The sequence below is a fragment of the Musa acuminata genome, chromosome BXJ1-2 (genome assembly GCF_036884655.1).
Source record: "Musa acuminata AAA Group cultivar baxijiao chromosome BXJ1-2, Cavendish_Baxijiao_AAA, whole genome shotgun sequence".
Taxonomy (NCBI): domain Eukaryota; kingdom Viridiplantae; phylum Streptophyta; class Magnoliopsida; order Zingiberales; family Musaceae; genus Musa; species Musa acuminata.
In genome coordinates, this window is record NC_088328.1 from 19985872 (window position 1) to 20054855 (window position 68984).

A 68984-nucleotide genomic window follows, 5' to 3' on the forward strand; every position below is an offset into this window, starting at 1 on the left:
ACATGCATGAGATAGTTGTGTTACCTAGGAAGATCGTATATCCTTGAATCGCTATAGATCTGTACGAGAGGATGAAGGAGGTCAAGCGTCCTCCTATCTAGTGGTGATCCACGCAGCAAGGCTACGACGACGGTCCTCAAATCTTCAGACCTACTATCTGAGGAGGAGAATGGAGAGGAGAATAGGAGGTGGCAACCAAGAAAACCTCTGGCCTATGGGTGTATGGTTCCCTCATATTTATAGAGGCCCCATATCAACTTAACCCTAATGGATCCTACCTTATTGGATATTGGATCTACATCCAACAACCCAAGCCTCTTAGATTAGTAGATCTATATCAAATAATCACTCATTGGCTCTTATTGGATCTCATCTATAGGATCCAATAATTCAGGGGCTTATTGGATATCCAATAAGATAGGGGTTCCAACGGATATATTATATTCGAACCTCTACTCGTCATGACGCCTGCCATATGTGTGTGACCCTCTAGGCTCAATATCGAGTTGGTCGTGAGTCATACGTGTCAAAACTCCTTCTGGCTTAGTGAATTATTATCTTCATAATAATTCACTCGACTCATCGACTACGGATGCACTAAGACACTACGCCGCAGTCCCCAAACGATATAAGGGAATCCAATCCTTTGGACCTATCTGTCTTAAATTACCGTATATCTATAGTCTCTCATCTATCTAATATCCTAGAGACCATAAACCGGGCATGATACTGTCAAGCTCATACAATTTCTGCTTGCGTCTTACTCCAATCGGATTCTCCCAAAGAACTCTTTCTCTCTTAATCTGAATGACTCTAGCTAAGGATTTGTCTAAGCAAAAACACATGAGATATTTCTCTCATGACATCGAGAGCGTATGATCCTCTATCGACACTCAATAACTCTCAAAAGATTAGCTATCACTTCCAATGACCAAGTGTGCTAGATTTGGAACCTCTAGACCTATAATTTTGGTATCAAAGAGTGGAGTACTCATACAGGATATCCTTGGTGTCTCAAGTCTAAGGACCAGATATGTCATTGGGACGACAGAATCATTGTTTGACAATAAGGTATCATCAACCATCCAGCATTCCGTAAGCGGATCAATCAGTGAATTTATTCTCCAATGAGCACTTGCACTATATCCTTAGTACCCCCACACGAGCAGCTATAAGACCAGTTGCATCTATCATATGGATGGGTATATAGTATACTAGTCTATCCGATTATCTCGATGTCCCTCTCAAGTAACCTATGACCGAGATTATTTAGGATCTATATTTAAAGGTGAATCGGTCTCATTATCGTGATCCTATCACGATCTAATTCTCATTGCACAGATCTATAGACATCACAATATATTCATGCAATAGATAATATAAAATGATAAAATACTAAATAATAATAATATTAATATTAATCATATAATAATAATAATAATAATAATATTATTATTATTATTATTATTATTATTATTACTAAATACTAAATATTCATGCGTATCAAGTCACACGTGTCATCACTTACGTGATTGGCTTGTAGAGCACCTATGACTAGTAATAAAAGCATCATATCCTTCTTAAATATATTAATCATATTTTAACATATTAGATATCAAAAGTAATTCTTATTAGGATCAAGTCGGCACTAAGAGGGGCGGACAAATTAGTATTTACATTAAAAATGTCAGTTTGAAACTTCGTACTATGAAAACCGATATCAAGATGTTAACTTAAACACATGTATGTAAGCATAGTGAAAGTAAATAAATTAGTTTGTAATATGAATGAAAAGCAATAAAGTAAATACAAACTAAATTTATAGTTGTTCGATCATTGTGACCTACATCTACTCCCATTTCCTCTTCACTCGAGGCTATCGATTTCCAGACCGATCTTCTTTTAACGGGTGAAGATCAACTATCCTTTTACATCTCTTTCTCCTTTTCATAGGCTCGGGAGAGAACTTTTATATCTCTCTTTCTTTTATACTACACTCCTCCCTTAGAAACCTTCTAACTCTAGGAGGAAGAGACTCACTAAACTTAGAGAGATTATAACACTTTTTAACTTAGAATTATTTTCCATTTCTATTTAATTCTTGCATCTTTATGTAGGAATAGTTGGGGTATTTATAGAACCCAAATGGCTTCAAAAATGAAGACAAAAAAGGTTTGGTTTCCCAAGTCTTGATGGTACCACCGCTTATGCTAGGCGGTACTACCGCCTACAACATTAACACTGGTTGGTACCACTACTTGACACAATTTGGGAGATTGTGTTTGGGCGGTACCACCACCCAAACTGGCAATACTATCGCTTGACATTGGGTGGTACCATCGCCCAGTCCGACAATATTACCACCTGACAGTCTCAGAGATTGTGTCTTGGAGACTAAGCCTCTAATAGTGCCACCGCTTGGACCGATAGTACCACCGCTTGACCCAACTTTTGGGTCGCTGAATGAGCCTTTCTCTTAGTCAAAAATAGCCCCAACATAGGCCCGATTGGCCCCTAATTGAGTTGGCATGGTTATATCCGAAACCAACTCAATTAGCCCTCTAAACTACTTCGATCAAGATAAATTATTACAAGCAAGAATACTAAGTTATCTGGCATGTAATTAGTTCATTCGGCGCTTTGTCCGAACCTTTGATGCATCGTCCTCTCTTGCAGCGTATTGCCCAATCGGTATGTTAACCTCCACAACACCCGATCTCCTTAGCGTAATGTTTGATCCTTCTGGTCTGATGCCCGAATTCATTGTACGAAGTCTTCTGCTGATATGTCGACCTTCCTCTCGTCTGACATCCAATCTTCTGACATATTTCATTCTAGCCCAACTTTTGATTTTTCCTACTTTAATTATATATTGATGATCGAAGCTAGTCCTGCGTCACTCAAAACATATATTGGATCATAAACTATCAATTGATTTCCTCATCAAAATCTGAGATTCAACAATCTCTCCCTTTTTCATAATGATAACTAATTGATGATAGAGTTTAAACTAAACTCTCCCATCAATATGTCATATTGATAGAAACATAAATTCAAAAATAAATTATGAATCCAAGCAAAATATCATCATAAAATCATGCATATTAAAATTTCAACACATCATTCAATGCATGATCTCATCATAACTTCTTCCCCTTTGTCATCAACAAAAAGGTGAAGTACAACTAGCAAATTTTTGAGATATAATTTCAAATCATTGTATTATAAATATAGTTTCAAGTTTTTAAAACATCATTGCATATATCATCATGCAAACTAATAAGTTTTTTAGATATGAAAGTTAGCAAAACTTCATCTTTTAAGATACACAAGATAGCATGTTTTCTTTTCTTTTTGATATTAAAGCTAGCAAGTTCTTTGAAAAAGAATGCAAGATTTACATCATTTTAGAACATACAAGCTAGCAAATTTTACATCATTTTAGAACATACAAGCTAGTTAGTTTACTTTTTTTTTTGCAATATGTAAGCAAGCATGATTTGCTTTTTGAATTGTGCAAGCTAACAAATTTTGATTATCTTTTGATATGTACAGCAATTCTTTCTCCCTCTTTGTCATTGACAAAACGAGGGGAATAACATGAAGGTGCAATTCATTTTCCTTTACATCAATTCTCTAAGCATCAAATAAGGTATACAACCATAAATATAAAATAATTATATATAATAAAAATCATGTCAAGAAAGATATAATATAAAAGATCATGTGAATACCAAAATACATGATTCATTTTAATCTTCTTTTTTATTTAAAAAATAAAAAATCTTAGGAGACCAAATAATAAGAGAAATCTTAAGTTATGAATTCTAAAAAAGATATTTTCTTTGGTAAATAGTAAAAAGGAATATAGGAGAATAAAAGATCTCAATTCATGTATAAAAAAATTTTAAGTTGTCATGATCTTGATTCATATATTAAAAAATTTTAAGTTATAATTCACAAGAAAAATCATGATTCATAAAAAAAAGTCTCCTTTTTAGTAAACGACAAGAAGAGAGGAGAACTTGGTTCATACATGAGAAATATCGAGTCATCAAGTGAAGAAATTATGATTCATGTGATAAAAAGATTGTCGATTTATGCATTTGAGTAATTTTTTTTTAAACTATCATTACTTTAACTCATCATGCATAATTTTAACACATCGTAAATTATGAATTTTGAATAGTACCATCGCCACCTTTGGCAGTACCACCATCAGCAATGCTAACAAACACTATTTATTCTTATCGACTAACTCAGGTGATACCACCGCTTGGACCTAACGGTACTATTGCCCAAGCCTACTCAAGGCCACTATTTTGGCCTTCTGACGGGCCCAATTCAGCTTGGGTCTAAGACCATTGGCTTTCTAGATAAGTTGGTATAGTTTCGACCCGATACCAATACAATTTGACCTAGAACCCCGATCAAGACTTTAACAATTCAACTTTAACAATTCAACTACATATCCGGCACAATTATGAAGCTTTTAGAACACTATACACTATTTCAATATATCGTCGATCTTTTGGTACTTTGTCAGAACATTTGGTGCATCGTTCTTTCCTTTAGCATATCGCTCGATCTATCAGTATTTCAACTTTCTCATGACACCCGATCTTTTAATGCAATACCCGATCTTTCTGGTATGATGCTCGAACTTATAGCATATAGTCCATTTTTTAGCATGTCGATCAATCCTTCGGCTCAACATCCAATTTCCAACATTATACTTTTTTCGATACAATGATTCTCTTGCTTCGACAATTTGCCCTTGATGGTTCGAGATTTTGATCAATGTATTTCTTGCGCTACTTATCTCAAAAGTATATTAGTCCATAAATTCATCAATTAATTTTATTATTAAAATATAAGATTTAATAACACTTGATCTCGATTATGATATAAAAAGTCCTAAATTTTAATAATTAATTAATATATTTAAAAAAAATAAAAAATAATATTAATTATCTTAAAATCATATCATAATAATTCTGTAAAAATTTAGATTAGTTTAGTGGAAGTTGATCAAGTTACACTCGAAATTAAACTAAATTATCCTCCATCACAAAACTTATTCAAAAAATCTTTAATTTCGATAATTAATTATCATAAAATTTTATAAAAATAAAAAAGTGATATTAATCCTCTTAGAATTATGACCAAGTTGTTTGGTGGACGTCTGAGTTAGTTGAGTAGAAGTTAAACAAGTTACACTCTAAATTTAACAAAGTTACACTCGATTATGGGATATCTACAAAAAAAAATAATAATTTTAATACTTAATTATCATAAAATTTTAAACATAGAAAAAATTTTAAACATAGAACCATGTTATTGTAGTTTCAGAAAAGTTTGGGTTAGTTCGATGAAAGTTAATTATAATCTAAACTGAACTAAAATATACTCGACCACAATACCGATTAAAAAATCTTAAATTTTGATAATTAATTATTATAAATTTATTAAAAATTAAAATAATATTAATCATGTAAGAATCATATTCTAATTGTTCTATGAAGGTTTGGGTTGGTTTAGTAAAAGTTGACCTAGTTATACTTGAAATTGAATTAAACTAGACATAACAAAACTTATCCAAAAATTCCTCTATTTCAATCAAGTTTGGTTCATAAGCTTTTTTTTATCATTTATTAAAAAAATGCCCCTAGAAAAAAAACGAATAGGGGGATGTCATCCGGTAAAAAATCAATAATGGAAGCTTTTCTCAATAAAATATCCATATTTAATCTGAAAATAAAACTTTTTTCTTCCAAGCCCTCTCCCTGTGACAATATCTATCTCCTTTACCACAACAATTTGAAGGTGTCATAAAAGGAGACATCTATCTGTGACTCAGCTTAACTGTTTTAATGGAAGGAAATTTACAAGATGGAAACTGTGCCATTTAGCAAATTCCAGAAAATAAGCAGCAGCAAGACAGAATGCAGGATTGTGAAAGGCTTTTAGACGAGAATCTTATTGCATATTTACAAATACTTCTTTGATCACAAATTCCCTAATTCAATATCATTCTATTTTTTACAGTAAATCTAGCTTTTCATAATTGAATGGAATTGCATTGACAGGGTGATTGTGCCCTTCCAAATTCATTCGATCTCTTCCATATACACGATTGAGCTGCACAGGGCACCAGAGATGGATCATGAAAATTTTCGATATCACAGTCATCTATCTGCGACTTCCTTCCCAAGCCAAACACTGATCTATTACCATGACTTCAATTATGCTGTCCTAATTGATCCGATAGGACTAGAGACTTGGAATGGCTCGTGTCTGCATTCCAAGAGTGCTCACTACCATTTGATGCTCTTTCCATGCTACAAAGATCTGGAATTCTGGTTGCAAACAAAGGAGGCTTGTGGAGAGCTGTGAAGGCCTTGCTTCCTTCACCACCAGTAGCTAGGCATATTGTGTCACCCCGACCGTGCCATACGCCATCCTGGACATTGTTCATTTCCAACGTCCGCGATTCCTGATCATTCCAATGAAAAAGAGAATTTTATAAGAAAACCTTAGAGAAAATCTTCCAAGAGTCTAATAGAACTCTTAGTAGGATCTTATAATGACGACCTGGCATAATGTGCAACAAGGGCAAATGAGATGATTAATACAATCCAGGAGACTGTGACTTCCCTGCCGACAAAGAAACCAATGTTAGAACAATCCAGGAATATGAGCATCCAAAATTTATATATGCCATGCAAATGGGCCATTAATATAGCAATGAGAAGTACAACTGGTTATGATAAATGGAATATAGCAATAGAAAATAGACAACAATGATAAATAGAAAAGAGATGCTTACTCTTATATTAAACTGCTTCTTTAATCTAGTACGAAAATGACCCAAATACAACCCGGATGAGATGGTAGAAGCAATTGCCATGTACAAGAAGCAATGCCGGTTCGTAATACCAAAGGCAATGAAACTGAACAAGGCAGCAACTATAAAGATAGAATGTACTGTTGCCTGTACCAAAAGAAAGCCATTCTCAAATCAGAACAGAAATAGGTGAAAGAAATTTAAGCATCAACACAACACCATAAGCAATAAAAAATTTTGTACTACTTTGAACTAACTATGATGAATAATTCTATTCCATATGATTTGAGTATGGAAGAAGAAAACAAACTCTATATGTTCCTAAAAGAATTATAAACATCTGTAAGCACACATAAGTATGCCTGTGAAGATACACAACAATTGTTTCCCTAACAAACCAAATGCACTCAGGTAAATTTTGATGGCATAGGTTCAAAAGTTTTTGCTCAGGAACACCTCTGTAGGTTCAGTAAGGAAAACTATTTAATTTCCTAGCAGGATTAACTTCGAAATCTGCAGGATCGTTACTACAGCTTTATTGCCAAAATTTAATCAAACAATATACTACAGCTTAAAAACACAAAAACAACACTATTTCATCTCTAGTGATACACATGAAACAAAATGATTTTTTTGGTGCAGATGATACAGAACATGAAGCAAAGCAAGAAGGAAGCCTCACCTGAAGAAAGCAAGACCCTAGGTTGGCCCTTCGCATGTTCATCCCAAATCTATAGCATGGGCAACTGCAGAACAAATTGGGGTTCAGCACATCGTAATGAACCACCATAATATTAAAATCCGTATCGATAGCACATTATATTGCCATGTTTTTCATGGGACTAATGCATAGTGATATAATCATAAACAGAGAAAAGGGGGGACAGAGTAGCATACTGCAAATTTCCAATAGAAATAAGAACCAATATCATACATGATATGAAACAACGAATTCAACAGTTTACGACGAATCATAAGAAACCAAAGGAAGCATAAATTACAAATTTTTCCTTATCTTAAACTACAATTTAAAATGCATATCAAAAGACCTCTCTTTGCAACGAACGAACGAACATGTCTTTCAAGAAAGGAACACGAGGCACGATTGAAGAAGACGAGCTCACCATGCGGCTTCAATGGCGATGCGCCGGTCATCGAAGCAATCCGTGACGTCGCCCTCCCACATCCGCTGCACGCCACCGAACTCCATCCCCTCATCTTCGTCCCCCTCCTCCGCCACCGCCTCTATCCGGCGGCTCCTTCCCACGGACATCCCCTGCGTCTGCAGCGCCACGGTGGCGCACAGCATGTCGAAGTCCAGCACCGCAGCCACCTCTCCACCCACGGCCTCCTCCTCCTCCTGCGTCCCCGCCGCCGGTACCTTCTTCACCTCCGCCACCGGCATCGCCCCCAAGGAACCCATATCTTTCTCTTCTCCCTATGGATCCAATGATAAAGGAAGCGGCTTCCTCGCGATCTTATATCCTTCCCTTCTCCTCCTCCGCCACGCAACTCTACTGCCTCTCCCCCTTCGTCCACCGAGCAAAAGCAACCACCATTGGAGGCACCAGACGGAGACACTATTATTATATTTCGTCGGTTGATTGAACGGTTTCATTTGAAACGAATCCAATTGGCAGATTCTGATCGTCTATTCACATATCTGTCAGTAGAAATTTTGGATATTGACAAATGGATAAGTAGGAAACTTTTTAGAAAATACATTCCATTTTTAATAAACTCATGCCATATTTAGTAGTGGTATATATGGTATTAGATTTTTGTGAAATGGATATATATATTTCTAACATCTTATGATTTACATATAAGATTAAAAAAATAATATCAAAGCAGTCATTTATCCTTTTTGACATTTGTTATCATCTATTTTGATTATCCAAAATATTAGAGATTTAGTGTCAATATCGGTTCTAATCAGAGCCACAAGTTTGATGTTGAAAAATGATCAGATTCGACAGAAAATATTATAATACTCAATAAGAAGGTCTTTTCTATGCTTTAGTTAGTATCAAAAAGTTAAAATTGATAGTTATATTGAATAAAGCTTAAGGGATTAAATAGAAATAAATAAAAACTAATAAAGTATTATTCGAGAGTCAATTGAATCGTCAAGTGCTATGGTTAATGGTGTCATGTCAACTATCTAAGGTTCTCTGGTTGATCGGACATTCAAATTGATGCTAAGTAATGACATGATGCTAGGTTTGCCAGAGTTATCAAACCTGATAGGGTTTGGGTTGGCAATCCATTAGCTGAGTTGTATCTCTTGTTTCTGTATGATGCAGAGAGAGAGAGAGAGAGAGAGAGAGAGAGAGAGAGAGATTCTTCATTTTTTTTTTTGGCTAATCTGATTAGATATTTAATACACTTAAATTTGGGCGGATATTGCGGAACCGCAAAAAGCCAAAACATTCTACTGGTGTAGGTATATAAATCAGGGGTGAAACGGTAATTTGAGCTAATCTTCATGGCCATTATCATATGCAGTGTATTGGCTTACTAATGTGTTTCCGCGTGAGACAGGAGGGAAATAAGTGGGCGTCGGCGTTTAGTTGTCGGCGTGGCGCGTAAATTGCGTGTGTGGCCCACATCGGCCCCAACCACTGTAGCTTTTATTTGGTTCACTTTGAAAGGCGGCCGAATTAAGAGGCGAAGATCCGCTCCATCGTGGCTTCCATCTGTAAATGTACTATGCCTACATCCTACGGTCAATTCGCCAACACATCTGATCTCTGCCGTTGTACTGTAATGAGATAGAAGCTATTTTGTATGAGATCCAAACCTCTCTTTGGTGGTTCATATCCGTATCATTACGTCATCGACAGCTGTGATCGGTGGTGCCACGCGAATTAGATATACCGGTCCACGATGATGAGCGGAACGAATGGTCGCAGGCGTGCCAGCATCGTCGTGCGACGATTACAGTTGGATATAATATACGTGTCCATCGAGTATCTGAGTTATTTAATGTAAATGATAGATCTCGCAAATGAAGATATTTATTTGTGTAATTATTGAGATATGTTACATCAGAGATACAATCCTCATGTGCAAGTACACAAACTCGATAACTAAGATAATCTAAATGACATACAGAAATTTCATATCTTCACGCACCAGAACTGTTTGAGGTAGTGCTTTTGGCCTGGGAGCTATTGGATGTGGCACTCCTGGTCTGGGTGTCGAAGAAGAAATTGATGTTGTGATCCGGCGTTTCGTCTGCAAGAAGTTGAAGTGATCTTGGAATAGGAGGCACGTTAACTTCCAGTAATCCCTCCAGAACTTGAACGACCTGCCCCATTGTTGGCCTGGATATCTCGTCATTCTGAATGCACCAACAAGCAAGTCTGCAAGCTCTTTCGACCTCCTCCGACTCGGCTTCGCCCCCCAACCCGTAATCTAGCAAGCTTTCAACTTCCCCGTCGACAAGTTTTCCGGCCACCAATGCAGGGAAGAAACCATGCCTTCCTTCCTCAGGTCCCGTCAAGTTCCTCCTGCCTGATATAATTTCTAACAGCATCATTCCATAGCTATAAACGTCTGCTTTGGCCGTGATCGCTACTCCGGCAATCCATTCGGGCGCAAGATAGCCTCTCGTTCCTCTCATCGTAGTCAGAACTCGGCTGAAGTCTCGTCCCACAAGCTTCGCTAAACCGAAGTCGGCCACTTTGGGGACGAACGATTCGTCCAACAATATGTTCTCTGGCTTTATGTCACAATGTATGATGCAGTCTCTGCATTGCTCATGGAGGTAAGCTAATCCTCTCGCGGTTCCGACGGCAATTTGGTATCTTGTCTTCCAATCCAAAGCCGTTGGAGTGGGCTTGAAGAGCAGAGTGTCTAAGGAGCCTTTTGGCATGAACTCGTAAACCAGCAGCTTCTTGTCTCCTTCGGAGCAAAAACCAAGGAGACGAACCAGGTTTACATGCTGGATTGTGCCGATGGTGCTGACCTCCGTTCGGAACTGCTTCTCTCCCTGTCGAAGGCCTTCGAGCTTCTTCACGGCGATGACGGTCGAGTCAGGTAGCCACCCTTTAAACACCGACCCGAAACCTCCTTCACCAAGCTTGTGTGAGAAGTTCTTCGTGGCATGCTGCAGCTCACCGTACCTAAAGGGCACCAGCGCACCCCCCACGGCCTTTGATACGCGGGTCATTCGTCTGCTTCGGCGCCTCCATGTTATGAACCATACGATGGCCACACAAGCTAAGACGGCCACCGTGACGCCAACAGCGATCCAGGTTATGGTTCCTTTACTGCTGCTGGAACTCGGCAACTCTGACGCAGCCAAACGAAGGTAAAGGATGCTTGCATCTGACCCGTTGAATTGTTCTTGCAGATGCATCAAATCCCCGTACCACACGGAGCAGCCACTGCTATTGTAGGAATAAGCAGTGCAAGAACAGTCGCTCAAGCAACCCACCTCACAAGCTTCTTCACTCCCGACGCCGGACAGATTCTGCGAGTTCACAGGTAACCTCATGTTTGTCATCTTAAGGAACTTGTCTTTCTCTGAATTGGGTGAGCTGCTTTGACATGCCAGTGGAGTGTCCCTCACACACCCCCCGCTTTGATCACCCAAATTCCAATCGCTTTGAGACTTGGGACTGAAGCCTGTGACGCAGTTGCAGAAAGGCGTGATGATCTCGTTGCAGCGGCCGAAAGCTCCACATAGAGCATACACCTGGCATTGCTGTCTCGGCTGAGACCAGAAGTAGAGCCACGATTGTGTACTGAACAACCATGTAGACTGCTTGATCTGGCCGGATACATCCATGACAAATCTGGTTATGATTTTGTCATCATTGACGGTGTATGTGAAGTAGTTCTCCTTTTCATCGGAGACATATTGGAAGTCATAAATATAGTTCGATGTCATCTCAGGAACATTGCTAAAGATCTTATCATTCCAAATCCCACTTGTCCAGTACCTTGTGGTCATGTTCCATAACGTGAAGTACTGGCTGGTTCCATTTGGATCTAGCTCGAGTGAGAAAATTCCTGGAGCAGGGTCAGCAGAGTTCTTCCAGGCCGTGAGGTGTTGGGTTTGGTTGGTCACCTTGTTCAACCCAAGTTTGCCTCCAGGCAACCAAGTGTCTGTGGGGTGATCAAAGCTCTGCCAGAAGACGTCGGATTCATTGGACGCATCTCTCAGCTGGAGATTACCAGAATCAAGGATCACAGCAACGGTGGAGTTGGAGGACACGCTGGTATTAGTGGTCCATATGATGGCTTCGGACTGATCGAGTAGGACCAGGTTGCCATCATCGGAGATTCTGAGCTCTGACTTGCTTGGGTCTGCAACTGGGTTTTCTCTGTTGGCTACCCAAACCCGGGTGACATTGGAGATGCTGTACCAGATGCCGACATAATAGTTACCGGAGGAGTTACCTGGCTTGAAGAAGCCCAGCACAAAGGTGCCACTTGCGGATGTGATGGTTTGGCTCCCCGATAGAGAATTGTTGGCAGAGATGGTGTCAGCCGCAGAGGAGAGAGGGGCATGGTGGAGTGCAAAGAAGGTGAGGAGGAGGAAGAGGAGAAACGATAGGGGAAGGGGAGAGGGGCACGCAGCTCTTGAAAGAGCCATGAAGCTTTGGAATGAACAGGATCAGAAAGAAGATGTGGAGGATCCTTGTGATATCAGCTCACAAGAACACCATCTCGAAAGCTCATAAACCAATTCTCTGATGGAAAACCAGCATGCATGTTAATAGAAAAATAATGATCAAAATGAATATGAGATTGGAAGAACCTAAGATATTTGGTATTGAAGGTGGAATTGGTCTAAATTCCAATGTGTGAGAAGACTTTCTCCGGACTGAATAAGGAAAACACATCGAAGGAGACGATAGTATAACCGCATGACTTTTTGGTTGCAACGATGAGATCTAGAAGACGAAGAGGGTGGATCTCGTCGTCTCATGTTGCGTGCGTTGGATTCCCAGGAACACAGTAGCAGATGATCAAATTGAATAGAAGAAGCTGTGAGCTTCACGTAACGCTTTCCCCAGTGTGAATTCTTTGACGCCGAATGCGTTGGACTGACACGTTCTGTGGTGAACGTGTCAGCCGCGTCAGATGGAGTGATGTGGCCGAATTTAGCAAGCAGAGCATCTGGTCCAATACACGCAGCTAATCTAATCAGACATCAACGTGTGTTCACCTTAGCATCGTTATATCTATACCATGACTACCGTCGTAAGTCGAGACACGTCGAGTCAGTCTCACTCACGATCACGATGTGTGAATCAGTCCAATTTGATTTTAACTATTTATATAAAAATGTAAATAAAATTAAGAAGATGTTGAATACTCGATCAAATATGAGAATTTTAAATAAAATAATAATTTATTTCAATTGCTAATTTTTTGATAGGCTTTTATAATTAGCTTAATTTTATGGGAAAATATGTCTCACATATGATGATTTAGAAGATTTGTGAAATTGTAATTATTACGTTTAAATATAAATATAGTCTCTTGTTTCATACAGGGACAAAAATAAAGCTGAGAAAGGTGTGAATTTTATGTGGTTTCTAATGAACAACTGATCATTTGATTACTGCTGGGCATCAACGTAAGAAAATTCTAATGAAGCTGAGATTAGGAATTCTCTTACAACCCAAGTGAGTCGTAATAATTTATATGTCACGAAAGAACGAAGAAAATACACTAATTGAACGGTTCAATTTGACTAAGCATTGACTTTTAAGTACGTTCTAAACATAGTGAATCGCATTGAGCGAAACTAATATTCCATTTAATATGACATGATTAAAGTTTCAATCATTTTGATGAGATCGTGGTTGAATATTCAAACGCAAATGCATCTTAATTGGGTGATCTAACAAATGCTCGACATCTAACAGATAAATATTTAAATTAATTTATAAAAAAATATGATGAATAAATTAGTATTAATTTAAATTTAAATTTTTTTAAATCAATAATTAAAATTTAAGAAGATTAAAGAGTCAATTATTACATCCAATGGAGTATGAAAGAGTTACATAAATAAAGTTCTCTTATTGTTAGACTCGAGTCCATTGTAATTAATAATTATAAAGTGATAAATTAAATTAAACTTGATCTTGTTGTCGTTCCGATTCAAGTTTAATAGACTAATTGATCCATTAACTTCATTTGACCTAAATCATTAGTTAAAATATACATAGTACGGCTCTATGTCATGATGAATCTTTTGATTTCATCAACGAATAGTCCTTTCCTACTTGTTTAAATATTAGATTAATTTTGATGTCAAATATCATGATCTAAACATCATAGGCTAACTATCCTATTAACTTCATTTGTTCTAAACCACTAATCAAAATACTTAAACTAAAATTAATAATAATATATTTATCAAACTTTTATAAGGGTTAATTATATAATATTATTTCATGTAATTAGCTAATTTTAATATTTCGATCTCTATACTTTCATAAGTTATACTAGAATCTCTATATTTATAAAACGTGAAATATTAAAATCCCTATATAATATTAAAAAAATAATTTTATATAATTAAAAAATAATTTTATTGAAATAAGATTAAATTATATCTTGATTCTAATATATAATTAGCCTCTCTTATAAGTTAATCTTAGTTTTGTCGTTATTGGTCTAATCGCGATGTCACAATTGCAATAGGTGAAATTATTATTTTTCATTTAGTATATTAATTATTATTGTTATAATAAGCTTGATTTAATAATTTTTTAATGCATTCCCATCTTTATACGACTCTTAAAAATTTAGTTCTATTCCGATAAAAATCGGTTTGCAAAATCAACCGTTGGATTTCTCGTTAAAGAATCTTAAACTTAGCAGACTGACCAACTGTTGGTTCTTTGGGCCCAACAATGACAAAATTAGGCTTCAAATATTTGGGCTGTTCTAATGTTTTAGGTGACAGATCTCTTATATTTCCATCATTAATCTCAATCATATTGACCATTTTTGGGTCTACAACTTAAATCATTACATACGTAACAACACATTTCAAGTTCAACGAGGATATTCCCAATCAATCGATCATTAATGTATATATTAACAAGAAAAATTCGTTCATAAACTCAAAACTTGCCATAAAAATGAAAATTATATTCAACCGTAAGTCAAATTTGGAATCCATGAACTAACTCATAGGGAGTTCAAATCAATCGACGAATCCCATCCATCGGAGAAACCGTGAAGTAATTAAATCCACAGCAAGATTCCAAACGCTTATAATAATCGATTCAAACATTCTCTCATCAAAAACCATGATTAATCAAATAGCATCTCCCCCATCGCCCACTGTCTCGAGCGCAGTGAGCGGAGGTGCAAAAGTCCACCAACCGGCGTCGCATTGACACCGAGGAGATGCAGAGCGGAGATGAAGACGATTCCAATCTTAGACAACACGTACAGAGAAACCATAAACTAAGGAAGAAGACGAAGATGAAGAAGAACAATAAATGCTGCCTGCGTTGCTTGATTCGGAGGTGAGTATGGGTATGGAGGTGGCGGGAGACACGAGGACGATGTTGCTGTGCTCGTCACGTCATCTCTGCGTTTCCGAATCTCCACGCAGGCTGTGCCCATAACTCGGTTAACCTCTTCCCTCATCAGACCCCATGTCACGTCTTTTGCTCCCCTTCCAAGCGACGCTGTCTTAATCGTTGTTTATATGACACAGATGCTGCTGCTCGCATTTCCATTCATCGACTACATCACACCGATGTGTTCTACCTCTGTTTTTTTGGCATTCCAATCATCTATAATAAATTTGAATACCTATCTATCTATAGAACGGTTTGCGTAGGAACTCAATTGGCTTCTGGTTGTCGTGCTCTTAGAACACAAGTGCATGTCAAGCAATCTCCACTTTGTTTGCGTGTTCTTCGATCACCATGCTTCGTTCAATGTGGTCATCGTCTGTTCTCTTTCTTTGATATGTATCGCTTTGGATTCGAATGACCACACATAGAAACCTTCTTGCTCGTGTGGCCATGTTGATAACTGGATTCAAAGAACATGGTTCTCATGCATTCTCCATCACTGCTCCGCACAAGCATAGAAGAATCGAGCAGATCTCACTTCAATGCAACCAAATTCTATTACTTTAGAAGCTGGGCAGAGAGCTTTCAACTACTGGTCTATAAACTATGAGGTGAGTCAAACCAAGCAGTGAGTTCAACCCAAATCACAGATCAAAAAGAGAAGCAACGTCAGAGGTGTCTGACCATGTTGTTGTTATCCTAATCATGGGGTCCCTGTGGACCAAAGAATTAAAATATGGTATGGGTAGCGTGTACTGAATGATTCCTCCGCTTTTAGGTTTCGAAAGGTCAGATGTTGAGTGCAGGGTGGGAACGATGTCCACACTTCATTAGTTTTCTTACCGATTAGGTACATTGGTTTCTTGTCCTGTTCTTGATGGAATCAGTAATGGATCCTCGTGTTGTCATCTCTTTTCTCAAGTCCCTTTCTTTGGTTATCCTCCATTCTCTTTTTTCTTTTCTATCCCGTAAATTAAGTGTTCTTCGTGAAAATTGAAGCTTTTTGATGATGAAAAATCTTATGCCTGGAGAATAAAATGTTGCATGAGATGATTTGATGAAAATACTTGTGTTATTTGAATTTTGTATGGTATAAGAACAGAACAATAAAAAGTGATTATGTCATAAACTAAGAGGAAAGTGAAATTTTATTAGTTGGGTTTCTCACTCAAAAGAAAAAGGGAGAGAGAGAGAGAGAGAAAGAACAGAGCACAATTAATATAGAGTGTGTTTTCACTTTCAAGCTCCGAGTCGCCTACAAAATCCCACTTCTTCCAGCAGAACATCGAACACTGCATGTGAGAGGGTTAATTCGGTGTCAACTTGAATGTTCTCATTGCAGGTAGATCATCATCTATCGTCGCCCTGATATGATTTGGATTCACAGAGGAACCATGGAGGAAAACAGAGGTGAACGCATCAAGGCTAATATATGAACAGAATGACATGAGCAGTATGTTTGTCTTGATTATTCATATGGCTTTTGGAGTAAATGCATGGACATTAGCTGAGTCTTTTGTTGCTTCTGCGGAGAGCTACACGCAAGGAGAGAGCATCCGAAGAAGCTTCTCCGGAGGAAGAATAAAACTTGGCCTGTCTCGTAGTCACACGCCCAATGTCTGCTTCCATTTGCCCTCACTCTACTGTACAATGGCGTGCACATCCCTCCACCCTAAATGCAGTGACAGTGCTGCGTGTTGGGTGTCCCACAACCTCAGAGCGTCCTCTGCCGCGTTCCTCGCCTGGGGCACCGTGAGATGATACCTCCTTTGGGCATTAATGGCTTCACCATTAATGTCGTGTGCCATGTCGAATACAATAACATGGACCTCAGAGGAGGTGTTATGGCTGCTGCAAAAGGAAAAGTCAAGACTTCAAGACTTGTTATGCATATATTCTTTGCATCCGAAGTGGATTACAAGGTGAAGATGGTGTCATAATCATATATGTATGTCAGCCTCCTTTATAATTTTCACTGATTGATTCTCCATCATTCGAGGGGAAGTACTTTTGCTTGTTATTTGCATATGAGAAGCATCATGCAGCGTTTCTATTATTCATGTCCTGCCCAGAAGCTGTTCCAGGCAGTGCAAGCAGACACAGATGACAGACAAGTCTTCCCATGAGGCTTCATAAAAGGTGCAAGTACTATGGACAATAATGATTAAAGAGGAGGAGGAGAACAGGGCATTAGCTGCACAAATAGACATCTCAATGCTCAAAAACACATCAATCCAACCGCCTCTCATTTTCATCTGCTAAAGCTACTGTTCTCCATCAGCTTTACAGGAAGGAACAAAAGCAAAATCTCAGATTCTGGTGAGACCCACTCGTCAGTAATAATATGTACAAAAAGTATGTGGGATCGATGAATCCGTGTGAGATCATGAGCACAGCCTGGGCAGCGATCTGGCATTGCTTGGACTCATCGTTCTGTTCTTCTTCGTGGCCCTTGCCATTTGTGCTTGCATCTTCCTGCAGATCCTTTCCAATTCCATCACCTTCCACTGCATTCCTTGCAGCTGGGACTTGAGCTTCTCGTTCTCCGTCGACAAGTCCACCTTCTTCGCGTAAAGAATGATCTGCTCATCATCACTAAATCTATTCTCCTTGCTCGGATTTGCCTTAGGCAGAGCACCGCTGTGCTTCTTCAATTGGTTTACCTCCTTGAGCAGACTCCTGAGCTTCGATTGCTGAGAAATGAGAGCTCGGATGGCCGTTCTCGAGGGGAACTTCCTGTTGCTCGCAAGGTGTTTGCAGGATTCTGACGACAGCTTCTCGTAGTTTATTGCACAAAACATCTTCATCTTCTCCTCGCCCGATAATTGAGTATGAACCTGAGAATTCCATGAGCACAGCAGTGAAGAATCAGCTAAAACAAATCATTCAACTGGACACTATAAAGGTTTTGCCTCACGAATTATTCCAAGGATACCTCGAGATACATGTCGATGGCACCGTAAATCGCATCATGGGAGTCCCTTGCTTCGTCGGGCAGAGCTGTGGCGAGTGCCACGAACTTTAAAGGCTTCAAAGAGGAATCTGGGGCAACTTCCGCCAAGTACGAGTCCATCAAGCTCCCTGCCTGCTTCAACTGGGTTATGGATTTACGACCCTCGATTCTGAGGAAGGACTTCAAGAACCTTAAGATTAGATTCACATCATAGAGGCTCTTCGTCCCTGAAGGAGCTGGAACCAGCAAATTATCTAACGTCGCTTGATCGAACTTGTTGCCTATCATACTCTCCAGTTTGCTCTGGCAACACTTGCTGATCTTCAAGGACGAGGAGATTCGAAGAACACCAAACAAACCCTTGCAGGACACACAGCTTGCATCAAGAGAGTGGAGCAGGTTGATGATGGTTTCAGCGGCCTCTTTCTTGTCGGACGAGGAGGCGTTGGACGCTGCACTCTTCAGGTAATGAGCAAGGAACCTACTGATCAAAACTTGATCTACTTTGTGAAGAACCATGCTCCTGACGATCTTTTCGATCATGGCGGGGTTCAGCACCACAAGATCTTCGAACCACCAAGCTCGGTGATTGCAATTTTTGGTGCTCATCGTGCTTCTCGTGTCGAACGAGAACCGGAACGCAGAGCTCTCAGGAGAGGAGACTGCCGGACTAACATCGCTGGCTGCTGTGATTCTACCAGCCAGGGATTCCAGAATTCTATCCATCAACCCCGAGGTGCTCGCCACCGGAAACAAATCTTGGCATTGTCTCAGGGCGCGTACGATCTCAGACCATGACCAGTAAGGGATCCCCTCGAGAGACTTCTGGATCAGCTTCAACAGGTTCACCGAGGAAGAAACGCCGCCATCAGTCATTTCCATGAAGTGAGCGACAGAGTGCAGAAGGCAGGTGGTGCGGGGAGTCATCCGAGTCGCGACATTGTTGTAGCATAACCTTGTCATCAACTCAAATGCCTCTGCTCCTCCAGGCAAGTCCGTGAATGCCACTTTGAGGGGTTTTGTGGCTGAAGCGATGGATGTTTGATCGATCAACTTCCTCACTCTTCCGCAGAAGGATGAGAGGACTTCCTGTAAAGAATCAATCGACTCAGACTACCAAATGCCTGCTAATAATGCTGTGAATTATGAGATGGTAACAGTGGCACACCAAAATGGCAAGCGAACAACTCACAACAAAGTAGGAATGGGTGAAACTAAAACTTCTCGAGGCGACGTTCCAAAGCATTAAATTCGTGGAAGAAACAAGGCAGCAGTAATGGAGAATGAAAAGTCCTCCCGAAGTACCGTTATTCGAAAGAGGCAAAGATGGTGAGCTGTTAGTACATGCATTCAATATGCACAGTGAAGCAAGAGAGCAGAATCGGTCCCTCTTAAGCGTCCACAGTAACTCCGAGCATGAAGACGACATGAGAGCATTGAGTACTCACATGAAGACATCATAAATGAGAGAGAAAAGGATCCAAAAATTAGAAGACGGGGTAAAAAAAACAAAAGTAGGGAATCTGTTTTGCTTTAAACATTGAAAACAGATCAAAAAATTAAAATAAAAATATAGGAGGAAAAATTGTTCCTTCCGGAGAATGATAACATCGAATGCAAAAGCAGGAGGAGAAAACGAATCAGACAAAGAATCAAAATTGAACTCTCACTTCCAAGAAAAAGAAGACCTCAGTTACAATTCAAAGAAGTCCTCTTGGTGATCGTTGTGAACTGGGAAAGAAGGCTTACCTTATCAACCAGGAAGATCTCTTCCCCATTGACGTCTACTTCAAGATCGCAAGTCATCGCAGCAACTCGCAGCAGAATCACCACCAACAGGCTTTAACAAAGGAAAAAGAAGGGCTTCGGAACGCTTCAAGAAATCCAACGAGTGAGCAGTAAGTATGACAAGAAAGTTCGCCAAAAAGCACCACAAGGAAAGGACTACAATGATGAAGATGGGAAAGGAGGTGGAAGGCAAAAAAAAGGAACACACGGAATAATATCTTAAGGTGAATACAGGACAAAGGGAGGCAGCGTGAGTTCCTCGGCTGGTCAATCGACGAGAGAAGGAAAAGAAGAGAAAAGAGGGATAGGAGTCACATCGCCGAGTCACCGAGGCCCAGGAGACACAGAGGAAAGTGGGGGAGACGGGATAGAAGTAGATGAAGCGCCAAAGCAGAGTCTCCTGACATCTCTGTTGGGTCTCCCAGTGTCACAATGCTGCTTACTGATGCTCTTCCCTCTTCATGCCCAAAGCCTTGTGCACAAGGTGTCTTTCTTTTCGCTCTCCTTCTCTCCCTCTTTCAGCGTAACACCTCAACCTCACTGCTCATCACAAGTTCTCCAACAAACAACATACAAACAAAACAGTGCATCTTCCCATCTTTAAAGTGCCTAAGCTTCTCCTCTCCATCCAATCTTTATGTGCCCAAACTGCCCTTACTTCTGTTGACTGTTCTACCAGCAGACGGAGAGCGAGGAATGAGTGACAGGGACGGGTGGATGCAATCTTTACTCGTTCAGATCAGCCCAATTACGTATCCTCTGTGTCTATTTCATGTGACGACTCTATATGACATTGCCTAATGGACCCAAATAGGACTTGGTTTACCAATGCAGCTCATTCCTTATGGCCTGATGCGTTGATATAAATAAACCTTCTGCCGGCCAATGAACATGTGATATATTTCATGTGACTCTATTTGAGTGAGATCTGATAAGGTTTGATGATGTTTTAAATTTGGGGAAGCTAATCAAGAATTTTTGTAACGATTTCTTCTTCTTGAACTTCGGCACTTCTTGAACTCTGACTTTAGATAGTATAGAAAATTATTTTGACTTCAAAGAGATGTGGAGCCCAGGGACCAAAATCCTAGTTTATATAGATGTTCTGTTCTCCCATAAAAAAATATTTATTATCATCAACTCATAACGTTCAAGAATTAATTCAAATTTATAATTTTTAGACCATAATTAAGAATTTTGATAATATTAAATATTTAATTTAATAATAACTATTTTATTTATAATGAATAAAATATTGAAATCATTTAAACCATAATAAATGAAAAAATTCATGATAATGAATTATGAATCTTAATAAGAACGATTATATTATTATTAAATAAGATATTTAATAATAACGGTTATATTCTCCCATTTGATCATAAGTTTAGCTTAATAATTTGAATTAAATTTTATTGAATAATTAAAAAAAAATACACAAATCATAGCGATAAGTCCTCTAAGAGTGAGTATTATCATCCATGTATCATGATGTATTTAATTTCTTAATCTTAATGTGGTAATATTACTTAATGAATAAACTTTATATTTATTCTTGGTCCAGTAACAATATATTTTCTCAAATTAATATGCATATGAATGAGAAAATTTCTTAATATATAAGAGTTTCAATATAATTTCAAAGTATAACCAAGTCTTATTTTCTCTACATGATCCTTGAATTTTAAATGTGGCATGCCTTTAGTCAAAGGATCAGCAATCATCAATTCAGTGCTAATATACTCAATGATCATTTTCTTTTCTTTTATACGTTCTCTTATGGCTAAATACTTAATGTCGATGTGTTTACTTTGACTTTGACTTTTATTGTTTTTAGCCATAGCTGAATTATCACATAAAATTCTTAATAGCCTAAAAATAGAATCCATGATTCTAAGCCCAAAAATAAAACTCTTAAGCTATACACCATGTGAAGTAGTCTCAAAATAGGAGACAAACTCAACTTCTATGGTAGAAGTAGCAATCAAGGTCTGCTTAGTGCTTCTCCAAGAAATAGCTTGACCAACCATCATAAAAATATATCCTTATGTTGATTTACGAACATTAACACAATCGGCGAAGTCTGAATCTGAGTAACCAATCATATCCATATTGTCTGTATATCTATACATACGCATGTAATCTTTGGTTCCTTATAGATACCTCATCACTTTCTTTATAGCTCTCCAATAGTCTATACCTGGATTACTCTGATATCGACCTAGCATCCTTATAACAAATATAATATCAGGTCTAGTACAGACCTGAGCATACATAAGGCTTCCTATGGTAGAAGCATATGGGATATTTTTTATTGATTCCTTTTCAAGGTTGTTCTTTGGGTATTGGTTCAAATTGAACCTATCACCTTTCACAATGGGAGCAACACTTGGTAAACAATCCTTCATCCGAAATTTTTCTAAAAGTTTATCGATATAGGTTTTTTGTGATAGACCTAAAATACCTCGGGGTCTATCTCTATAGATCTTAATGTCAATGACATAAGATGCTTCACCCATATCCTTTATATCAAAATTTTTAGAAAAGAATTGTTTCACCTCATGCAGTAAACCCTTATCGTTAGTTGCAAGCAAAATATTATCTACATATAAAATAAGGAAACATATTTTACTCCTGACCTTTTGGAATATGCATTCATCCATGGGATTTTCAACAAATCCAAATGAAGAAATCACTTCATAGAATTTAAAATACCATTGGCCGGAGGATTGTTTTAAACCGTATATAGACTTTTTAAGCTTACAAACTAAGTGTTCACCAATACTATAGGAGAAACGTTTAGGTTGTTTCATATAAACCTCATCCTCCATATCTCCATTACGAAATGATATTTTCATATCTATTTGTTGCAACTCAAGATTAAAATAAGCAACCAATGCCAAAATGATAAGAAGATAATCTTTCTTAGATACAGGAGAAAATGTCTCCGTATAATCGATTCCCTCTTTTTGAGTAAATCCCTTTGCAACAAGTCTTGCCTTGTATCTTTCAATGTTGCATAACGAATCTTTCTTAGTTTTAAAGACTCATTTACAATCAATAGTCTTTGCTTCATTAGGCAACTCTACAATATCCCAGACTCCATTGCTCATTATGGAATTCATCTATTCTTTCATGGCATTATACCACAAATTTGACTCTTTGCAACTCATGGCTTGTGAAAATGTTTCAAGATCATTTTTTACTCCAATATTATAGTTAGATTCTTGTAGATATGCAACATAATAACTAGGAATTGCTGATCTTTTACTTCTAGAAGTTTTTCTTAATGTTGTGCCAATATTTCCCTAAGGAACTTGTGGTTCAACTAGTTGTTCAGGAGCTTGTTGTAATTCCTGAACTGCTTGATCTATTAGAATACTATTAGTAACTTGTGAAATTTCAATGATTGATTATTCAACACTAGTTTGTACTTGAGGAGTGCTATGAACTATAACCAATCTATCATTTGATGTGGAAGATTGAGATTCTATATGATCATGTGCAGAAACTATGTTCCTGAAATGATCGCTTTCACTAATCACGTCATCCTAAAAAAATTTAGCGTTTCTTGATTCAACAATCCTAGTTATGTGAGATTGATAATAAAACCTATAATCTTTGAACTTTTTAGCATATGTAATGAAATACACACTAATAGTCCTCAGGTTCAGTTTCTTCTCTTGTGGACATTCTGACCTCAGACGGACATCCCCAAATGTGTATATGTCACAAACTCGGTTTCCAACCTTTCCATAATTCAAATGGTGTCTTTTGGATAGCCTTGGTTGGAACTCTGTTTAATGTATACATAGTCATCTTTAGTGCTTCGGTCCATAAGAACTTAAAAAGATTGTAGTTGCTAAGCATACTCTGCACCATATCTAATAATGTTTGGTTTCTTCTTTCTGCAACACAATTCTGATCTGGAGAATCAGGCATAGTGTATTGGGCAACAATCCCATGTTCTTGAAGAAACTTAGCAAAAGGACCAAGTGCTTGCCTATTTTCAATATATCTACTATAATATTCTCCACCTCTATCTGATCTCATAATTTTAATTTGCTTACTACATTGGTTCTCAACTTCAACCTTAAAGACTTTGAAGGCGTTCAATATTTTATTTTTGTTATAAATTAAATATATATACATATATTGTGAGTAATCGTCTATAAAGAAGATGAAGTATTTCTGATCATGTATGTCCATGTCTGGACAACATATATCAGTATGTATAATCTCTAATATGTCTGAAATCCTATTAGCACCCTTTTTGGATTTATTGGTCTGCTTTCCCTTAATATAGTCCACATAAGTCTTAAAATTAGTAAAATCAAGAGTATTAAGCACCCCATCATTAACTAATCTCTTAATTCTTTCTATGAAGATATATCCTAATCTCCGATGTCATAATATAGATAATATAGAGGAGTCCTCATTAATATTATATTTTTTAGTACTAGTGTGAACATGCATTGAACTTCGAGTATCATCATTTTATAATAAAATATGGTAAAGACCATCAGACAAAATACCTTTCCTATCATAATCAGATTTATATAATAAATGAAATGATATGTCTTTAAAATTAAAGGAATACTCAAATGGTATGAGTATGGAAACAAAAATTAAGTTTCATGAGAAACTTGGTACATAAAAAGTCCTTTCCAATTTTAAAACAAAACCACTACTTAAAAGTTAAAATGCATGTTCCAATTGCCTCCACATGTGAGCCCATCTTATTTCCTGATTAGATGCTTTGCTCACTTTTCACTGGCTTTCTTAGGTTTTGCATACCCTGCAAAGAGTTTGCAATATGGATTGTTGATCCAAAGTTAATCCACCGGGTGTTAATATTAATATTAACCATATTAGATTCATAACACACATACGAGGTTGGTTTACCTTTCTTTTCAAGTCATTGTTGGAATTTCGTGTATTCTTTCTTTGCGTGTCCCTTTCTTTTACAAAAGAAACAACTTGCTTCTTTTTTGATATCAGCTTGGGGTGGTATTTTACCTTTTTTCTGCTGATGAGCATTCTGATTGGCTTGATTCTTGTCAGTTTTGTTCTTTCCGTGCGAGTGATTAGTAGTAATGCACTCTCACCCAGTTCCATCACTAGCCTCTCTTTTTCTTGAACGCATATGGTCATTAATTCATTGATTGACCATTTGTCCTTTTGTGTATTATATGAAATCTTAAAAGGTCCGTATTAATGTGGAAGGGTGTTCAGAATATAGTGCACTAGGAAAGATTCTGACATATTAACCTCGACTTTCTTAATAGTTGCAATATCTCGCATTTGCATTATATTCTCACCCACACCCTTTATGTTAGTGAGTCTAAAGGATGAAAATTTCATTATTAGGGTACTTGCTAGTGCCTTTTCCAAAGTGACGAATTGCTCATCAATAGCTTGTAGCAAGTCTCGGACTTTTTTATACTGGTCAACAGAACCACATATGCCAGTAGTTATCTTAGTCTTGATAAATATCACGCTGAGCTGATTGGATCGCTCCCATCGCTCATATAACATGACATCAGTTGGAGTGCTAGTATTAGTGACTATAGGTGGTTCGTCTTTCCTAATATTATAATCAATATTCATCCACCCTAAATGGAGGAGAACCCTCTCCTTCCATATCTTATAGTTATCACACATAAGTTCGGGAATGTCATATCGAATATCAGATAAATTAACAGTTTGAGAAACTACATAAAATCAAACATATTTATGTCAAAATTTGAGGCTTAATAGTTTAAATTGCATGTTTTACCTATATGAAACATGAAAAAAAAAATATGAATCTCATGACATAAAAATTACTTGTGGGCTAAATTTTTAATTCAAATAGATTCAAATGATCTTTATGATAAAACTATCAAATTATATTCCAATTCATAATCCCTGTAGGTAACTCATGAAAATAATTTGATATTTTATCCTAATTAATTATATTGAATATAATAAAAAATCATGTGGGATAACAATTATTATATAAAATATAATTAGACATAATATGATATCTAATTACTTATGTGATCCTTATTTTAACTTTCTATATAATTTTAATTAATTAAGGATATTGTGATTAATTCTTAATTAATTAAGATTATATGGATCACTAGACATTTTGGATATATAAAATTGACTCACAAGCACAATTAATATAACCAAATATGCATACATAATATAAGCATTTTATTGATTGAAAAATATTGAAAATATTATATCCTTGATTTTCAATATGAAATAAATCAAGAAGTTTCAAAACGAAACCAAAATAAACCCATATTCATGGTATAAAAATAAAAACTCATATCAAGGTAGAGGTCAGAGGGCTCTGATTCTAACTGTTAGAAATCTTTGATACCAAAATATGTTTCTAAATTATTATAATAGAAACACAATAAAAATTGATGTGGAAACGAAATAGTGTACCTTCAGCCATTGTTATCAAGAATTTCTACAACGATTTCTTCTTCTTGAACTTTGACACTTCTCGGCTCTTAACTCTAACTTTAGTTGGTGTAAGAAATTCTTTTGACTTCAAAAAGATGTTGAGCCCAAGGACCAAAATCCTCGTTTATATAGATGTTCTCTCATCAAGAACATTTATTATCACCAACTTATAACGTTCAAAAATTAATTCAAATTTATAACGTTTGGATCATAATAAATTTTTTTAATAATATTAAATATTTAATTTAATAATAACGATTTCATTTATAATGAATAAAAAACTGAAATCATTTAAACCATAATAAATGAAAAAATTGATTATAATAAATTATGAATGAGAACGGTTATATTATTATTAAATAAGATATTTAATAATAACGATTACATATACATTACATGCTAATCAAGTACATATTCCTTTTGTTTTCTCAGGCACGATCCAGGTTTTACGTTCACGTCAGAACTAGCAGCAGCACCAGCAAACTTGCCCTGGAGTGCATGCGGCAGTCAACTCATTCAAAAGGATTCGGAGACGGCATTGTTGGTGACGATGATATCGGAAATTAAATAGAATTTTAGATTAGAGATGCTGATGTTAGAAAGCTTGTAGAATATTATGGAAGTGGAATTTGTGTCCCAGTCCTAATAGAATTTGCTCAGCGAATGATCTTTTTTGTATATATGATATTGGTGATGGTTAATAGAAAGTTATTAGTCTTTCATGTCTCCTACACGACGGCACGTACGTGATGCTTTGAGCGATGCATGGAACTGCCAAGCTTCTATGTCGCACGTCGAATTCGACATTTGCTTGCTTTTTCGTTCTTCTTTCGCCTAATTCAATTTCATTTCGAGTGTTGTATTTGCGACATCATCCTTTTAGCACCATTTGCGGGCGGCGAGGCTACGAGCGGAAGGAGCCGCCATCAACGCGGGCAGAGGAAGCAGTGGCGCCGAAGGAGGGCATCGCCGTGGCGGCGCTCTAGGGCTGCGATCTCGTGTGACCGTGGAGCGCTGGTCACTAACGAGACGGCGGCAGTGGAGGGAGCCGCTGGTCGATCTCGTATGTTTATTGTCACTGACAGTATATTAGCCCAATTTATTTTCCAATCATTTGAGAAAGATTGTATATTGGTCCAAAATATCCCAAATCCCCTCAAAATAACCTCGAAATAGAGGAAAGCATCAGAAGCTTTCCAAGCCGCAAGCAATTCTCAGGATTCCTCCCCTAACATGCACTTCTGCTCCTCTTCTCCCGTAGCATCGTTCGCAGACCATGATGAGCTCGCCATGCCGGACACGGACAGGTTCTATTGCTGGCTGCTCCAATTCTTCGTCCTCTCCGGCCTCGTCGTCTTCTTCATATGGCTGAGCCTCCGCATCTCCGACCCCTCCTACACCATCGTCGAGGTCACCATCCTGCAACCAAACAACGGCACCGCCGACTCCACCGTCTTCTTCGGCATCGAAATCGCCAACAGGAACAGAGGCGGCGGGGTTTACTACAGCGACATGAACGTGTCGCTGTACGTGATGGATGCGAGCGTGGGGTCAACGACGATACAGCCTTTCTACCAGGGCCACGGGAAGACTGCCCAGGTGAGGGGAGGGGCGAGCTGCGGCCGGTGAGTCAGCGACGCCATCAGCAGCGGGGGGGCGCAGCTGAGATTTGAGCTGATGGCGGCGGTGAAGTACAAGATGTGGTTTTGGAGAAGCAGACTGCACCGGATGAGCATGCAGGGAAGCGTCCACGTAGGGAAGGATGGGAAGCTCTTGAGAACGAGCAAAATGGTGAGAATGCGCCCTTCTCAGAAGAAACGGAGGTCGCGGCTCAAGCCTCGGAAGTAGTATCATATTATTGCCTACATTATTATTATTATTATTATTATTATTATTATTATTATTATTATTATTATTATTATATATATATATATATATATATATATATATATATATATATATATTGATTGTAATATATCCGTGCTTTGTCTGAGGAGTTATAATGCTAAATATCATCGATAAAGCCAATTCATCAAAGAAAAATGTTCCACAAATAAATATTATATTCAGCTGCTTTTTTATTTTTTGAATTCGCATTGAAATGCCAAATGAAAACAAACACAATAAGTTCGGGCAAGAACAGAGGCCTAAACATTGATGACAGCACAGTTCTTCCTGATTTCGCCTGCAGATCCCGTCTTTACCTCAATCCTGCCCATCTTCTCCATAGACAAGCCAAATTCTTTGAAGAAGACTTCCAGGGGACTGTTCACAAGCTTAATGATCGCCGACTTGGTGGCAGCATCAGTGGCCAGAGCTGCATCAGACCGGAAGAGGCCTCGTCTCTGGAGCAGGTGTTTGTAGTATCCCAGATTGAAGGTTCTGAAGCTACCCGGATCCATTTCCACAATCGTCGTCGTGTCCTTTGGAGTTTTGCACTTGTTCTTCCTCAGGTCGTCTGCGTAGAAGCTGTCTAGGGAGGGATCTTCGTCGCCTTTACCGGTGAAATTGTACAGCCGATTACTGAACGATCGGCAGTGAGAGACTCCGATAGTATGAGCTCCTACGATGAAGAGAGTTCGATATTAGTCCTCCTCTACAATCAAAATACATCTTGCTTGACGAAACAATGTCGAATTTAGCACCTGACAGTACTACTAAATCTTTCAGATTTAATCCTTTGCTAGAAAAAGATGATCGAAGAGCAGTGAAGTCGAATGTTGGTGCAGGGAGCTCCTTGGATGCCTCCGACGACCTCGAGATCAGACCATCTCTACGTCCTGTTGGAACATTCCAATACGGGCCTCCCTAATGTGGTAAACAGAGTTGAATTGAAGTATATATTGGCTCTGATGGATAGGATAATCTAATTATATTTTGGCTACTTACTATGGCTACGACTGAATCCCTTGCAACCAAGGCAATGATATCTGCACAGGAAACAACCCCTGGGCATTCAGCTTCCACCAAGCTCTTCACTCTGTCCAGGAAATCGAAGCCACGGAGGCTTTGGTTCGGCAGTGCCGATTTCTCTGCTTGGTGCTTTCTGGTGGAGTTTATCAGCACAGAAGCATCGCAACCCTGAAAACAGGAAAAACGAAGAGCCATCAGAGCAGTGAAAAGGGAAGACAAAGAAGCATATCCGGTGGATGCTCACCCTCACAAAGCAGTCGTGGAAGTGCATCCTGAGAAGAGCAGCAGCAAGAGAAGGTGCATTGGGTACGTGCTGCTTTACGTAGTCAAATATCATCTTCTCCGCGGTCGGGCAGCTCTTGTCATAGAAACCCAACTCAATATCCGACCTCACACAGCTCAGTGAGCTCAACACAACACATATCAGAATGCACCTGACGCTCACGTTCCTCATTTTGCTTCCTGTGGCCTGAAGCTATCTACTATGATCCTTCGATGGGGCAAATATATAGGCCTTCTCTGCTATATATATATATATATATATATATATATATATAGAGAGAGAGAGAGAGAGAGAGAGAGAGAGAGAGAGAGAGAGCAGTCTTTAAGTAATATGTTTCAGCATGTATGTTCTTGGTTTCAAGGTAAAGCCTTGAGAAACTTGCCAGTGAATTCTTTGTTTGTATTCGAGAAAATGCAATGATGAACAACCTACAAACCTTTTCGCTATTCGTGTTCTTTGGTTAATTTAAAGTGTAATTTATTTTTCTTTTGTGTAGAACTCATTAATTATCACTGGGCCATGTTCTTGCACTATACTATTCTGTCCTGCCATCAGCTTCTTCGTTGTTTTGTGTGGGATGCCCATCTAACATAGTGAGTACTACCTTACACACTATGAACAGATAGAACCAACATAACAAGAAATCTTAGATGATGCGTCTCAAAGAAAAGAAAGGATAAATAATGCATATGCAGTGGATTACCGACCTGCGTATGATGCGTTAGCTGACCTAATAAATGATGGAATTACTACAGTAAGTAAAATGGTCAGACATCGGTCATAGTCAAATCTCTCCACTGAAATTAATCTCTCTCCCTGCAGCAATACAAGTTTTCATTTGTTTTATCTGTGCACGACACCGAAAAGTTATTTTGCGAAGCAGATCGGATTCCCTTTGCCTTTTCTTATAGCAACTTGTTTGATATATTAGGTCTGCTTGAGCTGCTTTTGCCTTGGAAACTTGGGTAATAGGGTGTCTTTTAGGTCTACTCACTGTTGTTAACGTGAAAGACAAATGGATCCAAAGAGGTTGGTATATGATTAATCTTGGATTTATTCATACCAAAACTTTCTTCTATTGAAAATCGAAAATTTGATTACTATACCATACTATTATAGAAATACTCATAAGTAAGTTTTTAACGTATTTGATCAATCAGTTGATTATCTCATTTTTCTCTCTATACACATGGAAAACATTATATATATACATCAAAACATTTCAGTAATTTTCAGATATAAAGAATAATATTTTAAATTACTTATAGGACAAATATTTGAGAATTCGATTTCACTTAAATCTGTTAGAAGCCTTTCGAGCTTAGTGCTTGTAGCCTCATCAAAATAGTCAGTCTCATAGTACAGCGCCTCTCTCCTCTTTAGAGACTTATATTCAGCGAAGATTGATTCAACATTCTTATCATTAATCTAACGAATGAATCATCATAGTAAAATTTGAGTCTCACAATAGGAAGGAACCAATTAATCTATCGAAGGACTCTTATGCATATTGCGATAAGGCACTTTTGCCCGATCATAAGCTAAGATTAATCCCACGACTAAGGTGAAAAATATTTAAGATAGATAATTTTGAGTTATTATATAATAATATACCTTAGTACGTGGCTTTTGAATATACTACAATCTAATGGCAACCATAGCAGATATCCAAAAGCCCAACTTAACTCATAACTAAGCTCCTTCATAAATTCATTCATTCCCCGGCATGCCGCTGAGATAGAAGGAAACCTGTTATTCTGCATCATATTACTTGTGAATTTCTTCATATCCCTTATAAAGAAATCGTGAACGATTAGAAGGAGAGGAGATGGAGAATAATATTCTTCTTAAACAATTTAATAGGTGACGAGGAAATTAATAAGTCTTGAATATATTTTAGAAGGAGAGGAGGAGACTGAGGATGTAAATGTTGTTTTTATTCTTAAAAAATAGCTCAAGAGATTTAAATCTTTGAGGGAGAATCGATCAGCCAATTGCTTTAGAAATGTTTGAATCTCCGAGGAATCATTGGCTATGACAATAATATCATCTATATAACATAAAGATTATCATCGATAACTTGGCCTTGATAGGTCATTCCCTAAGTGATGAAGAAGTTACTGTCTATATCCTCAACGGCCTAGGAGACGAGTACAAGGAACTAGCAGCAGCAATACGGGCACGTGATTCACCAGTGTCATTCTAAGAACTCAACGATAAGCTGATTGACTTTAAGATATATCTCAAGCATGAGGACAAATTGCTCGGACCATCTATCACGGCTCAAGTCAATCAAAAATACATGAGGAGGGGCAATCAGTATAACAAGACTATCAATAAAGGTTTGACCAAGATGTCTCCGAGCTCCAACCAAACACCTCCTCCACATCATCAACATTTCAATCACAACAACCAAGGTGGTTACTTTAATCATCAGCAGTTTTAGTGCCCTCAACACACAAACCAATGAAGAGTTATCTACTAATTATGTGATAAAGTCGGTCATTCCGCAAAGGTTTGTTGATCTCGATCCCGACTTTCTGCACAATCACATTGGCCTCAAGCAAATCTCACGACTACTCCAAATACTACTAATCATAATTGGATCGTGAACTCTAGCGCATCTCACCACATTATCTCTGATCTACAGAACTTGTCGATCCATAACAACTATAGTGGACATGACGACATCATCATCTACCTCTACTGCTCTAGTTACTGTTCCCATAGGGAACCATAGTACTTTCCCACATACAGGTCATCTTATCTCCATTAATGTAGCAATCTTCATCCCCTTGAAGTTATCCAAAGGTAGCAACTACACATCCTTGCATGCTCAATTTTCTAATCTTCTATTTGGCCCTGATACCATGACAAAACGAAGAATGAAATGATAAAAATAAAAAAAAGCACATCTTAATTAGTATCATATGGTGCCTATTTATACATGGTGAAGGAGAGGATTTCCTCAACTAAGCAGCGAGATTTTCTCGTATAATTAGGAAATCTCATCTACTATGTAGCTGAGAAAATCTCTCTGTTATCACCAAATTTATCATTAATTGATGAGAGCAGGACAAAATGTATCAAATTATTCTAAACAACTCATATATATATATATATATATATATATATATATATATATATATATATAATTCTTACATCTTTGTAAAAAAGTATTTATTGCTACAACTCTATTAGTTTTATGAGTTATCAAAATAATATCATTTATAAAAAAATTGACTCATTCTATTGCTTTATTCTTCAAAATTATCTCCTATTTATACCCATTACAAAGTCAATTGAACGTGAGGGAAGAATCAAGCCTTACCCTTATCCTGTTAAATGTGAAAACCTAACAATTGATTAGATCAAATTAAATCATGATAATTCTTGCAATTATGAATGTGATGATAATGTTGACTTTTACTATTTGACATGATGATGTTTATATTATTTTTTTCGATTGCAAGTATCTTAATAACATACTAACTATTCTGAAATAAAGACTATCCAGGAAGGATTTTGTTTGGCCTTTAAGAATAATTTTTATTGTGTCCACATCTAATCAAATTCTAAGATGATGATCGATATCCCTAGTAGATAATCTCCTCCATCTTGGAGAATTCTAAATATTATTAGGGATATTTTTCACTTGATATCTAACATGAATGATTGTAAAATAATGTATATATTTTGAGAAGAACTGGCCATTTATAATCTTTGGAGGAATTCATTTCTTCCTAACTTTGATAGATCTTATGGATTGTGGTGACATAAGCGAGATTCTTTCCTTTCGTTTTTTGGAGAAAAGAAATCAATGTTGGAAGCGAAGCAACTGCAGTCAACTTAATCTTCCATTTTGCTTACAAATAAATGCATGCAGACACCCACAGATTGCACGCAGACATGGCGGCATTATTGTGTATGATGAAGAATTGTACAACCATCCAAACCACAAGACCGAACTCCCAAACTCGAAGCAGACATCAAACCAGAGGACCACCAATCACAGGTTTCATGAGAACATGAAGCTTATTTAGTTGACGTAAGCGCACTTCTTTCTGATCTCGCCTTTCTGGTGTGTGAGCACTCCGATCTTTCCCATGATAACCATCGAGCTCCCGAAATCGTTCAAGAACTCCTCTGCCGACGATGCCATGGCCTGGCGCTCGACGTACGCTCTCGTCTCGGGGTCGTGGAGGAGAGCCTCATCGGACGCGAAGAGGCCTTTCCCCTCGGAGACGAGCCTGTAGTAGAACAAGTCAAATCTTCTGGGGCTCTTGGGATCCATCTTCACCAGGGTCCTCATGTCATCATGATCATGGGGCTTGCATTTCCTCTTCAACTTTTCTGCGTACTCCATGTCCAGTGATGGGTCCGTGTCGCCCTTCCCGCTGAAGTTATACAGTCGCTGCGAGAAGGATGAGCAATGGGAGAAACCGATGGTGTGTGCACCTAATCATGACAAGATCCAAAGTCATACTCGGATGTTTAGCCTTTTCTTCGAAAGAAGTACGAGGAGAACTATAAAGAAAGGGTACCTGATAGAACAACAAGGTCTTTGACGGTTAGGTTTTTCTGGAGGAAGAAAGCTTTGAGCTCGGTGATGTTGGCAGTCGGTGGTGGCAGATTAGCCATGAGGTCAGAAGCTTCTGATTTGTTTCCATCTCTTCGACCAGTTTGAATCGGAAAATATGGTCCATTTGCCTGCAGATTCAAATGACTTCAGATATCTGAAGCAACCTTCCGAAACTCATGCTTCGGCTGTGTGTTGCATAAGATAACACGAGTTACCAAGTAAACCGAATCACGAGCTGCCATGGCTATGATGTCAGCGCAGGAGACGATCCCTGGACAAGCTTCCTCCAGCTTAGCCTTGACCCGATCGATCACGTCGAAACCCCGAAGGCTTTTGTTGGGGATGGCATCCTTCTCAGCCACGTTGTTGTTCAAAGAATCCAACAAGATGGAAGCATCACATCCCTTCGTACAATAAACTTGTCATTATTAGCCTATATTTTCACGTCTGTGGCGAAGTAAGAAGAAGAAGAAGAAGGACACAGTTGCATACTCTAACAAAACAATCTTGGAATTGCATCCGCAACAAAGAGCCTGCAAGTGTTGGGTCGTCAGCTATAATCCTTGTCATTTCGTGAAGAACTATAGCCTCTGCATGGGGACATGTATCGTTGTAGAATCCAAACTCGACGTGGGCTTCTGTCGAGCTACAACAAAGGAAACCAAGGAGCAAGAGCAGCAAGGATTTGGACACAGCCATGGAAGACCTCATGTTGAGAAGAAGATGAAGGTTAAATTCTCTTTGGGTGTCTGAACAGAGTAGCGAGCCATAGGTTGTTTATATAGATGAGTTGTGCAGGCTATCATACATATAAAAAGATGTTAATCTTTTGGTAAGCCCTCTTCTCTATTGCGTATATAAGATTGTGGATAGAAGATCGGAGTACAATGTGTTGGAAGAAAAGGGGTTGACTTTGTTATGGTATAATAAAGTATACATCTGCTACGCAATCAAAGCTGTCCATTTCCATTGAGAATTTAGAAGATCCTTTTCACTTGGTAAATAACCTAAATTTCATTATCCACTACACTACATGAGGCTCACACCATCTTAGAAACAGCAAAACTATCCACTAATCTTCACCATATGGTCAAGTAATTTGATCATAATATATGACAAATAATAATTTGTTTATATCCCTTAACTATTTATTATGACCAGATTTATTCTTTCAAATAAAAATTATATTTATTAATTTGTATTCAAATATTTTTAAAAATAGTTCTGAAGCACTAATAAATGATTTATCTTGTGGTATCCAAGCTAAACATAATCCTTATTGTATAACTCTTGCATGAAAAGGTATCATCAGTTCATAAGAACTATGTATGTGAGATTTATATTGGTATGTTTATATTTGTCATGCATTTTTCTTAAGGGTAGGCTAAATTAAAGGGTTATCTTCTATCTGTCAGAAGCAAATTTAGGGTTAGCTTTTATCTTATAGAGTCAGTCTACAGTATATATACAAGATAATTAATCAACATTTATCAAATCAAAGTCTAGTAAAAAAGTAACTCTGGAGATGAAGGCACCATATTAAGTCCATTTTGCACTGTTTGTGACAGTGAAGGGTAGCATGCTGTCTGTTCTAGAGGAGATTAATGCTATATTGGTGGCTAAGTTGGACCCCTAAGTGCATTTTTTCTTTCTCTTTTGTCTTCAATGCCCATAAAATGGATTAAAACTTATCCTTGTTGTTACTGATAAGAAGGAACAATGATTCCATTAGCTTAGCTTGGTCCTCTCTCAAGATCACCCAAAAAGGTGAGTGAGTGAAGAATTGATGTATGTATGTATTCATTTCATATTTGCCTTCAACAAAATCAAGCTAGTTGAATTACTGAAACTGACCAAAGGAGTTGTACTCTTTCGTTCCATCAAAGGGTCATTGAAGACTCATCCCTGAAGTAAGGTTGTCAGCTGATAGGAGTGTACTGTGTACTTCAAGGCTAACGTACTGTGTACTACACAGGCAATTCTTCATCCAAACACTTGTTTCGGTGTCACTATTTTATCTTCAAGTTTAGAGGTCAAAGGGATACTCGACCGCGTCAGTAGGAATATGTCAGGAGTTTATGATAGATTAGTGCTTTCTACGTGCCATAGGTTACTCAATTATTTCTGTACTTTTGGCACTGAGATTGTGGATAAGCACCAAGGAAGATTGATCACACATAAATAATGAGGACTAAGTGACATAATTTGTCGGAGATGATTGCTCATAAGATTAGCTTTTACCAGCAATGTTGGAATAATCTACAACATTTTAAACTCCTTTTTTCTTGTGTGTGTTCTTGAAGTGTAAGCTCTTAATTTCAGTTTGCACATCTTCAACTGGAAGACTTCAGAGACTAGAACAATAAATATGACAGTTTAGCTGATTGGACTGCAATGAATCTTCATCAGTTTACAGCACAATATTAATCTATAATATGTATGTTTGTTTCAATCGAAATACCATGAATTCGATTATTTAAGATGTTGATGTTTGAATGTTGTTATATGTAGTGATGTGCTAACCAATTGGAGTCAGCTACTCAAGACTTTTTATGAGACATTAATCTCGGTTCTTAAATTAAAAGTATTTAATTTTATTTATAACTCTTATTGCACTATTAATATTATAATTTGAATTTGTGATTTTGACTCAACCAATTTAGTATATTAGTTACTTCATCGGGTCATAATAACTAATATGAGAGTTGACTAAGTATTAGAGCATGAGTAGAAAAGGATTGATCGTAAATGGTCTCTGATCGTATTTCACATGAACCGATTCAATTCTAAGCTATATTGAATTTTGACGAAGATGTATAATTTGATTGACTTATAAAGATTTGATGAGAATATTACTATTTATTTTTTATGAGTTGGATGTAAGAATAAATATAATTACATCATATCGAAAAAAAAAAAGAGAATCGGATACTTACTACTAATTTGGTTTGTTTATTGAATATAGAAATAAAAATATTGAGTTGGATCAATCGATTGGAGTTCCCCAAGAATTAAGTCTACAGTTTGCAGCAGCCAAACTCAGCTGATGAGATAAGCTCATAAAAGCCGTCTGCCACCCACCCAACCGAACCACCTTGAACGTGACTTGAATCAAGAAAAAGCTTCGAGGTCCCTTCTTCCATGGCATCAGACAAGGAGGTGTCATGTGAGCTTCCGAGTTCTGCATTAAAAAGATGGCATTCCCGTCTCTAGCTGTAGAGTCCCTTCTTCCATGGCATCACACTCATATTTAGTTTTGTTTTGGACCACATGTTACAGCATTTAAGTGGATCCATGACTCCCTTTCAAAGCTTTCCATGGAATGGAGAAGACAACACAAGGAAGATAAGAAGGAGATGAGAGAGAGAGAGAGAGAGAGAGAGGAACTCAGAAATAACACAGTAAACGAGGATGTAGGCAACTAGTTTCTTAGTAAACTTCTTCAAACTCCAATTATTGGCTCTGTTTGAGATGAAGAGAGACAAAAAAAGAAGATAAATTGTGTTATCAATCACAGGCAATTACTGATCTCTGAGAGGTCTTTCCACAGCTACATTTGAGTCATATTTAGCCTGGTATCCTATATACAAATTTATAATATTTAGCTGGTACTCATAGTCACCATATGCTTATTGCAAATGCATCTAACAAAATCATGAATTGTAAACCTTATTTCTGAACATGAACTCATTTATAAGACTTGAGACATGCTTAGTGAGATCTTTTTTCTTTTTCGCTCGTGACAAAAGATAGATATAATGAAAATATTTATGAGACAACTTCCAATTCATACTTTTAGGTAGTCATCTATTGATTGTGACTTTCCTCCCACATATTATTGGTGGTTTGTAGCAAGTGATAGTTTCATGTGCCTTTTTATTTGGTGTTACATGGAGTGACAAGTGATAATTGGTGTTACACCAAAAAGGACTTCTATTTTCCTGTTTATGTATGTATAAATGCATTCATTTTCTTTCAACATGTTATGTAAATCAATTCTTTATGATATTTTTCTCCATCAGTAAGTGTATATATATATATTTTACTTCCTCAGACTGCATGACCACTAACATAAGAAAATTATATGTGGACTATTTTTTGATGTGTACTTTAATTAAAGTTAATTAACAGAGGGGTATTTTAGTCTTTTGATGAGGATGCGGCTCAAAGATAACACGAGGTCGACGACAGTGCCCCCTCTATCTTCCGATGGCGTTGGAATCGCGCCCAAGCAGGTAAACGCCAATGGCGCCATCTGACGCCCGCGTCCACCTCAGGGCAACTGCTCCAGAGATGCTTACCTCCGGATCCCATTCCTCGGATGTGCCTCCTAAGCGGAATCACCATCTCCACCGCCGCCATCGCTTTCGCAGCCGCCGTCGCGTCGTCAAGTACCGACCTTTCCCCGCCCCCGACGCTCCCCCGCCGAGGTCGAAGCTTTGGGACGCAGATAGGTCCTCCGAAGCCGACGTCAAGCTCGCCGCAGGCGGAGCGAGTCACCGGAAGGGCGGGGATGGCGTCCGACGGGCCGCGCCGGTGGTTTCGGCGCGGCGGCTCGCTGCTGCTCTGTGGCATTTTCGTCCCTTGGGTGCTGGGGATGTTGGAAGGAGCGCTCGGCTAGGGTTTACGGTAAGACCACCACCATGATCTGGTGCCTTTTTCTCTCGTCTCCGGATCTTCTCTATTCCCATTTTTACTGTCCAGATTCTGATGAGGTCTTCCACAGAATTTTCTTTATCTTATTGCGTTTGTGTCCTAAAGATTGCCTTTTAAGTCTGAAAGCGAATTGCTCTCGTAAATAGCATATCATCATGAGCATGTTAAAGTATTCCCAAAATATCTTGATTTTTATGAGCAAGTTGTTCAATATTTAAATCCAAATTGGAAAAAAGAAAGAGAGGGATAATTGATTTGTTAAGGAGATTACTATTGACAACCCCTAACTTCATACAACCATGTAAATAAAATAAAATATAATTTTACTAAATATAAGCCCTCAATTATCAATCATACTCTTATTTCCCACAACCACTGATGCAGACTAGCCCAGAAGATGACATGTAAAAATATCATCTTCCAGGCTTGTAATCCGATAGCTTAACCCCTAGAAACATTAAATCGATCTAACAATGTAAAAACCTATTTCTCATCTCCTTCTCTTCGATGTTTAGATCATCTCATTTGATTATTCTTTTTTTTCATCATTTTGCAACATCAACCATAAAAGATGCCTCGGCAATTAGGAAGAGAATGAGAAAAAGAAGAAGATGATGAGAAAGAAGAAGGGGAAGAAAAAGGGATTGTACGGAAGGAGTTAGAACAGTTCGTCGAAATTAAGTGATAAGTTGAGTGCATTATAGGAGTTTCTTAGGAATATTAAAGGTTCTTAAAATGGGGCTGTAAATAGGAAAAAGGGGTTGCCAAGAGAAATATCATTTATTAAACTGAATATTCGGAATTCTAAAGATAATTTTGGTCTCTGATATTGTCGTTCCTTTTCTAAGTTCAGTTGCTATTGGTCAAGAACAGCTAGAACTTCCCAATTGCCCATAGTGTTATTCTTCATTGCTATTCTAAGCTTAGTTTTCTGCCTCTCTTATTGATATATGTTTGAGTGTATATCTCTGTTGTTCGAACATTTTTGCTTGTCATCTTTGCACCTGAAACCAGAGTGTCTGCTCTTACCAAACGTCAGTTTTCATGGTGAAACAGACCAATGTGCCAGAAAAATGGCATTTTATATAAGGTTTCTGTTCTTGTTATTGTACTACTGAATATTGTTTTTGATCTGTAATCTATTTGAGCTTACCCTATATATATTCCTCTTTTATGACCAGGCAGAAGTTTCGTCATCATTACCCTCTTGTACAATGGTGAAGGCAAAAAAGTGGGACTCCAGACCCTTAAATGTGATAGAGGATATCTGCCAATGCTATGGTCACCTGAGGCTTCTCGAAGACCAGCAGGTAAATGGCATCTCCGGTATGTCTGCCCTCCAACTGGAGCTAGAACAGGCTCGTAGCTACATCATTGAGCTTGAGTCTAAGCAACGGTCAGCAAAGAAAAAGCTCAATCACTTCTTGAAGAGCCTTGCAGTAGAGAAGGCATCATGGAGGAACAGAGAACATGAGCAAGTTCGCAGCATAATTGAAGCCATCAAGTGTAATCTTAGCAAAGAAAGGAAAAACAGAAAATGGTTGGAAGTTGTGAATGCCAAGCTGGTTGATGAACTCGCTGAGGTAAAGTTGTTAACTAAGAGGTACTTGCTTGATTTTGAGGAGGAGAGGAAGGTATGCGAGCTTATGGAGGAAGTACATGATGAACTGGCCAAGGAGATCGGTGAAGGCAAAGCTGAAGTTGAAGCTTTGAAGAGGGAGTCTGTGAAACTTCAAGAGGAAATGGACGAAGAGCGGGGGATGTTGCAGATGGCAGAAGTTTGGCGTGAAGATAGGGTACAAATGAAGTTGGTAGATGCAAAGCTCATGCTTGAGGAGAAGTATCTGCAGTTGTGCAACCTCCAAGCAGATATGGAGGCATTTCTGAAAGTGCAAGGTGGTATCGACAAAGATATGGCGATGATGAAAGAAGCAGAGATGCTTAAAGATGTTTTGAGCTCAATTAAAGTTGAAGGTATCGAGTTCTACTACCAGCCTCCTGCTTCTGGGGGCATGTCTGTCTTTGAAGAACTCCAGCCAATAGAAGAGACTAATGGGCGGGAGATAGGACAATGCTATGGATACAGCCCTGCAAGTCATGCCTCCAGAATTCATACTGTCAGCCCGGAAACTGATTTGTTTCTTCAAAACTCAGTGAAATATGCTAATGGAACGGTCAATGGGTGTAGTGATGTAGAAGATGATAGTGGCTGGGAAACTGTGAGCCAGCATGTGGGGCAGGCTTCTTGTAATTCTCCAGAAGGGAGTGACCCATCTGTGAATTGCATCTGTGAAGAAAGTTATGGATCGGTAAGAGGAACATATTGGGATGATCAAGGAGACAATGTCAAGATAAACAGTGGAATCAGTGAAATTTGCTCGACAACCACAAGACAGCATAGGAAGAAGTTATCTTCTATAAGTAGGTTTTGGAGGTCGTCATCTGCAACTAAAGGTGATAGCAAGAACGTTTCTGTAGAATTATCTAACGGAAGGTTCTCAAATTGTAGGACGCCAAATGCCACCCTTTCTTCCGATGCCAAGTCTGATGAAGTGGGCCAAAGCTCCCCAAGTGTGGGGCTGTGTTCCCCCGATTTGTTAGACCCTCATGTTACACGGGGAACGAAAGGATGTACCGAATGGCCTAGAGGAACTCAGAAGAACAGTGAGTATTCATTTGGCAGAAGATTCAGCTGCGTCAATCACTAAAACTAAAAGATTTAACATGAGTATTCATTTGGCAGTTGAAGATATGCGCCCCCGTGATCATGCCAGGCTAATTCTGGGCTGTTATTTGGTACCAGAGACAAGTACTCAAGTTTCGTAATGTTAATCTTGAAGGATGGTTTTCTCGCCAATCTGGACCGAAAGCAGAGTTTGCTGGAAACTTGCATTCGTTGCCAATTCATGTTTCTCTGTTCCCCAACTATGGTCAGGATCACGAACACAATGTACAGTGATAGTGGTCTCATTTTATACAATCAGCCAGGTCAGAATTTTCTCAAATGCGATAAATATATCGATAGTTGTAAATGTCATTGTTCGATGCTTCATCATCTGTAGACCCGAGCAATAATAGATCATCAACTGGGTCTGCCTTTGTGCTGTACATGTCTGTGAGGTGGATTCATTTGGGGAATGTGAAGCAGTCTTTGCTTCTATATTCATGTAATAAAATCATCATCAAAGTCATATTGTTTTGCATGTTACAAAGTTCATCTGCTCGTGTCAAATACATCTCTTCAGATGACTGAGAGCTCTAAACAATGGAATGTCATTTAATACCATTAGATGATAAACAATAGCACTGATTCCCTCGAGTGTAGTGTTATCTAGTAAATGTTACCACCGCATTCCCATATTAAACGGTAAGCACATTAATCACACCTAATCATGTCGATTCCACTGTACCAATAATACCCTAATTTATTAATGGGTCATTAGGGAGGACAACTTTCGGTGATGCCACTACAGAATCTCGTGTCGCATGGAATCATACTATATGCTTCTTGGGGTCCAGCGGCAGGAAAGATTCTGATTCCTAAAAGCAAGCCTTGGATCTCTCACATCTTCTCCGATCCCCAAATTCGTCTTAAACACGATGATTCGTCTATGTTTCTTTCAATCAACGTTCATTTTAACATGAAGTTAATCTGATTTATGCAGAGTGGATAAGTACAAATATCCGAAAAAAATCCGATTTGTCGTCGTGCCGAGACGTGAGCTCGGCCGACGCGTCATGGTCATGTCATACAACGGCTTCGTCACGGAGCGGAGAGATAAGCCGTGCCATGACCACGCGTCGTGAGATCAGAGGCGCGAGCTCGAGCTACAGCTATCGCGGTCGCAGTCGCCAAAAAGAAGGGGTGCCCTCATGCAGCGTAAGAGCGACCCCTGTGCTTTTGTCTTCTTACGTTGAGCGGCTCATAGCAGACCTGAACGCCGTTGTAGAAGGAGGATAAGCATTATTGAAAGAAGTAGACAGGAGAGGGAATAGAGCTCGATGGAGGTAGGATTCCTTTGTTCGGTTCGCAGAGGACACCCAGTCTAATAAAGAACTTGTTTCCATTCTCTCGTCAGCCACCGCGATCAATCAACAGCAATACTGCATCGTCGTCGCGGTACAGCGACACCAAAAGCGAAGGCCACATTTTTGAATTGTCGTGACGAGGACATGTTTAGAATCCAAGGAGGGGCCGACGGGACGGGTGTCGATCAAGCACAGGCTACCGTCCGCCATCCACCGAGCACCCACGTGGGACTGGGCCCCCCTGCCCACGTCGACGGGTCCTACGTGGAGCCCCCGCCGTCACGATGCTACAGTAAAGACGATCGAGGCTGCTGCTCCGCGCGCGCTCTATAAATGAAGCCTCCGCATCTCTCCCGAGGCCGCGATCGGAAGGTTCCGCGGAAGAAAGAGCTGTGGCACCGTCCCTTTCACGAACAGCCGGTCTCGTTTCGATGGCGAAGGCGCTGAGGCACGCCCCGGACCGCCTCCTCGGCTGCACGCACGAAGGTCACGTGGCGGGGGCGGACTTCCCCGACCTCGCCGAGGACGAGGTGTTCTGGTCCTCGGACTACGGCTCAGCTGCCGGCGAGTCGAGCTGGCGCCGGTCCGATTTCAACAGGGCTCGCCCATGGGCAGCCCGTCGAGAGGGCGGACTCTCTCTCGCCTTCGAGGACGGATGCCTGCCACGACGGAGCGCCGCGTCGGCTGCCTCGGCGCCGGTGGAGGTCCCCGTCTGGCCCAAGTTCCTCCAGGCCGAGCCTGACGCGCCGGTCGGGCTGTTCGACCGGGAGGTGGAGGAGGAGACAAGAGACGGAGGGTGGGTGCCGCCGCACGAGTACTTGGCGAGGGAGAAGGGGAGGAGCGTGGCGACGTCGGTGCTCGAAGGGGCCGGCCGCACGCTCAAGGGCCGGGACATGAGCCGCGTTCGGGACGCCGTTTGGAGTCGGACCGGATTCTTTGGTTGAAATCCAAACCCGAAACGTTTTGTGTCTGTATTGGGCCCTTTGATGACTTGTTAATAGTTCCTGTTATATTATTCGTGCAATAATTAGAAAGCCTACAGTGATTGTTACAGCCAATATTATAATAAGAAATTCCTAATGAATTATTTTAAGAGAAAAAGCTTTTGTTTGAACTGCAATTAATGTCACGGGAACGAAACAGAAATAGCGATAGTAGCCGTCACAGGAACAAACACAAGGAGGCAAGAATGGAGAAGCTAAAAGGGTCCGACAAGCGACCAAAAACAGATAGGAAAGAGTCGTCAATGAATGGTGGCGTGAGCCGCACAACTCCTCTTCATGCCTCATCTGTCATCGTCGCCGGTGGATCCCACGAGTCGCGTCCGATGGAAGGAAGGTGCCTCGACGCCGGAGTCGCGCAGATCGGGCACCCCAGTCTGATGCCCAAACGAATGAGAAAGATCACCAGGCTCATGTCACTCGCCACCTTTTGTGTGAAAGAGATGTGTGACGTTGTACATGTATTTTAGTACTTTCTGCTATTAGTCACTACGTCAAAATAGATCAATATGATTGATGATGGCCATTCGGAAAGATGGAAGACTGTGATATGTACTCTAAAATGAAGATGAAGTTTGTAATCTTGCCCATATAAATTGGCTGTCCAATATGAAAGGAACGTGCGAGGAAGATTGTTCTAAGATCCCGATCATTGAGTTAGAGCAAATATTTGTAGTAGGCCAGCACATTGCCATTGATTGCTTTAATTCCAGACCCACTTGAGCTTTCCAAATGATAATAAACCTAAGAAAATGATGGATCTTTTTAAGATTTGGTTTCTTTACTCCTCGATCAATCGATACGAGAACTAAATATGCTCATCATTCCTCCATGCATGTAGATGAAAGAAAGTTCCGAATGCGTAGGTGATTTCAGGGAAATAAGAACTGGATGGAATATACTTGTCCTAGAGGAGCAATCGGAGGTCAAACACCATCAGCATAGAACAAATACATGTAGAACAGCACATCTCGAGACTATCCCGCCTGGTCTCCCACGTCTTTGGAAGAAGAAAGAGGAGGTGCCTCATACTTGCTGAAGACCTCGTAAGCTGAAAGCAGTGACAGAGCCACGAAGCACACGAACGCCGCAAAGTGCAAGAACAACGACGCCTTGCCCTTGCTGCAGAACTTGCCGTAGTAACTGCACCCTTCACTCCATGAGGCTTCCGTGTCCCCCTGATATGCCAAATACATCACCTCCGTCGCAGCTGATCCCGATGTCACCATCAGGTAGGCAAACACCTGTTACGCACCATGGAGCACCGAGAACAAATCAGTAACATGTCGAACACAGGAACGCAGTCAGATTCCATGACCTGGTCCAAGATGAAGAAAAGCCAGTCGCTGTCGAAGCACCCAAGGAAAGAGAGGAGAATCGAGGCAGCAGCGTAGCCGAGGGAGATGGCATTTGTGCAGACCAAGTACCTACATGACCACAGAGCGTCAAGCCACAGGAGACGAAGAGGGGAAACACGGGAGGGGAAAAGTAGAGCCGGAAGCTTGTTACTTGAGTCCGGTGATGTTGCTGAATTCCACCTTGCCGTAGGCATCGTTGGCCTGCTTGTTGGTGGCCATCACCCACAAGGAGGCAGCACTGAGGGGAATAACTGTGAGCCTGAGGAAGAGATCCAGAGATCTGAAAGTCCTGCCATGGCTGGACGAGGCAGGAGCGAATCCAGCTCCACGTCTCATGCTCCAAGCTGATGAACAACTCGGTGTAGCTGAGAGGATCTTTGCTCCTTTGGAGGACTGGCAGGTGGAGGAGATCTAAGACGAATGCAGCCTCCTTTTCAACGGTAAGCAATTTGAAGTGCGGTGGGTGAGTCTTAAATCAGAGGGGTAGCTTTTTGGAGTGCAGCAATCATGGCCTATGGATGACCAAGTGTTTGAGATGCTTGTGGTAGCTTCTTCACCCAGTAATGACTTTATCCGAGGATTGGCTTACCCACCAAAGGAAGGACGTCACACCTCCTCCTCTCACGTCTTTGGTTGTGAGGCAAAGGAAGGACATGTTACATTAACTTACAAGGACAACACCATTGATGGCTCGAGTTGGGCCATGTAGCATTACTCCATCCTAATAAGTTAATGCATGAAGCTGTCTCCACCGTGTACTTAATACATATTTATTAGACAGTACTCCGTCATTTCGTAATATTCCCCTTTAAAATGTTGTGTGTGTTTTATGTATCTTATATATTTCTTTACCAAACTAACCTATATTAGTTATGGTTATGATATAGTTATTATTTTCGCTCGTAATGTAAAATTCATTTAAGACACCATGCCAACTATTTATTAAAAATGAAATCTTTTTGAAGATGATGTCGAAAGCATTTTCATTATTATTATTTGTTGAAATAATACACTGAAATATGGTTATGTCATGTGAGGTACACGTGAGGACTAGAAGAGTTGAGAACAATAAGATTGATTGTCCATGTGAAGTGGGGCGTCCTCTTTACTGTTGGGACCCGCTAGGAGGAGCAGCGGTCTCCTTCAAGTTGGATTCTGCATGACAGTGTGTGCCAGTGTGAGAAGAACTGTCGGGTGACCAAGAGAGAGAGAGAGAGAGAGGCTATAACATGAATGATAAGGATCGGTACACAAATAAATGTTAGGGCGGTGAGAGGACGATAGAAAGAGAATAAGTTGAACAGTGAGGATAATAGAGAGAGGTGTGAAGGAAGAACTGTATTGATTGATTTCTATCGGGTCACTACAGTGGGGTAGAGGGCCCCGATGGATGTGTCTTTTGTTTTGTCAAGAGGCATGATAATTTCCTGATACATATACAATAACAAGCTACAAATAAGTTGAATGCAAACTATCATTACTCAATGATGCCACATGATCCCATGTAAGTTGGAAATGTAAGAACCACAACCTTTACAAGGCAACAAGCTTCTGCTTGCATACACCACTTCAGATCTATCAACACTTTTCATCACAACACATTATACTATAAGAATATGATTGAACATCGCAGATGGTTTTTCTATCAGTTTATTTTATCATCAAACATCACGCCGACGGCATTCGTAAACAAAGATTGATCGCTCCATTGCCATTGTGGAATCCAATGGCTCATAGTGACACCACCAAGCATGTAAATTCACTCACTGACATAGAATGAACATCTCTCGTGATTAAAATGACTAAAAGTCAGTATATATATAACCCAAGCCATATCATAACCAAAATGGCCAGCAGTATATAAAGCCCCAAGCCTTTGCAATAGTCGGACCTTTTCTTTTGGTACTAGTTATGGCATAGCCAAAAGACCATCAAACATCCCCGTATAGAAACATAATGTTTCAACTAGAAGTAGGCTGTCACTTTATTCTGTTAATTGTCTTAGATGATGGGGCCCGATACATTTGTCACTTGTTGAGGAACTAAAGAAGCATATTATAAATTAAATTGGGTGTTACATTATCAGCACTGAAAGAGAAAATAGTAAGAAGGCCACTCCCATCTATTCGATTCATTTTCCAGGTACTTCCTGAAAACCTGCTGCGCCAGTTGCTGTCATGTGTCTATTGTAGCCGGCTTAGAGGGGTTCGCTAAGGGGAAACTTCGCCTTAGCACTCGCGTTTAGAAAAGATGTGGCTTCGCCTTTCTTTTCTTTATTTTCTTTTCTTACTATAAGCAGAGAATTTCACTAGCTCCCTAGGGAGCTAGTGAAATTTGAGAAAAAGTCAATAAAGGAGCAACTTAACGACCGAAGTGAAGTGAGCTACGGGGTGTACCCCGTAGCTCACTCACTAACAGGGAGTTATGTTAGCTCCGGGCAAGCAACTCGACCGGAGGGAATGACTTTAAGAATGACCGAAGGGAGTGTTTGCTTGGGGGACGTGTCCCCCAATTCCCCTCTTAAAACAACTCTTTTTTATAAACCCGAAGGCCCGTGGCCTGAGGGCCACCTTAATACAGATATACTCATTATTATATCTTATGACATTTAGGTCAAAGAGAGCCAACTATAAATGAGATGAGCCATAAAATTTCCTACCTCACTTTAGATGGGTCTCAGACCAATATGCCGAACCACATATGTGGCCAGCATTGATATCCTGGAAGTTCCAAAAAAAGAAAATAGGGTTCTACCATGAAACACTAATTTGGCTTAGGGAACAAATATTTAAATCTATCAAGTTCCCATTATGTTTGCACAAATAACATCTCTAAGAACAAAAAGCATGATCAGGGAGAACGAGAAGTGGTTAGATAGAGATTACCATTTAGCCATTGAATGGGTAAATATATGATGATCTCAGCACTTTGTCAAAACCTCAGCACCAGTTCCGGTGATCAAAATTGTATGCTCAAACTGTGCAGCTCGGCTGCCATCCGCTGTAACGGTAGTCCATTCATCATCCCAAGTGATGCTCTCAATGCTTCCCATGGTTAGAATGGGCTCTGTAAAGATAGAACTACATAAAAAAAAAAAACAAATATCCTCCTTTATACAGTGTAAGTGAACGCTAATTGTGCAGCTACTACACCCAGGTGTGCACATAGCAACAACAATAACAAGCCACAAATACCAAATAGTTGGGGTTGACCATATGTATCTTTTGTCGTTCATTGAGCTTATACAAAGGTCATATATTTAGTTAAATAAGTGTACTTAGATATTTACTTATAGTTTATAATAGAGTTTTTTTGGTCTCCCTCTACTTCTCATACCACATATACCAATCATCTCACACACTTTTAACTACAACATCCATAGGTCTCCTTAGCATATATTCGATGATTTTCCTTCAATAAATACTCGAACAAAGTTACACCTAATTATTCATTAATTTCTCTTTTTCCTCTTCACAGTTCACATGTCAAAAAAGCTTCTCATCCTATCTTGCTCTCTCACAAACCCAAACAACCCATACATGGGGTTCATATGGCCTATTGGCCCTATATATTAGGTTTGTGCGAGTCAGATAAGATGGGAATTATTTTTGGAAGGTTCTTTAAAAGTTGGGAGATGCATCTGGACTTTATCTTCGAGATATCTTAATTTTAGCATCAGAGAGTACAATGACCTCCCTAGGAAGCAGGTACTAGCTAAGTTAACAGAAGATCCAAAACAAGTTATGTTTTTGGGAGTATAGAACCATCAGAATTGCACAAGCAAAGAAATGTTCTCATGCTTTAAATGGTTATGTCGCAGTTTGCACATATGAAATCTTGATTTTTTTTTTCATATCTTCAAAAGACCTCCTGCTAGGGTTATTTTTGAGGAAGCTTTGGAGGAAAAAATGTGGCACGTGGGTTATGCATTTTGTTGAATGTAACTAGTTCTTTCTGCAATCTGAAATACCAGTAATGGTAAATGTCAAATTAGCAAATGAAATATAATTTGGTTTAGCTTCAAATGAAATATTCATCCACATTCTGTGTTTTGAATATGAGGGTTCTAGTTCAATGTTCAGACCCTATCATAACATATTTGATCCTACTTATTCAAGCCCACAGAGTACATACACTTACTAAGACTTGCATCCTTTTACGACCACCAAAATACTGTGGAAAAAAAGACCAGTTTACAGGGGATACACAATAACAGATTGCTGGTTTTCATCTGCAGTTACCTTTTAACTCAATATACTTGCTTCCTACTAAGTAGTTTTTATTTGTCATTTCCAATAGCTAACCTACAGTTAATTCTACAATGTAAATCATAAAAATATCATCCAAAAACTACCAAAGATCTATAACAGAGTTTCAATGACCTTACATAGAGTAGTGCAATTCCTTCAAAAGAAAAAAAGAGGATCAACCACAACTATTTTAGCATCAACTCCATTTATAATAGATGAGCTCAACCATTTTTCATGGATTCTAAACCTAAGGATGTGAAAGCATTTATACCAGACACACTTTCTGAATTCTGACAAATGTAATTTTAAATTTGTCAATTACTCAACACAACCATAAAATATAAAACACTTACCAATTGTAAATGTTTCACCTTCAACCATACACCCAGATCTGTCATTACCTAAATAACAAAATATTTCCATCAGGATAAGGGCATATATTAATAAGTGATTTGGGCTAAAATATTAAGCTGCACAATAATGCAAATATATACATAGATCCGTCATCATGGTTCATTTTTAAATAATTTAGAAATGCTACTATAACACAAAATTGTTAAATTTTTCAAACTTTGTCAGGCATTAGTATTCCCAGGAGAGGCATTTGAGGAATGTTTAAACATTTAAGACAAGCTAAAACCTTATGCAAAGCACTAAGGAGATCCTACAGTTTTCATCTTAATGGTTTCTCCTGAATACACATAATAGCAATTTAAGAGACAGTTCATTACAAAAGAATATTGTGAAGAGACATTGTAAAAGCATAATGCATTTCATAATAAAAGAAATGATAACATAAAAGTAGGTAGAACTTCAATAATACTCATCATCATCTGCTTCTTTTCTGCTTGATATGTAATGAAGTATTGCCCTGCCTTATGCATCTATAGTCTTGCCGTAAGAATCCTAGAGAACAGCCTCAAGAATGCCAGGAGGAGGAGAAGAGGACATCACACTGGAGGAGGTAAGTATTTTTCATATTTCATAATTTTCTAACTTTTTTGCTTTATATATATATATATATATATATATATATATATTCTGTTGGCAATGTTGCATCAGCACATCCATTTTCTGTGCAGAAAAAGCCACTTGCCAGGAACCCCCCCACCCTGGTTACTAGTATTTGACCTGGCAACTACATGAGTTATCAAAACAATATAGATGAACCTTGAAAGATTCATGGAATTCATGAAAATTCCATGTCTAGAAGCAATGTGTACAAGTGGATTATTTCTTTCTGATGCTTGTCAAAGCAAGATATCAGCTGCTAAATAAGAAAAAAAATGTTAAAGACCTAGCAAATGAAAGAAATTATATATATATATATATATATATATATATATATATATATATATATATATATATAGCGCACAAACACACACACACCAAATCTCCAGTAGGATAGGCAAGAGTACCATCATTATAGAAACTTCTAAGCATCTCACAGTTATTGAGAATGGTACTTGCAAATATAGTGTCTTTGAAAACCTTTTCATGCCATCACATTTCAAATAATATTTCAATGTAAAATATAAAGGACGAGACAGTAAGGCAACAGATGTGAAGGTTTACTAACGATGATGCAAAATGAGTGGCTCAGAGTGGAATACCGTCCCGACACCATGACCAACAAAACGCTCCACAACACCATAGCCATATTTTTCAGCATGCTCACTACAATATTGTGCAGAAAAGGAAATAAAATATTGTTATGATTAAATAGAAGCTAAGCTTAAGAAGCAAAAGACTGACATTTGCAAGGAAATACAAATCATTATATAGCAAAAGGTTATTCGTTTATGTTATGATGCAAAAAAAAAAATCCAACGTTTCTGAAAATTGAAATCATATTATCATCACCTAGATGCAGCACATCTGATAAAAGTTCAGCTGCCATTGAATTCACTGGATGTGACAACAGAACCTTACAGTTTCCAATCTACACCCACCTTAGCTTACTAATGTATGCAGCATTTTGCACTAGCATATTAAGATGTTCATATCAGAATCCTTGTTACCAATAGATTGATACTTGCAATTCAATTTTGATAAACAAACATTTCCTTAGCGAATTAACTCTAGGATTAGAATTACATCAGAAGACTAAGATAACTAATGGCTAATTGCTTCACTAAATATCATTGTATTTTTATACTGTAATTTCAATTCTTTCGTCGAGAATGATGTATATTTGAATCACTCAAATTTTGAAGTAAAATGACTATAGCATGCAATAATTGAAGTTTAACTTTTCGAGGCACAATTAAAGATACTTTCCTATACACAAGAAAAATGGGTTCATAATAACCTACAGGTATAACTGTATAAGCACATAAAGTTTTATCCTAGCGTAATTGCAGATTTAAACAAAACCCTTTCATGTTTAAACAAGTTGTATATAGATTTATAACTCAGCCTCGAGGTGCACAATTGTCTTTTGTACATTAAAATAATTTGTGCCCACCTTTTTCCATCTAAACTAAAGCTATATCACAAAACCATTGCCTGATATTGGATGACTATTTCATATCATCCCAGTACCAATTTGTCAAAGTCAAGTCAAAATATACTGCTAAATTGAAGTGCTGGATGACCATTTTAAAAAAAGATAATACATGGTGAAGATCTGTTATCTAGTTTGGAAATTGACATAAACTTTTGACTCTGTATTTTTCAAAGAAGAATTTACCAGGTGAGACTATTATAATACCTTATTCTCTTGCCGATCTTCTTAAAACTAGCACCATCCTTGCAGACAGATATAGCCCTCTCAAGGCATTCTTCAGTCACCTATAAGAAGCAGAAAACCAAAGTAAACTTAGTTTCCAATTTGGAAACTTCTTTTTCTATTACAGTTACAAGTCAGTAATAAAAATATTGAAAATGCAAACTAAAAATGATAAAAGATGGAGAAACTCATTTCTCTGGCAGACTTCATGATTTTCTCAGGTTTGACCAGTTCAATCTGTCAGTCGAGAGCAGGAAGATGTGCAAAAAGATCTGCATCAACTTGGAGAGCAAATCCCTACATACTAAATTTCATTTTAATTCAAGTTTGTTAAAGAACCTCACAACCAGGAAACCAATTTGGCGAAAACTCGCACTTAAAATAGAATAAGAGAAGGTAAAGGAGTTATAAGGTGGAACAAGACGATTATAGCTTGATGTTCCCTAGTATAAACCAAGGTTTTAAATTTGGGTCAAGTACCAGTATTGGTAATCTACTGGACTGGCATAGTACCCAGCGTGCTGGAAGTATATCAATCCTAACACCCAGTACCCAGCCGAAAAGGGCAATAAAGAAATGTTGATTGGTTCTGGACCATATGATCCGATATCAGTACTTTATTTGAAATCTTGGCACAAACAATCATAAAAATCTCCTCCTGCTAACATGTATGAGTCCATAAGAAGTTCTACAAGCCACTTGCTGTGTCAGAAATCAGCATCTTGGGCCAACATACCGGCATATTTCAAGTTCCCTAAAGAAATGCTTTAGCCTTACTCTATCCAGAGTGTTCATTCCATGAATGTCGACAATTTTCTGGCACCAATACTGTTTTTGCTTATTTAGATTATGTTTGGTAATCTGATGATTTTCTGCTTTTCTAGTCAACCTCGTTTACTTTGTTGTCAAATTCTATCTGGTCATGTTAATTGAAAGGACTGATTCTCAATCTAGAGTTTATCTAGCATTTAAAAATTACAAGAACATGGATAGAACTTAGAGGTATCTTTGATAAGGAACAAAAGTTTTTTATTATACACATGCTTCACAAACAAACATATACGAAATAAAAAACAAAGGACAAGTAGCAAACTTTGGCATTCAAATCAAGGTTCACATAACAATATGATGAAGGCCAAGAGCAAAATCAAGATTGGACTAAGGTCTTGGATTGTGATCAATATTTGACAAGCTTGGAATTGTTCAAGCAACAATTTGAAAGTAAATAACTCAAAATTTCCAAGTTGTGAATTCACTGTCCAAAGATAATAAAGCACACTTCAATATATGTGTTTCAAGTCAAGTTTTAGCAAACTAAGTAATGAAGAGCCAGCCAATTCATGAAAGTGCAATTATGTTGTCCCCTTGTTATACTAAGAATACCCACAAAATAAAGATCCATTTATCACTAAAATCTCCAAAAAGGAAAGGTGTTTCATGTTTGCTATTTAGCTCAAAAAAATAATTTAACAAATGTAAATTACCACTATTTCCTTCATTATGCATCGTCTACAACATCACTTGAAACACATATCGACACTGAAAAAAACCATATGAGATCTTAAAGGGCAATACATAGAAACAAAACTAGCATAATACATCCACAAATTACCTTTACAAGGCGCTTTGTTGGTTCATTCACATTTCCACACAGAAATGTTTTTGATGTGTCCCCATGGTAACCCTGGAATGAAAATCATGTGCAGTAATTGTAATTAAGCATAAATCAAAGAGATTTTTCTGTTGACTACCAACCTACTCTGTTTTTTTCCATATCAAGCAAATGACTACTACTACTAACATTATAGTATATATTCTCATTCCTCTTTATGTTAAACTTGTCCATCTTTTAGTGAAAAAAAATGCTCCTCTATACCTTATTACCAAAAAAACCCACCATATTTAAAAAAGCACAATGATGTTAAAGTATGAGGCAACATACTTTAACTAAAGAACTAGATATTAAACATAAGGCAATATATAAGTCTTTATATGAGGCAACCTCAAGTTTCAAGTAGAGAACTAGACATTATAGCATAAGGCAACATACAAGTCTTAATATGCCACAAGGAATAATATTTTCTTCTGGATTCAAGTAAAAAATAAGACAGTCAAAAGAAGTTGAATAACATACATTCAAATAAACAGTCACATCAATGTTTATTATGTCTCCATCCTGCAAAAGACAGATACCATTAGCTCACAGAGACAAATAGCAATCCTATAGGAAGGTAATGTAAAAAAAAAGATGAAAAATGACATCATAAAACCTGCAGTTGGCGGGAATCAGGTATTCCATGGCACATGCATTCATTGACTGATGTGCACACACTCTTAGGAAATCCACCATATCCAAGTGGGGAAGGATAAGCCCCAGCATCAATAATCATCTTGTGCACTGCTTTATCAATTTCATTTGTAGTTACAGATGGCTGACAAATATAGGTACCAATCCAATGTTAATAAGTTATATTGATGAATATAGTATTCTTTGGAAAAGGAAAAAATACTCTTTCTAGATTAATGAAGAAGTATTTTCTTTAGTGAAAAGTTTAAGCATGACCAAGTGTGCTGTTCATAAATAACAGATATGCACATGCAGATGTTGCAAGAGAAACAATATCATACATCAAAATAGCAGTAGTTTTCATAATTAAGACTGCTCTAAGGAGAACAAGAAGAGAAACAGTATCATGCATAAAAAAAGCAGTAATTTTGATAATTAGACCGCCATGAGGTGCAAGAAGAAGAAGAAGAAGAATGTTCTTACTGCTTTTACCATAAATTAAAAAGATAGGTTCTTACTCTAACCAATATTCCTGCATAGTCCAGAACATGTGCAGCAAGCTCACAGGCAGCTCTCATGCAAGCAATACCCTCATCATTATGTACTTGATGCTCGCTAGATAATTCTGGCAACAAGCCTGAATCCACATATGGAGGTCTTGGAATGTGGTCTGGCACTAAAAGCTTTCCAGAGACCTTTCCACGCCTTAATGGTGGCCTCTTTCTTACTTTTACTGAACTTTGAAGCTCCCTTGCTCTTCAAGTAATTAAGAAATTTAGTTAATAACATCATCTCGTATGTCATTTCCAGATAAGTGATACTTCTTTCTAAATTCTGAAAGTAAGCGTTACAACAGCAGATCATCATTAATTCTAAAATAAATCAGATTCCAAATGAATTCATGTGAACCACAACCACAATTAATTTCAAAGAATGCATCTTGTTCATCCTACACTAAGTGTGCATGTAATTATATCTATATATTATTATATTGGTTGTTAGAATCATCACATACAATTTCTTGAGTGATCAGTCTGGACCTTTACATACTACAAGGCCCATCATGTGAACTTGGGATTGCCAAAATAATATGGTTGAAAGGTTTTAGCCTTTTAGGTAATACTCAACCTTTCCATGTTAGTCATGCTGGAAACAGTACATACTTGTATGGTGTGCAAAAAGCTTGGCTGGAGCATGACAGTAACACCATACTGTAATGAGCATACTAAACAAACACTGTCCATAACACATTGATACACACTCAACAGACATGATATAGTTTCCCAGCATGTGACTATGTATAAGTTGTTTCCCCTCTCTTGTTTTCCTTTTTTTTGCCCTTTCACCAACTTAAAGATTCACCTTGAGTATCAAGTTACGAACTTTAACTAACTTGATCTAATGTTTAACCTTACCTAGACAAAATGTCATTAGCTTACCAATTAAAATCAAAGCCTCTGAAGCTTGCAAGGTTGAGGACAATTTCCAGCAGCTCTAGCCAGGAGATGCTATATATCCCACCTTTTCAGTCTTGAGGAGGCTCTATGATTTCCTGCTATTGTGGTTTCATTACTTATGTAGACAACTAGCAAAAAGTCAAACCTTTGTTTCTGGTCAAACAACAATGACTTAACAGACCTTCAGATTTGTCAAAGCTTATAAATATATTGGGTCATTTCCTAATAGCTTAAGCTTTTAAGATTACTAGTAACCCAATCGGAATTTTTTATCATGGTATTTAAGCAGATTACCGGTCACCTTTTTGCTTGCCAATGATTAAAACAATAGAAAAGCAGGATAGAAATGCTATGATTTCATCATCTCCATAGTATTTTGTTGACTTGGCCTTTAAGCAAAATTGTGACAGCAAGAATACATTTTTCAAATTACAATCCCATTCATGAGTCTGAGATTTTATCTATAAAATATCACTACCTAACTTTAAGCTAGCTGATGATCACCAAAAAAAGATCTTGCCCTTGATTATTTGAATGACTAAACAAAAAACATTATGAAGAGCAACAACACCAAAGAGTTGCAATAGGACAATATATCCATGTGGATGAAAGAAAACAGAGTACTATTTCTCAATTTCTCATGGCATGCTAAATTCCTCTTGAATATAACATTGCATATGCATACCTCCGAATTCGCATAGCCTCCTCCAATCCTGACAACTTTCTTGATACAATGACACATGACCTTTGGAAAATTTCTTTTCCTAATAAGAGAAAATTTTGGATAATTTGCAAGAAAAAGATTATTCTTAACAAGATAAAAATGATCTTATAAAAGTATAATCACGAGAAAAGAAATGTTCACTTGCCAATTTATTTCAATACAGGCCATATTTAACTTCAAATAAAAGTTAAATTTCGAGATAATTGACAAAGACATAATCAAGTCAAAACTAGAAGGTCAACTCAGGAAGACTTGCATTTTTTCGCTAAACAGAATGGTCAATTGTAGAGGTGACACTAATAACTGCAAGAACTTCTAAAGCATAATCATGAAATACGAGATAAACTTAATGTGACACAGAATCTTGGGTTCCTTAGGTCATTGGATTCACTTACACCTCGAGATGAACACTATTCCTTACTACAAAACTTGTGACTTCCTTAACCCCTACCCTCTAGGCTCTTCCATGCCTGGAGGAATTTACAGGGTATTCTATTAGTTGTGCGTGTGTTTAACGGCAACCAATAAGACAGTTTCCATTCCAAAGTGAAGCTCCACACCTGGGACAGCACTTGGAAACGAGGTCTTGAGGGGTTGGCCGACTAGGAAACTCCACCTCTCACCGGGGTCTCTCGACGGAGTTGGCGCCGGTGATACCCAGCACAACCGGCAAATCGGGACCTTCAGCGCCATACTGAGAGTACTCCGGACTGGGAGGGTTTTAGACACCCTTTTCTGGGGTTTGAGGCCGCCGCTGTTCCGAGGATGTGAGAACGGATTTGTGGCACACAAGCGACAGCGCTGCTTGGAGATTCGATTGGAACAAAGAGATGGACGGCGAACGCCATGGTGAGGTCTAATGTGGCTTGGCCCGTTGGTACGTTTCCATAATATGGGCCACCCGGCCCGGCCCATCATCGGCGTTTCCTTGGTTGAAACGAGTGATTAATAAATAATTATTTTTCGTATTTTATGATTGAGATACTGAGAGTGATGATAATATATATATATATATATATATATATATATATATATATATATATATAAGCGGGCAATGATTAATTAGAATTAATTAGATGCATGAAACTTATATTCAGTGAAATAAATATATAATTAATCAATAAATTTTGACAGAAACAAATTGTGGTTGGTTCAGCTGCTGTGGACCCCATCCTTCCGCCCCTTCCCTCTCTCACCTTTGCACCCCTCTCGTCCGGAGCCTTCTCCCCCAACAATTCCACAAACTCTTCCTCCTCCTCATCCTCCCTCTCTCTCATGGACTGCCGAAGGACGCCGATCGATCCCGCGTCAAGGAACAGCCAACGAGAGAAGGCGATGAAGGAGGCCGCGCTGTCTCCGACTCAGGTGGCCACTCTGGGCGAGGACGAGGAGGTGATGGAGGATGACAAGAAGCGACGGGTAAGTTTCTCTTCCTCAGCGGCTGCACGGACGGGGCCTGACGCCGGAGGCGGCGGTGGCGGAGCGTCGCAGCCCTGCTGCCAGGTTGACGATTGCGCCGCCGACCTCCGCGAGGCCAAACGTTACCACCGCCGGCACAAGGTCTGCGAGGCCCACTCCAAGGCTGCCGTCGTCGTGGTCGCCGGCCTCCGCCAGAGGTTCTGCCAGCAATGCAGCAGGTAAGAGAACTTTCAAGAACTGCAACATTAGGGATAGAGTAGCTACAATTGCAAGCTATAAAATAAGGAAAAGGTGGAAGCTTTGAGATATTATTTCCAATTGCAAGCTGCAACTCTTCTCTCTGTTTATGAATCTTTCTACTGGATTATACTATCTTTGCTTTTTAACACGGATCTGTCAATAAGAATTCTACGTTAATGATTTGGATCTTTCAATTATTTGGCTGCCGAGGAGTATCCTGAATCAAAATAAACATGCTTCATCAGAATTGTACAACAATCCATAAGCACATGAAATCGGAGTACCAATCTGTGCTTTTCGGCTACTAGTTTCCTCTAGTATGTTTTACATGAACCTTCGTTGACAACCATGTCTTGACATATGAATCCTTGCAAAGGAAGTAATTTTTGTGCACGGATATACTGAGCTTTAGTCCTTGTGTGTGCTGTGTGCAGGTTCCATGAGCTAGCAGAGTTTGACGACTCCAAGAGGAGCTGCCGCAGGCGCCTGGCTGGCCACAATGAGCGGCGCAGGAAGAGCTCTACCGACACGCAGCCAGAAGGATCAAACCGCTGCAGGGAGGCTGACCTCCCTGGAAATCCTGCGTACAAGCATTTCCAGATCAGATAAGAACCTGATCAGGCTCTCTCTCTTCTGTCATGCCATGGCTTCCTTCTCCACCGAGTAACATCAGCTTCCTCCATGATACAAGCGAAGAAGACATGTATTTAAGCTGGAAACTGCTATGTCAGCCATCTTCTAGTTGTAATATGGTTTGATGGGAGAGGTAAATGCAGAAGCCAGAGATGGCTTCTTTGTTTCAAGTGTTCGATTGTGTGTCCACTTCTTTACCTCAGCATTTTCCTAAATCTCAGTAAAGGGTACTGCTCATTGTACTACAGTCTTAAACATCTATTTGATCATCGTGCAATTTATTTTCAGAAGCTGAAATCATATTTCGATGTATTCAACTTGTGAATTTAATTATAGACAACTGCATAATTGAGTTTTACAGTTGTAATATGACTTCTTCATTAGGTGAATGATTGAGGGAAGAAACTAGTGTCATCATTTTCTTCTGATGTTCAAGTATATGGTGCTGTCTAAATCTGAGTGAATGTGTGGTGTCATCAGTGATTCAGAAAAAGTAAACTCCAGTTGTAACCTTGGCCTAGAAAGATCTTGTAGCTTTGCTGTTCTTCTGCTAGACACAGTTCCAGAGGGGCCCTCGTAGCTTTCGATGGTTATGCTGCAAAAGAAACTTATGGGGAAGGGGGGGGTGCATCCTTGTCGAGAACAATTGGAATTTGTCCATCTTCTTGTTCTTGTGGTTGTGAGAGCAGACCATAAAGCTCAACTTGTCTATGCTAATGCATTTTGAGTACTCGAGCGTGTGTGGTTTATACTCTCTCGAGCAATTCTCTCAGGTGATCCCACTTGTGCGCAGCTCAACATTCATGTCTGAATCAAAGATCAAGTTGCAACCAGAGAATTGAAGATTTGTATTCCGGCAGCATGATAGGAACTGCAGACATTAAATGGATGAGTAGGAAATAACATAGAATCTGTTTGACTATAGTATGCGTTGGTGAACAAATATGTCGTGACTGATGAGCACGGTTAGGTCCACGGGTCGATGTCGGGAGTTCTCTGTTGGTTGAGCTGGACGCCCAGGTAGGTCGGGCCTTCGCGACGGGGTGTTGGTCTGAGCGTCGTCTGCGTCGAGTTGCGTCTCTCCGTTCCCGAGATAAGTGACAGCTCGACCTCCCTCACTGGGTGGCGATTTCCTGGTCGAGGCACTCGTGGCTCGGGGCGATCGTTTTCCTGCAAAAAAGGCCTTCGTCAGGTGATTCCCGATTGTGGCCCCTCCGACGAGCAAATCAGTTGTTAGTGGAATTGTTTTCTCCCCCTGGGCCGGATGCCGGCCAAAGGTCTTTATACTATTGTCCGAGGGTCGAAGTGGTGTGATCGCGTCGGTTGCTCGTGAATGGGATCTGGGACGATGAGTCTTAAGTCGTGGATCGTGACGGAGCGAGTCGCAAGTCGTAAGTCAGGGATCGTCCTGGAGCGACTCGGACAATGGACTAGCCAGCGAGGTGTGGCCCGAAAGTTGGATCGACCGAGATGCGACTCGAACAACGGACTAGGCCGACGAGGTGTGGCCCGAAAGTTGGATCGGCCGAGATGCGACTCGGGCATTAGATTCATCGCGAGACGTGACTTGGTCTGAACATTGGTCCTGCGGGCCGAGTGATTGAGTTTGGGCTCAGGTTTCGATGCCAACGGGTCACTAGTTGGGAGCGATCTAGAGCGACCTGGGCAAGAGTTGGGCTGGTGAGCCGCAAGTCGGGAACCGATCTGGAGCAACTTGGGCAGGAGTTGGGCCGACGAGCCGCAAGTCAGGAACCGATCTGGAGCGGCTCGGGCAAGAGCTGTGCCGACTGATCGCAAGTCGGGAGCCTATCTTGAGCGACTTGGGCAAGAGCTGTGCCGGCGGGTCACAAGTCAGGAGCCGATCTGGAGCGACCCGTGCAAGAGTTAGGCCAATGAGCCGCAAGTCGGGAATCGATCTGGAGCGGCTCGGGCTTGAGTTTTGGGGCCGACAGGTCGCAAGTCGGGAATCGATCTAGAGCGACCTGGGAAGGAGTTGGGCCAATGAGCCGCAAGTCGGGAACCAATCTGGAGGGGCTCGGGCAAGAGCTGTACCGACGGGTAGCAAGTCGGGAGCCGATCTGGAGCGACCCGGGCAGGAGTTGGGCCGACGAGCCGCAAGTCGGGAACTGATCTGGAGCGGGTCATGCAAGAGCTATGTCGATGGGTCGCAAGTCAGAAGCCAATCTGGAACGACCCAGGCAGGAGTTGGGCCGACGAGTCGCAAGTCGGGAACCGATCTGGAGCAGCTCGTGCAAGAGCTGTGCTTGCGGGTTGCAAGTCGGGAGCTGATCTGGAGCGACCCGGGTAGGAGTTGGGCCAACGAACCGCAAGTCGGGAACCGATTTGGAGCGACTCGTGCAAGAGTTGTTCCGACATGTCGCAAGTCAGGAGCCGATCTGGAGCGACCCGAGCAAGAGTTGGGTCGACGAGCCGCAAATCGGGAACCGATCTGGAGCGGCTCGTGCAAGAGCTGTGCCGACGGGTCGCAAGTCGGAAGCCGATCTAGAGCGACCCGAGCAGGAGTTGGGCTGACGAGCCGCAAATCGGGAACCGATCTGGAGCGGCTCATGCAAGAGCTGTGCCGACGGGTCGCAAGTCGGAAGCCGATCTGGAGCGACCCGAGCAGGAGTCGGGCCGACGAGCCGCAAGTCGGGAACCGATCTAGAGCGGCTCGTGCAAGAGCTGTGCTGACGAGTCGCAAGTCGAGAGTCGATCTGGAGTGACCCGGGCAGGAGTTGGGCCGATGAGCCGCAAGTCGGGAACTGATCTAGAGCGGCTCATGCAAGAGCTGTGCCGACGGGTCGCAAGTCAGAAGCTGATTTGGAGCGACCCGGGCAGGAGTTGGGTCGATAAGCCGCAAGTCAGGAACCGATCTAGAGCGGCTCGTGCAAGAGCTGTGCCGGTGGATCACAAGTAAGGAGCCGATCTGGAGCGACCCGGGCAGGAGTTGGGTCGACGAGCCGCAAGTCGGGAACCGATCTAGAGCGGCTCGTGCAAGAGCTGTGCCGATGGGTCGCAAGTCGGGAGCCGATCTGGAGCGACCCGGGCAGGAGTTGGGCCGACGACCCATAAGTCGGGAACCGATCTGGAGCGGCTCGTGCAAGAGCTGTGCCAGTGGGTCGCAAGTCGGGAACCGATCTGGAGCGGCTTGTGCAAGAACTGTGCCGACGGGTCGCAAGTCGGGAGCCGATCTGGAGCGGTTCGGGTCGGAGCTGTGTCGGCGGGTCATAAGTCGGGAGCCGATCTGGAGCGACCCGGGCAGGAGTTGGGCCGACGAGCTGCAAGTCGGGAACCGATCTGGAGCGGCTCGGGCCGGTTGGACCTGTGTGCCGGGGGCCTTGCCGGGCGACGCGTCGAATTTCGCCCAAAACCATGCGCCACGTGGCGGTCGGACCCGATGAGGCGCAGGACCAGGCGGGAAGCTGAATGATTTCTGGCAAGAGATTTCTGGTGACGAGGCGCCTTTGGCCAGATTCTCGAGGGCGACGAATCTGGTGTATTCGAGGAGTCACAACAGGTTTTAAATGCGACGTCCATCGTTCTCCTCGGAGAGCGTAACCGTCGCCCTGGCAGCAGGGCAGCCTGCCCATTATATGCTTCTCCTGAAGCAATCGTCGCTACTTTTGCCAAGTCCTTCGTCCTACGCCTGGCTCCGTCCTTTCAGCCCCGAGGTTGGGATGTCTCCATCCTCTCCTTCGTCTTCTTCTTCTGCATCTTTGTTTTTTACTTATTCCTCTGGGGGACTCCGGGCCGAGGTCGTCAATGTGTTCTCTGACGGTGCCCGCTCGGGGGCCGCAGGGAGTTCTTCTGCACTTGAAAGCCTCAAATCGTGGCATGACGTGGACTTGGTGGTGACCGAGGGTCTTTGGGGGGTGCTTTGGGATCGTTACCGTATCCCGGAGTGCTATAAGGTTTAAGCCCCTCAGCCCGGCTAACGACCATATGATTAGGTTCCCGACGGGTTCGGGTTGACCGTAGGGGCCCTCGAAGCGGGGCTGCGGTTCCCGCTGCATCCCGTTATCGAGGAATGTCTCCGTAAGTGGGGCATATCGCCATCCCAAATGGCGCCGAACTCTTGGCGTTATTTGGTGGCATTTCTCGGGGAGTGTAAGGGAGCCGGGATCAAACCAACCAGGACTCTCTTCTTGTCTTGCTTCTGTTTGTGTAAGGGTCAAGGGGATTATTACCTTACCGCCCGTAGTGGGTTTAAAATCAGCGACGCTCCTTCCAACAACAAAGGTTGGAAGAGCCGCTTCTTTTTCATCAGTTGTAATCAGGGGTGGGGCTTTAGTATCGGATGGACCTCCCGAACCGTCGACAACACCCCCCCCGTTGTTTTATGTTGGAGAAACGACGAATGTGAATCGGCTGAGAGGCCTCTTGTCCCCCTCTCGGGCAGTCAGGGCGATGAGCGAGGAGTGGCTGGTCAAAGCAGGGCTTAGCCCTGCCACTAGGGGTATGGTTATTAACGTGTTGTGGGCCGCATGCTCGTCCTGAGGCACCTGACCGATTGGGCTTCTTGTTGCAGAAATGGTGAACCTTCTGTTGGGAAATCATTGGAGCGACATCACATGCGCAGCGGAAGAACAAGAAAACAAAAACCCCGATTCCCAAAGAGATGTTCGTCATCGTGCGAAGATTGGTGCGCAAAATCCGCGAAACTTAAAACTGCGTATAAAGTAGGTTGTGTTACCTAGGGAGATCGTATATCCCTGTTTCCTTGCAGATCCTTAGGAGAGGGTGAAGGAGGTCAAGCGTCCTCCTCTCTAGCGGTGATCCACACAGCAAGGTTGCGACGACGCTCCTCAAAACTCCAGGCCTGCTCTGAGGTGGAGAGGGAGAGGAGAATAGGAAAGGCAAGCAAAGACTCTAGCCTATGAGGCTCTGAATCCCTCCTATTTGTAGAGGTCCCCTGTCAAACCCTAATGGGTCCTCCCCTAGTGGGTATTGGATCTGCATCTAATAAGACAAGAGCTCCGTCGGATATCTCATATCCGAACCTCTACTCATCGCAATGCCTACCATATGTGTGTGACCCTCTAGGCCCAATATCGAGCTGGCCGTGAGTCATACCTATCAGAACTCCTTCTAACTCAGTGAATTATTATCTCTATAATAATTCACTCGACTCATCGACTACGGACGTACTAGGCCACTACGCCGTAGTCCCCAGACGATACAAGGGAATCCAATCCATTGGACCTGTCTGTCCTCAGTTACTGTGTACCTATAATCCCTCATCCATCTAATATCCCAGATACCGTATATCGAGCATGGTGTTGTCAGACTCATACGGTTTCTACTCGAGTCTCGCTCTAATCGGATTCTCCCGGAGAACTCTTTCTCTCTCAACCCGAATGACCCTAGCCAGGGATTTGTCTGAGCAAGAACACATGGGATATTCCTCTCATGACGCCGAGAGTGGATGATCCTCTATCGACACTCAATAGCCCTCGTAAGGTCGACTACCACTCCCAATGACCAGCTGTACTAGATCTGGGACAGCCAAACCTATAAGTCTGGTATCAAAGAGTGGAGCACTCATACAAGACCTCCTTGGTGTCTCAAGTCTAAGGACCAGATACACCACTAGGACTACGGAATCGCTGTCTGACAATAAGGCATCATCAACCATCCAGCATTCCGTAAGCGGATCAATCAATGAACTCATTCTCCAATGAGCACCTGTACTGTATCCCTAGTGTCCCTATACGAGCAGCTATGAGACTAGCTCCATCCATCATATGGACGGGTATACAGCACACCAGTCTGTCCGGTTATCACGATGTCCCTCTCGAGTAACCTATGACCGGGATTATTTAGGATATGTGTTTAAAGGTGAATCGATCTTATTATCGTGATCTCATCACGATCCGATTCCCATTGCACAAATCCAAGGACATCACAATATATGTATGCATTTATGCAATAGTTATAAAGTGATATACGCCAAAATATAATAAGCAAAAAGATTCTGTATCAAGTCACACGTGCCATCACTCACGTGATTGGCTTGCTGGGCACCTATGACTAGCACCTTCAGCGAGTAAAGGGATCGTCCCATGGTGGGGCCGCCACACCTTCGTCCCGAGGTGGTAATGTTTCCCGAACCGAGAGTGCCCCGTAGAAGAGCACGCTGAAGAGAACGAGATCACCCGAGGTGAGCCGCCCTCGGAAGAAGACGAAGACCACGGTTCGAAAGAAGCCCGTGGGTTCGGCCGCTCGGGAGAGTACCATCTCGGGATCACCCGAGGATGCTCCACAGGTCGGGGGCGTGGGGAGCGCAAAGGTGGTGGCTGGGTCATCCGACAGTGACCCCCCTAGGAGAGCGCCTCTACGCCCGACATCCATGCGGCATCTGTGTCGCGCCCGCCCTCGGGCCGGCGGCGAGGAGCTCGAGTCCCTCACCATGGCCGATCTTCCAAGCCGATAGCCGCATCTGGGGCGATGACTCCACTGCCCGAGAATTTCTATACGGGGCACTTCATCCAGCAATGGCAAAAGAGATTTACTGCTCCCCTCGGAAGCGCTGGCAGACCGGGCAGCCAAGTCGTTTGTCTGAGTGAGCGGTGGCTTTTACCTTGGTCCAAAACTCTCTTCTCGTGAGTCCTAACGTGAACCTTTTTGCAGGGTCAACACTACGCCATGGTGCTGATCGACCGAGTCCTTGACGCCGGCTGGGTGATCGAGCACCAGGCGGCCATCAATGCCTCCCTTCAGTGAGAGAATCAAGAGTTGAGGGACCGGGGCAGTCCGGAAGTTGTCGCTGCGGTCGAGCAACGCGCCTCGGCTCTAGAGGAAGAGGTGACACTGTTGAATCTCGTATTTTGATGATGAAACCACTTGATATATGTTTATGATTTAATCTGCGTTTTGAGTGGCGTAGGTTGCTTTGATCAGAATGAGATAATTAAAGCAGGAAAAATCATGTAGTGCCGGAGGAACATGTCAGAAGATTTGACATCGGGCCGGTGGATCGGTCGACGTATCGACAGAAGGCTTCGGGCAGTGGACTCGGGCATCGGGCCAAGAAGAGCGGGTATTGTGCCAAGGATATTGGAGTTGTGGAGTAAACTAGCCGATTGGGCAATAGGCCGTAGGAGAGGATGATGCGCCGAATAATCGGACGAAGCGTCGAGGGACCAATGACATGCCAGATAACTTGGTTAATTGCTTAGGATTAATTGTCTCGATCGAAGTTTTATTTTACATGTGCAGGATTAACTACGATGGAAGAAATACATGCAGCAGAAGTTGCGCCGGAGTTAAGACCATGATCACGTTGGGGGTTCGAGAGTTCGACGGAAGTCAGGACGGTCGTCGGTGGTTCTGCGGGAACAAATCTAAGAAGTCCAGGAGCTTGCCAAAAGAAGCTCATCGAAACTTGCCAAGTGGATCGTCGCAAGTCTAGGAGTTGGCCAGAAGTCCGCCAGAGCATCACCGAAGGTTCATCAGATGTTCGCCGGAAGTTCGCCGGAAGAAGAGATTGATGCACCGGAGCAAGTTGTAGTAAATATCTTAAGAAATATCATAGTTAGCATATAGATTAAGTTAGGAATGGGAGGTGATCCCATTAACTTAATCTGGGGGCAATTGGGCCCTTGATAGACCCAAATTGGGCTGAATGGATCGACCCATTCGGACCAGAATTCCTGCCAAGCGGTGACACCGCCCAGGAGATGGTCTCCCAGGAAAGCTGGGCGGTGCAACCACCCAGGTCAGGCGGTGGCACCGCCTAGGCTCAATCTCCAAGCGAGACTGGGCGGTGCAACCGCCCCAGTCAAGGCGGTGGCACCACCTAGGCTCAGTCTCCGAGCGAGACTGGGTGGTGCAACCGACCCTGACAAGCGGTGGAACCGCCTGAGCTCGGTCTCCGAGCTCTGCCAAGCAGTGTAACCGCCCCTGACAGGAGGTGGCACCGCCTAGAGGCTCAGTCTCCGAGCTCTGCCAGGCGGTGCAATCGCCCCAGTCAGGTGGTGCAACCGCCTTGACTGGGGCGGTGGCACCACCTAGGCTCAGTCTCCGAGCGAGACTAGGTGGTGCAACCGCCCCTGACAAGCGGTGGAACCGCCTGAGCTCGGTCTCCGAGCTCTGCCAAGCAGTGTAACCGCCCCTGACAGGAGGTGGCACCGCCTAGAGGCTCAGTCTCCGAGCTCTGCCAGGCGGTGCAATCGCCCCAGTCAGGTGGTGCAACCGCCAGACCCCGGAAATCCGGGAGGTGACATTTTTTAGCTCCAAATTCAAACCAATTTAGGGCCTATATATATCCCACCCTTTACTGCATGAAAGGATAACTAAAGGAACCGAAAATCCAATCTTATTCTGTGATTTTTAGAGCTCAAAAGTGTTGTAAAGGCTAGAAGTTCTCCTCCCTCTTTTCTTCCAAGTTTTGAGCTTTCAAGAGAGGAGAGAAATTCTGTAAGGGTTGTCTCCTAAGCCCGTCAAAAGGAGTGAAACTGTAAAAGGGTGGTTGGCCTTCGCCTATTGAAGGAAGGCCTCTAGTGGACATCGGTGACCTCGTCGGAGGAGGAAGCCAAAAGTGGATGTAGGTCAAGATTGACTGAACCACTCTAAAATTGTGGTGCTCTCTAGTTTGCATTTATTCTTCTGCTTACCTTATTGCGAACCTCTATATGTGCTTTACTTCCTCTTTACTTTTGCTGCACTCCTTTACCAACTCGCTTTCAAGTTAAGTTTCCGAAAATGGTTTTACGTCGGAAACGATTTTATCGTACGAATGCAGTTTTAAACGTCGAAAGTTTTTCGCTGCACTAATTCACCCCTACCCCCTCTTAGTGCTCTTGATCCTAATAGACACACCTCAAGGGCGAGCTGGAGGAGAGCCGATCGCGCGTCCAGACGTTGGACGATGAGCTGCTGACCCTTTCCCATGACGTCAAGACCACCCGATCTTCGGCCTGGGCCACCGAAGAAGTTTTGAAGAAGGAGTGGCTGGCGCTGCCTGGGAAGATAAAGGAGGCGCTTGCCGAGTACAAGTCATCCGTCGGGTTCGAGCACGGCCTGGTGAGGTCTGGGCGGGTGACATACGAGTTCATGTATCATGTAGCCTATGCTCGCTTTCGAGCAAGGTACCCGGATCAAGAACTGGAGCCAGACCCGTTTGTCAACCGGTCGGAGGACCAAAATGTTGACATGCCGACGAGCATCCCCTTTGATGATAGGCCCGAGACCCCCCCTCGGAGCTAGGGGCTATTCTTTCTCCCTTTCCTTTTGTTTTGGTCAGGTCGAATTTTGAAATTGTATCGCCCGACCTTGATGTGTATATGCCTTTATCAATGAAAGGTTTTATTTTGTAATTCTGATTTCTCGTCTTCTTGTACTATGTATTTAGATGCTTCCTTCGGGGAGGCTCGCCCCTCGGTATTTACGGATAGAATTTCTTCAAATTCATCACGTTCCATGTCCTCGGTAGAGGGGCTCCTTCCATGGTCTCGAGTCGGTAGCTCTCGTTGGTCGGGCCTTCTGCGTGGTTGCATCGGGGCTGTCGTGGTCATCCCATGAGATTGTTCCACCCTTGGCCTTTTCCCATCCATGCATTTTCCCGCCACTAGAGCTTCGGTGGCGACGTACTAGTTCGCGCCCTGAAGCATCTCGGGGACGATTGCTGGCGGCTTCTCGACCAGCGACCAGAAGAGCCTTGAAAGCCTCAAGCCCATTAGGAACGCCTGCGTAATTAAAGAGGGGTTAGCATCCGGGAATCCCCGGATTTCAGCGACGAAGCGTGCCACAAATTGGGAGAGCGACTCGTCTTCGCGTTGGGACAACACGAGTAAAGCAGCC

General features: G+C 40.7%; 11 protein-coding genes across 16 annotated transcripts; 4 read left to right on the forward strand and 7 right to left on the reverse strand.

Moving 5' to 3' along the window:
* Nucleotides 1–5953: 5953 nt before the first annotated feature.
* Nucleotides 5954–8475, reverse strand: LOC103970554 (uncharacterized). 2 transcript variants are annotated; one of them, XM_009384372.3, is made up of 5 exons: nt 7972–8475; nt 7530–7593; nt 6830–6994; nt 6595–6657; nt 5954–6496 (listed from the first exon to the last, which is right to left on the reverse strand). In XM_009384372.3, the coding sequence occupies exons 1-5, from the start codon at nt 8268–8270 to the stop codon at nt 6242–6244; spliced, it is 846 nt and encodes a 281-aa protein (XP_009382647.2). In that variant the 5' UTR covers nt 8271–8475; the 3' UTR covers nt 5954–6241. The 2 variants fall into 2 exon arrangements, with proteins under 2 accessions (XP_009382647.2, XP_018677568.2); XM_018822023.2 differs by having other exon boundaries at nt 6090–6496; nt 6592–6657; nt 7972–8412.
* Nucleotides 8476–9847: 1372 nt separating this feature from the next.
* On the reverse strand, nt 9848–12692 carry LOC135597288 (G-type lectin S-receptor-like serine/threonine-protein kinase At2g19130). Its single transcript, XM_065090049.1, has one exon. The coding sequence runs from the start codon at nt 12453–12455 to the stop codon at nt 9978–9980; it is 2478 nt and encodes an 825-aa protein (XP_064946121.1). The 5' UTR covers nt 12456–12692; the 3' UTR covers nt 9848–9977.
* A 4951-nt stretch (nt 12693–17643) lies between these two features.
* Nucleotides 17644–20719, reverse strand: LOC103970572 (BTB/POZ domain-containing protein At3g22104-like). Its single transcript, XM_009384396.3, has 3 exons — nt 20117–20719; nt 18350–19456; nt 17644–18251 (listed from the first exon to the last, which is right to left on the reverse strand). The coding sequence occupies exons 1-3, from the start codon at nt 20171–20173 to the stop codon at nt 17799–17801; spliced, it is 1617 nt and encodes a 538-aa protein (XP_009382671.2). The 5' UTR covers nt 20174–20719; the 3' UTR covers nt 17644–17798.
* Nucleotides 20720–27910: 7191 nt separating this feature from the next.
* Nucleotides 27911–28249, forward strand: LOC135594978 (NDR1/HIN1-like protein 2). The gene has a single exon (XM_065085479.1). The coding sequence runs from the start codon at nt 27911–27913 to the stop codon at nt 28247–28249; it is 339 nt and encodes a 112-aa protein (XP_064941551.1).
* A 416-nt stretch (nt 28250–28665) lies between these two features.
* LOC103970582 (peroxidase 39) lies at nt 28666–30039 on the reverse strand. Its single transcript, XM_009384408.3, has 4 exons — nt 29778–30039; nt 29510–29701; nt 29266–29428; nt 28666–29183 (listed from the first exon to the last, which is right to left on the reverse strand). The coding sequence occupies exons 1-4, from the start codon at nt 29985–29987 to the stop codon at nt 28768–28770; spliced, it is 981 nt and encodes a 326-aa protein (XP_009382683.2). The 5' UTR covers nt 29988–30039; the 3' UTR covers nt 28666–28767.
* Nucleotides 30040–33658: 3619 nt separating this feature from the next.
* On the reverse strand, nt 33659–35133 carry LOC135597297 (peroxidase 1-like). Its single transcript, XM_065090062.1, has 4 exons — nt 34891–35133; nt 34614–34802; nt 34361–34526; nt 33659–34274 (listed from the first exon to the last, which is right to left on the reverse strand). Exons 1-4 carry the CDS (start codon nt 35107–35109, stop codon nt 33856–33858), a joined length of 993 nt encoding a protein of 330 aa, XP_064946134.1. The 5' UTR covers nt 35110–35133; the 3' UTR covers nt 33659–33855.
* Nucleotides 35134–38592: 3459 nt separating this feature from the next.
* On the forward strand, nt 38593–42257 carry LOC103970597 (uncharacterized). The gene is made up of 3 exons (XM_009384433.3): nt 38593–39027; nt 40236–41718; nt 41798–42257. Exons 1-3 carry the CDS (start codon nt 38644–38646, stop codon nt 41878–41880), a joined length of 1950 nt encoding a protein of 649 aa, XP_009382708.3. The 5' UTR covers nt 38593–38643; the 3' UTR covers nt 41881–42257.
* Nucleotides 42258–43438: 1181 nt separating this feature from the next.
* LOC103970604 (protein S40-6-like) lies at nt 43439–44141 on the forward strand. The gene has a single exon (XM_009384445.3). The coding sequence runs from the start codon at nt 43515–43517 to the stop codon at nt 44025–44027; it is 513 nt and encodes a 170-aa protein (XP_009382720.2). The 5' UTR covers nt 43439–43514; the 3' UTR covers nt 44028–44141.
* Nucleotides 44142–44935: 794 nt separating this feature from the next.
* On the reverse strand, nt 44936–45910 carry LOC103970612 (CASP-like protein 2D1). The gene is made up of 3 exons (XM_009384457.3): nt 45594–45910; nt 45403–45511; nt 44936–45328 (listed from the first exon to the last, which is right to left on the reverse strand). Exons 1-3 carry the CDS (start codon nt 45776–45778, stop codon nt 45062–45064), a joined length of 561 nt encoding a protein of 186 aa, XP_009382732.1. The 5' UTR covers nt 45779–45910; the 3' UTR covers nt 44936–45061.
* Nucleotides 45911–47068: 1158 nt separating this feature from the next.
* Nucleotides 47069–57716, reverse strand: LOC103970620 (methionine aminopeptidase 1B, chloroplastic). Of its 5 annotated transcripts, XM_065090090.1 has the most exons (11): nt 57452–57713; nt 56853–56931; nt 55229–55466; nt 54694–54855; nt 54558–54599; nt 54036–54107; nt 52406–52485; nt 51272–51369; nt 50046–50093; nt 48328–48508; nt 47069–47208 (listed from the first exon to the last, which is right to left on the reverse strand). In XM_065090090.1, the coding sequence occupies exons 1-10, from the start codon at nt 57582–57584 to the stop codon at nt 48363–48365; spliced, it is 1098 nt and encodes a 365-aa protein (XP_064946162.1). In that variant the 5' UTR covers nt 57585–57713; the 3' UTR covers nt 47069–47208; nt 48328–48362. The 5 variants fall into 5 exon arrangements, with proteins under 5 accessions (XP_064946162.1, XP_009382761.1, XP_009382745.1 ...); XM_009384486.3 differs by lacking the exon at nt 47069–47208 and having other exon boundaries at nt 48210–48508; nt 51306–51369; nt 57452–57715; XM_009384470.3 differs by lacking the exon at nt 47069–47208 and having other exon boundaries at nt 48210–48508.
* A 329-nt stretch (nt 57717–58045) lies between these two features.
* On the forward strand, nt 58046–59495 carry LOC135612433 (squamosa promoter-binding protein 1-like). Its single transcript, XM_065108738.1, has 2 exons — nt 58046–58528; nt 58985–59495. The coding sequence occupies exons 1-2, from the start codon at nt 58167–58169 to the stop codon at nt 59157–59159; spliced, it is 537 nt and encodes a 178-aa protein (XP_064964810.1). The 5' UTR covers nt 58046–58166; the 3' UTR covers nt 59160–59495.
* The last annotated feature ends 9489 nt before the right edge of the window (nt 59496–68984 follow it).

Coding starts and splice junctions, on each gene's coding strand:
- LOC103970612 (XM_009384457.3), bottom strand. CDS start 45,778: ATGAGACGTGGAGCTGGATTCGCTCCTGCCTCGTCCAGCCATGGCAGG. Junction 45,512..45,593: donor AGCAACATCACCGGACTCAA/GTAACAAGCTTC, acceptor GTGGTCATGTAG/GTACTTGGTCTGCACAAATG. Junction 45,329..45,402: donor TTTTCTTCATCTTGGACCAG/GTCATGGAATCT, acceptor GGTGCGTAACAG/GTGTTTGCCTACCTGATGGT.
- LOC135597288 (XM_065090049.1), bottom strand. CDS start 12,455: ATGGCTCTTTCAAGAGCTGCGTGCCCCTCTCCCCTTCCCCTATCGTTT.
- LOC103970554 (XM_018822023.2), bottom strand. CDS start 8,270: ATGGGTTCCTTGGGGGCGATGCCGGTGGCGGAGGTGAAGAAGGTACCG. Junction 6,995..7,529: donor TAGGGTCTTGCTTTCTTCAG/GTGAGGCTTCCT, acceptor CTTTTGGTACAG/GCAACAGTACATTCTATCTT. Junction 6,497..6,591: donor GTTGCACATTATGCCAGGTC/GTCATTATAAGA, acceptor TGGAATGATCAG/GAATCGCGGACGTTGGAAAT.
- LOC103970572 (XM_009384396.3), bottom strand. CDS start 20,173: ATGACTTGCGATCTTGAAGTAGACGTCAATGGGGAAGAGATCTTCCTG. Junction 19,457..20,116: donor AGATCTTCCTGGTTGATAAG/GTAAGCCTTCTT, acceptor GATTCTTTACAG/GAAGTCCTCTCATCCTTCTG. Junction 18,252..18,349: donor CCATCGACATGTATCTCGAG/GTATCCTTGGAA, acceptor TGGAATTCTCAG/GTTCATACTCAATTATCGGG.
- LOC135612433 (XM_065108738.1), top strand. CDS start 58,167: ATGGACTGCCGAAGGACGCCGATCGATCCCGCGTCAAGGAACAGCCAA. Junction 58,529..58,984: donor TTCTGCCAGCAATGCAGCAG/GTAAGAGAACTT, acceptor TGCTGTGTGCAG/GTTCCATGAGCTAGCAGAGT.
- LOC135594978 (XM_065085479.1), top strand. CDS start 27,911: ATGCCGGACACGGACAGGTTCTATTGCTGGCTGCTCCAATTCTTCGTC.
- LOC103970604 (XM_009384445.3), top strand. CDS start 43,515: ATGGCGAAGGCGCTGAGGCACGCCCCGGACCGCCTCCTCGGCTGCACG.
- LOC103970620 (XM_065090090.1), bottom strand. CDS start 57,584: ATGGCGCTGAAGGTCCCGATTTGCCGGTTGTGCTGGGTATCACCGGCG. Junction 54,856..55,228: donor ATGCAGGAATATTGGTTAGA/GTAAGAACCTAT, acceptor TATATTTGTCAG/CCATCTGTAACTACAAATGA. Junction 52,486..54,035: donor CAACAAAGCGCCTTGTAAAG/GTAATTTGTGGA, acceptor TGCTTCTTATAG/GTGACTGAAGAATGCCTTGA.
- LOC103970597 (XM_009384433.3), top strand. CDS start 38,644: ATGGCGCCATCTGACGCCCGCGTCCACCTCAGGGCAACTGCTCCAGAG. Junction 39,028..40,235: donor GCGCTCGGCTAGGGTTTACG/GTAAGACCACCA, acceptor TTTTATGACCAG/GCAGAAGTTTCGTCATCATT. Junction 41,719..41,797: donor TAGAGGAACTCAGAAGAACA/GTGAGTATTCAT, acceptor TTCATTTGGCAG/TTGAAGATATGCGCCCCCGT.
- LOC103970582 (XM_009384408.3), bottom strand. CDS start 29,987: ATGAGGAACGTGAGCGTCAGGTGCATTCTGATATGTGTTGTGTTGAGC. Junction 29,702..29,777: donor TCCACGACTGCTTTGTGAGG/GTGAGCATCCAC, acceptor TCCTGTTTTCAG/GGTTGCGATGCTTCTGTGCT. Junction 29,184..29,265: donor AGATTTAGTAGTACTGTCAG/GTGCTAAATTCG, acceptor TCTTCATCGTAG/GAGCTCATACTATCGGAGTC.
- LOC135597297 (XM_065090062.1), bottom strand. CDS start 35,109: ATGAGGTCTTCCATGGCTGTGTCCAAATCCTTGCTGCTCTTGCTCCTT. Junction 34,527..34,613: donor CTCGTGATTCGGTTTACTTG/GTAACTCGTGTT, acceptor TTGAATCTGCAG/GCAAATGGACCATATTTTCC. Junction 34,275..34,360: donor AGACCTTGTTGTTCTATCAG/GTACCCTTTCTT, acceptor TGTCATGATTAG/GTGCACACACCATCGGTTTC.